Here is a 72,089-nt window from a genome sequence, read left to right on the forward strand (position 1 = left end):
TTTCGAAACCACTGCACCTAGGTCACGTGACTAAGGCGATTCAAAGCATCGATCATTTCAGAAGCGTTTCTACGTTTGACTGACAGGGTCAGAAAACACCCATATACCATAGTGGGCCGTGCGTGTCCACGTTATTACTGTTCTTCAAATGGCTAAAGTTGAATCTAATCTAATCTAAAAAGGTGTTTCAAAACACTTTAGTCACGTGACCTGGCTATATGGGTGTTTTCTCATGCTTTCGTTGCAGTGTTCGAAACACTTGCGCTTTAGGATCTCGACACTGAGTCGAAACGGCAGTTTCACGTCAGCCATCCCTACCAAATAGTCACTCTGGGTGGGTAGTTGCGTTGCGTTGTGGGCAAAGCGAGGCTTCATGAAACCCTGAAACTGTCGAAGCTTTGAAATGTTTTGAAACCCGTCTCTACAGTGACACCTAGTGGTCATTTTTTAATGCATTGCACTGGAACAGCTTCAGCAAAGAATCATTTGAGCAAATTGAGGTATTAAACCCCACTTTGTAGACTTGAACCATCAGGTGATATAGTGGAGTGGTGAGAGTTACTGACTAGCATACAAGGATAAGAATCAGAAAAATACTCTGTCTCATATAGCCTAGTGAGCTGTGCACGTTGTTGCTGTGCTACAAATGACTACAAATAGCTTTTTTGGGTTGAATCCCGACTTGTACAAATACTCTGAAATCATGTATTTTACTAATGTTTCTGTTTTATCGTGTAGTCTAGATGGGATACTTTGCCCACCGCTACTGTTTGGGGCCATTTCATATCACTGGCCCCGCCCATGGGTTATACCATTCTGCAGGTTGTAGGTTAATATGTTGGGGGAAAATACATAAAAAATATTAAACAAAAATATTAATTAATGCAAGTAAATAAATATGCATACAAAACTCAAAATACAACACAACAAACAACCAAAACAAATATGAACAACAGAACAGTGATTTTTATCACTGACCAGGGGGTCGTGACCCTGATGATGTCATCCAAAATGGCTGCTCTAAAGTGAAGGTGGCAAAAGACTGTATACATGTCTTTGCTTGAAATCTGAACAGGTTTGGGGTTGAGGGATGGAAACCGGTAAGTTTATGTAATCTTTCTATGCTTTGTTAATAAATGAGGCTTAAAAGAACATATTTCAGTGTGTATGGGAAGATGATATGGGCTATTGTTTGACATGGTTTTGAAATGGTACATAAACACAATGTTAACCTTAGAGAATAATTCACATTAAACAAACACACACATACACAATACACTGATGACACTACAATGATCCGTATATATAATGCTAGACGGTCCTTGATAATCGGACCATGTTTTTAAGTGTATGTATTTTATGTATGAGTGTAATTTGTGTACAGTATGTCAGTCATTGAGGTAAAGTTGGTTTTATATTTGCACATTCGCTCAGTGTCAACTTCTGACATAGTTTCTATATTGTTTACCGTTACTTTGAATATCCAGTATGCACTCGCATGTAAGTATGACTTGAAAACAACATTAGCACTATTTATTTGACTACCTATTGTACTTTTATTTTGGAGAAAGTTTTGGCTGGAATAAAAAAATAAATAACTTGAATGGCAATATTATTAGCGTCCTAAAGAAACTATTTTTTTAAATTAGCTGCAGAAAAAAAACACTGATGTCAATAAGTTTTAACCTAGTTACACCTTTAAATCACACTGTAAGATGATTAGTACTGTTGTATCTTGCCAAATTTACTAGTAAAATAATATGTTAGTCATAAAGCAAAGACAAAAGAAATAAGTAATTAGAAGTTAGTATTAAAGGTATTATGTTTAAAAATGCTACATAAAAGCTTCAGAATATCTCTATTGGTACCTTAAATAAAAGGTGAAGTGTGCTTTGAAGAAATCAATACTACCAGCTTTAACACGCACTTATCAGCGCAGTGAAATGTCACCTTACTCTTGAAATACTTTAAGTACTTCTCTTTCAGTCTGTATTATAATTCCTGGCAGTGGCCCAAAGGCCAGGGCTCATTAAATATTGATATTCTATTCCACCCATCCAATTTATGCATACATGAATATGAGTATCCTACTTATGTGTGAAGAATAAGTGTCCAAATAGTAAAAAGTGATTCTGTAGTGAAAAAAGTCACTCTTTAATACCTGAAGACAGCTAGCATTAGCATTTCCATTCAGCTCAGTATTTGTTCATAGACACCCTACTGAAAAAACCAGCCTAGGCTGGTTGGCTGGTTTTAGCTGGTCAGCTGGTTTTAGCTGGTCAACCAGGCTGGTTTTAGAGGGGTTTTTGGCCACTTCCTAGCCATTTCTAGCCTGGTCTTAGTTGGTCAGGCTGGGAGATGACCAGCTAAAACCAGTTTGACCAGCCTAGCCAGGCTGGGAGCCCAGAAAAAAAAAAAAAAAAACGATATGTCCAGCTTAAATCAGTCTAGTCAAGCTGGTTTTAGCTAGTCATTTTCCAGCCTGACCAGCTAAGACCAGGGAGGAAATGGCTGGAAACCAACCTGGAAGTGGACAAAACCCCTCTAAAGCCAGCCTGGTCAACCAGCTAAAACCAGCCAACCAGCTTAGGCTGGTTTAAGCTGTTTATTTCAGTAGGGCACTCAGGCTACTTTTACATGACAAAGGTGTTGCCAATAACGGAAAAGTATTTTTAAAAAATTCTATCTAAAAAATAATCGATCTAACCTTTTTAAAAAAAAATCTGCATTTACACAATCGTGGAAACATCCAAAAATGCTACATTACGTATGCTAGGCTAGTATTTGGCATTGTTAACTAGTTAGTAAATTGTACCTGTATGGTTTGTATATAGATTTTGTCGGTGTGTGTAAGATGTGTCTCAGCTGTTGGTTGTATTGTGAAGTAAATCCACACTTAGCTGATGAAGCGTTAGTAACACTTAAGCAGCAACACTACCACGTACTCCTCCATTGTTGTGTTTGTTTGCACTCAGCTTTAATCTAAAATTGCCTTAAATGCGTACCATGCTTTGTCATCGATTTCATAGAATCTAATTTTTGGGTGTTTACATGGACACGACAACAGTGACATTATTATTTTTTTTTAATTGTAACCCATTTTCAGATTTGTGCACGTTCAGCTCCAAATTATACTGTTGTCATGTAAACAAACAGAAAGAAACAGATAAAACCAGCAGCTAGCTCTCTGCAACTTTCACATGGTCACCCACTGAAGCTAAGCAGGGCTGCGCCCAGTCAGTACATAGATGGAAGACTACATGGGAAAGCTAGGTTGCTGCCGGAAGTGATGTTAGTAAGGCCAGCAGGGGGTTCTCAACCTGCAGTCTGTATGGGTCCTAACGCCCCAGTATATTAATGGAGACTCTATACTGGTCAGTGAGCAACATCTTTTGGATGAGACATTAAACCGAGGTCCTGACGCTCTGTGGTCATTAAAAATCCCAGGATGTCCTTTGAAAAAGAGTAGGGGTTTAACCCCGGCATCCTGGCCAATCTTGTTCACTGGTATCTGTCCATCATGGCCCCCTAACCATCCCCATATCAGAAGTGGCTTCATTACACTTTCTCCACTCCACCAATCAGCTGGTGTGTGGTGTTCGGTCTGGCACAATATGGCTGCCGTCATGTCATCCAGGTGGATGCTGCACACTGGTGATGGATGAGTAGATTCCCCCCTAAAAATGTGTAAACGACTTTGAAAAGTTCTGTATAAATGTAAGGAATTATTATTATTTAAACATTTCCTGATTCTGGCTTTAAAACATTCTGGTCTAAACGGCCCCCTCGGTTCTGGACACAATTATACCGATGAGAAAAATGTAACATCAATATAGCCACTCTAGTAAAGGAAGTTGTGTCTATAGCAAAGCATCGATCGCTATAGACTGATGATTCTCTGGGGAAATGGCTTGATCTAGACATGTTTTTGCAGCTTCGTTGTTATAGAGCCTCTGGGGCAACAAACATGCAGGAATATCCGCAAATACTTTCATCACAGACATGAGAAATACATCTACATAAAGCTTAAAAGCTTTACTATTAAACGATCCAGCTACACTTGAAAACAAATGTTCTCTGGTTTTGTAATCCATATGAAATGAATGTGATGTACAGTATATCCTCTCTGACTTCATGAATTCCTGCCCTCTGCCATACAAATGATTGAGCAAACATATAAACAAACAGTCCACTGTCATTTGGGAGAGGATTTCCTGTCAGAAATGCGTTTGAAATTACTTCAGAAACCAGCTTGACTGGACGTGGCATTATTTAGAAGATGATAATGTGTAACACAGGACAGCACGGGGGCTCAGTGTTTAGCGCTATCGCCTCACGGCAAGAAGGTCACTGTTTCGAGTCCCAGCTGGTTAAGTTGGCATTTCTGTGTGGAGTTTGCATGTTTTCCCCGAGTTGGCGTGGGTTTCCTCCGGGTTGCCCCTGTTTCCCCCACAGACCAATGACTGTGCTATAGGTGAATTGAATTAACTAAATTAACCATATTGTGTGTGGGTGTTTCCCATTACTGGGTTGTGGCTGGAAGGGCATCTCCTGCGTAAAACAAATGCTGGAATAGTTGGCGGCCCATTCAGCTGTGGCGACTCCTGACAAATAAGGGCCAAAGGAAAATGAATGAATGAATGCGTAACAATTAAGTAATTAATTCTTATGGTAAATGCAATAGTTTGATTGACAGGATGACATCTGATCTCATCCTTCAGAAACAGCCCTTATATAAGGAGTTTGCTGTCGTGATCTTGTTTCCTATGAGTGTGCATTAGCTTGGGCAACCTGACAAAAATAATTTTTTTCATTACTCTAATGTTTAGAAACTAAATTTAAGAGACAGTTGAATGACAAAAATAAATTTAATTGTAAGCTTGGCAACTTTGGAGAACTCAGTGATGCTCTGCACTTGCATGCCTGTTTCAAAGATGGCCGCCGAGTGAAATGACTTGCCTTAAAGGGACTTTGGATGTAGTTCAACTCTATGCTCTCATTCACTTGAGGTTGAGAGCCTTTCTGCTGCAAGATTATTTTAAGCAGTTCAATGTCAAAAGTGGGTGAACTTCACTAGAGATAGCAGCTATCATAAGAGCTCTCTTTGTCTTTGAAATCCGAGTGTTCTCCAAGGTGGACATGACTGGAAATCAAAGTTGGATTGGCGACTGTTCTGTCTGTGTGCCTGAGGCGAGAGCGGTGTGTGCGAATGCTCGGGTCTTGGAGAATCATAGAAACTTCTGTCTTGTGATACCATCTATGTTTAATGTTGAGCACAGAACTTGTGGAAGAAAAAAAAGCCTTATCATAGTGCCGAGATGTAGTCGGATTGACTGAAAAGAGTAACCTGTGGGTCAGACAGCTGTCTGTCTATGAGGACAAACGAACAAAGTTTGCTCTCTGCCTTCCTCTAGTTAAAACGGCAGAGAATATCAGTATCAAGGTCTGGAGTGCCGTTCACGGGAATGCAAGAACTGAAAAATGTGTTTGTGGGTGTACCTTGCAACTATTACATTCTGGGGACCACAAGTGTAGCAATACCAGAAGTTTTAGACCTTGTGGGGGGTGGGGGGGAGCGTTTTTTTTGGTCCACATCAGGAAAATGGCTCATGGATCACACAGAATGAAGTAATTTGAAAATGTAAAAATGCTGACCAGGCGACACGGTAGCTCAGTGGTTAGCACGGTCACCTCACAGCAAGAAGGTCGCTGGTTCGAATCCCTGCTGGGTCATTTGGCATTTCTGTGTGGAATTTGCATGTTCTCCCCTTGTTGGCTAGGGTTTCCTCCGGGTGCTCCGGTATATCAGAGTTTATGGGTGTTTCCCAGAACTGTGTTGCAGCTGGAAGGGCATCCGCTGTGTAAAACATATGCTGGATAAGTTGGCGGTTCATTCCACTGCGGTGACCCCTGATGAATAAAGGAACTAAGCCGAAGGAAAATGAATGAATGAATGAACATGGATTTGCGATATGTTAATGTATAATTATATCATGACTTTACTTGGAGGGGCACGTCATCATTAACCCATTTTTAACTACTCATGAACTCTAAGCATATCCATCTAGTGCGTTTACACTGAATAACAATAGAAAAGTGTTCAGTCAGCATCAACAATGATCAGTTTAAACACAGGAGTTCATGAATAGTTAAGGATGAGTTAATGGTGATGTGCCCCTCCAAATAAAGTCATGACATATTTATACATTAACATCTCATGAGTTCATGTTGGTTACATTTAGCTTAAACTTCAAAGTTAATTAATACATTAATTAACAACATGTACTAACAAGTAATTAAGGTAGCTGTTATTTACACATGAAATCAAGTTGTAGTTAAAGTTAGTTTTAGCACATACATTAACTTATCATTAATCCATAATAAAGTAATGTTTAGTTTGCATATTAATACATCATAATTCATGTACTGTTATTGTAAAGTGTTACATAAACTAGCACAGCTGACAATATTGGTTTCTTAAAATGTTCTATTAACGTTCCCATTATGTTACTTAACACATTTTTGAAAATGTTCTTAGAACATACAAAACCCTCAGGTTTTTAGACGATGTATTAGCATAATTTTTGGGTCATAATAACATTACTCAACGGTATGGTGCCTAAGTCGTTAGCACTGTCGCCTTACAGCAAGAAGGTCGCTGGTTCGAGTCCCGACTGCACCAGGAGGCATTTCTATGTGGAGTTTGCATGTTCTCCCATGTTCCCATGATTTTCCTCCAGGGGCTTTGGTCTCCCCCACAGTCCAAAAACATGTGGTATACAGTACGTGAACTGGATAAACTTAGCTGTCCGTAGTGTGTGAATGGGAGTGTGTGTATGTGTGTTTCCCAGCACTGAGGGTTGTACTAAGGGCAATAGCTCTAACTAACACTACAAGCCTAATAAACTACTAATTCAACTGTAGTTCTCCACTATGGATGTTCTCCAGCCTCCGGCACCTAGACTGCAGTTCCGCACAGGAAGTTTGGCCAGAAGAGAAATGGTCGTGCCCAACTGAGCCTGGTTTCTCTCGAGGGTTTTTTTTTTCTTAACTTTCGTCAATTGGTGAAGTTTGTTCCTTGCCACTGGGTTGCTTGATTTGGGACTCGTGGAGCTGTGCATCGATAGATCTGCTCCACAGTGTTTGGACTTTAAGCAGTGAAATTTAAACCACTCTGAACTGAACTAAACTGAACTTCGACTCTGAAAACTGGACTGACACAGTTTCAGTCTACTAGAACTTCCATGTTAAGCTGCTTTGACACAATCTACGTGTAATACTATAGAAATAAACATGAATTTAATTAAATTGAATAATTAGCTGTTTGTTAATAGTTAGTATGGTAGAAGTTGTGTTTAGGTTTTGGGTTGGTTTAGGGATGCAGAATAAGATCATACTAATGATGAACAGTTAATATTTTAATAATAGGCAGGTAATGAGCCAATAGTTAATAACATGAATTGGACCTAGACTAAAGTGTACCAATTAATGCACTAAGAGTCTTTTCTTTTTATTCTGTTAGCTTGGAAGGGTGTCAAATTTGGCTCCCTGAGGTCTACTGTTTTAGCACCCCTTTCATAGAAGCTTCTAGCTAGAGCATGATTAGCTGGTTTAGATGTGTTTAATTAGGGTAGAAGCTAAAGCCTGCTGGACAGTGGCCCTTCAGAAACACGTTTCTGTATTTTGACAGCCAAAATAAAATCTTCTGTGCGCGGCATATGAGCCAAAGCTGAACTATTCCTTTAAATGCTAGTGTATTCGCTGAAAGCAGGCTACACAAACACACACACATACACACCGGGTCCGGGGTTTCTCGGAGAACATGGCATAATTATTAATCAAAGACACCTCTGCACTAACCTGACTGCCCCGAGGCTCCATTAGATATTCAGGATCACTTCTCCGCTCACCTGTCTCCTGCAGCACCTGTTCTTCCAGCTGAATCTTCATCAGTATTCCTCTCACTCTCCTCACTCTCCTGCTGTCTCGGGCCCCAGATGAGCCGTTGGTGAAAAAAAAGAAGGAAGGCGAGGTAAAAAAACGTGATTGGATCTACCTTGTTTACTGCCCTCTTCATGGTTCTTTAAAGGGCGGATTTGTATCAAATCTAATCTCCATCTAATATCAGTCCTCTGATATAAAGTCGTATAACTTAAGCACTTAAAAGGCCCGAAGGGGTGGCGTACTATGCTCCATCCCAGCCAAAATGACTTCCTCGCTGGTGCCTGTGATTGGCCATACTTTGGTCCCCTGTGTGAAATATCTACTTTATCCACCTGCTGGATCGTCCCCACAGATGCACTTCGCATTCTTGCGACGGAAAATTTCTACCTCGCATTTCCCCCCCTCTAAATCACAGGTGCGCAATTGATTTGTGCAAGTCACCGGAGGTCACGCATAAACTTTCTACCTTGCTTCTATTTTCATTAAGTGATGCTGCGTTTCCTGTTCACGTCAATGCATTTACCACGTTTGGAAGATAAAGATTGTCATTAAGAGCTCTCCAGGGTTAGCTCTCCAGCTTGCTTGCATTTCCCCTGTGCTTCCTTTTCCAAATGTTCCCCGATTCATTCTTGACAGGTGTAGAAGGGGCGGCGCAAAAGGAGCTTTTTGGAATGCCGCTCAGGTTTTCAATTGGCATTTTAAAGTCTGCGCCTGACTCTCCGAGACGACAGAGTGTCTCTGCAATTCCTCTGGAAAGCGGGAGCGGAATAAGGCTGCGGGACGGGATCTGTAGCGAGAGGGAGGAGAGGATGATGGATGGCGGCTGTTAGATACAGTAATTGTGCTCAGGTAATTGCCCCTCCCTCGCCATAATACCCCTGAAACCTTCTCCATTTCCACGGCAGGGGAAACTATCAGCAATGCATTTCGCAGGCCGAGCGGGGTTCGTATGCAAGCTGCGAGGAGACTGCTGTTTAGTTTGCTAAGCAGGTTTGACTATTCCTGAATTCTGACACTGATAGCTTTGCTATTACACAAATAATGGTCACACTATATTTTAAGGTACAATTATCACTATCAACAAACCATTAAGGTTTTTTTTAGCTCCTAATTAACTGCTAATAGCTATTAAGGTAGTAGTTGGGGTTTGGGTATTGGGTAGGGTTAGAGTTATTTATTACTAATAAACAGCCAACGTCTTACAAATGTGAATGTAATAAGCCACTAGTTGACTGGGATAGGCTCATTCTGAAAACGTAGCCCTATATATATTTCTGGAGATCGTGAATTATGTAGCCAGAAGTACGTATGGCTGCATTTCATCTTTAAAATGAACACTACGGGGGGGTATGATGCCAGTTCTTTTTGTGCTACTAGCTGACCAGTTACCTCCATATAGATGGCTTTCCCGCTGTTACCAGTTTGTCTAGTGGTCGCTGTGTATGTCAGCAGACTTGAGAGGCAGAGAGGAGTTGACCGCAACAACATGTTCGAGTCAGGTGAAGAACGGTTCCAGAAAGCAGGTAAGACAAAAACAGAAGGCAAACATTAAATAAACACGTAAATAACAGGGTGAGAATGTGGTAAAATCTGAAAACTTGGTAAAAATCAGGCGGCTTTTCTTTTTCTGGATTGCTTTGCAAAACACTGTTAGTTGGGTTTAGGGAAGTGGATGGCCACTGGTCAATCTGTGCTTTTTAAAACACTATCAGTTGGGTTTATTAAAGAGGGTGAGTGGGTCAATCTGTCGGTTAGATTAGTCAGTCGACAGTGGCCTCTGGGGGATTTACGCAAGAAGAGCAGGCACGAATGCCACTCGCGATAGAAATTTGAGATCTCAAAAAATCTCATACACAGCGGCCTCTGGTGTATTCGTGAAAATAAAAACTGCTAAAAAATGTACCTCCTCAGATGTATTTGGCACTCTACAGAAATGTATATAGGGGTACGTTTTCAGAATGAGACTGGGTTGCCCTATACATAAGTCTTACCGAAAGGACCTGTAGGGTTGAACAGAGCTAAATAGAATTGCTTCACGCAATCATAACAGCATTTTAATTAATGTTGCTCTAGGCTTATTAATAGTCATTAAGGTAGTATTTGGGTTTAGCTGTTGATTAAGGTTAGTGACGTAGAATCATTTAGACTAGGTACTTATTATTTCATAATATGCAGCTGAAAAGACATCCGCTGTGTAAAAACATATGCCGCAGTAATTGGTGGTTCATTCCATTGTGGCGAGTAATTACTAGTAAAGAGCCATTATCTTAAAAATATGCATGTAATAAGTCATTATTGGTCCAAATTGGTCCCTATACTTAAGTATTACCAAAAAGGTAATAGAGTTTAATAGAATTGGTTCTATATCAAATACAATCATAATAACGTTTTAATTAATGTTGTTGGCTATATGATCTCTGTTGTTTATGGAGATGCTTCTCGCACCCTTATTTAATTAAGTGGAGATTATTTAAGGATCATACGTGTTTATTGTCATTTATCCTAGACTTTGCTGTAGTCAAGTAATTACAGTGATTTATAGCTTTATTGTTTATGCAATAGCAACGAAAGGACACCTTGCTGAATTGGATTAGAGAGCCAGTGTGAGTCATCTGCATGTTACTGTTGCTTACAAAAGAATTTTTGCTGTATCCACAGCAGTTAAATATGTCATCTATGTATACATGACGTACATATGCATACCATGCCAAAATATTGCAACTTGCTGCTATGAAGGCTAATAATAAAAAAGTACTAATCTATTAATGTATCACTTGCACATGTACATTAATATAATTTAAAAAAATGATACATAATGATGTATGTACATTTGGCAATTATGATATGCTATATTATTTTGCATGAAAGATTGATGGGTTAATTGGAGCTTTACATGGGATAGTTCACCGAAATTTAAAATTATTCCCTCGTTCTTTTTTCTGTTGAACACAAAAGAAGTTATTTTGAAAAATGTTGAAAACCTGCAACCATTGATTTCCATAGTAATTGTTTTTCCTAATATGGAAGTCAATGGTTGTTCAACATTCTCCAAAATAGCTTATTTTATGTCCAACAACAGAAAGAAACTGGAATCAGTTGAGGAAGAGTAAATGGTGAGTAAATATTCTAATTTTTAGGTAAATTGTTCCTTTAAATAACTTCAGCAGCGTTCACTGCCTTTATAAACCTGGCTGTCATTTGATAAAACTCCAATTGCGTTCATGTTAAATAAGAAAGAGATACATACTTATAATGATGTGAGAGCGAGTAAGTTAATGTGCATCTGAAATGTCTGGGTCAGCTACTAATTTAAAGTCATCATGAAACAGAACATTGCCCTTTTTTCCACTATCATGATGTACATTCGCTTAAAATGATCCTGGAAAAAAAGTAGGGCGATACAGGTGATGATTTCAGTCTTTGTGAAACGATTGAATTGCTAAAGGACAAGCATTGTTAACAAAATGGAGGAATATTGATGAACAGATGACTTCATAACAGAAAAGAGACACCCACAGGTAGCCCTGCCCTAAGTGTCTGATAACTCAGCCGTAAAGATCTGACATCTCTTCCCCTAAATGTCTGATACCCTGATCCTAAATAACTGATAGTCCCACCCTAAAGGTCTGATAGCCACGCCCTAAATGATTGATAGATCTACCCTAAAGGTCTGATAGCTCTTCCCTAAATAACTGATAGCCCCACCCTAAATGTCTCATAGCCCCGCCCTAAAGGTCTGATAACTTGGCCTTAAAGGTCTGATTGCTCTATCACTAAATATCTGATAGCCCACCTTAAATAACTGATAGTCCCGCCCTAAAGGTCTGTTAGCCCACGCAAATTAATTGATAGCCCCATCCTAAAGGTCTGATAACTCAGCTGTAAAGGTATGACCGCTCTTCCCCTACATGTCTGATAGCCCACCCTAAATAACTGATAGCCCTGCCCTGAATGATTGATAGCCCCATCCTAAAGGTCTGATAGCTCTGCCCTAAATAACTGATAGCGCCACCCTCAATGACTGATAGCCCAGCCCTAATAGTCTGATAACTCCGCCATAAGGTCTGATAGCCCCACCCTAAATGTCTGATAGCCCCACCCTAAATGTCTGATAGCCCCGCCCTAAAGGTCTGATAATTCAGCTGTAAAGGTCTGATAGCTATTCCTGTAAATGTCTGATAGTCCCACCCTAAAGGACTGATAGCTCTACCCTAAATCACTGATAGGCCCAACCTAGAGGTCTAATAACTCGGCCGTAAAGGTCTGACAGCCCTTTTCCGAATGGTCTTATAGCCCCACCCAAAGGTCTGATAGCCCCACCCTAAAGGTCTGATAATGCAGCTATAAAGGTCTGGTAGCTATTCCTCTAAATTTCTGATAGTCCCACCCTAAATAACTGATAGTCCCGTCCTAAAGGTCTGATAAGTCAGCCCTAAACAACTTATAACCCCACCCTAAATGCCTGATACCTCCATCCTAAATGCCTGATAACCACACCCTATTGACTAACTGCTCCGCCCTAAAAGCATTCCATGTGATGAGAGGGTGGGATAGGTTGTTGTGTTTTTTTACAGTTTATAAGGGCAATTATTATAATTTTCTTAACAAAGTAAATCGTTTAGATAAGCACTACTATATACAAATAAAATAAGTCAAGTAAATTTAGATGTCATGGTGACTTTAATCCAAAGCATAACTTCAGACTAGTACTTTCACCGTCAGTCAAGTTTTACAACGCTGCTCAGATTTTACTGACCTAGATAAAAAGGCCTAGAATGATGTCATGCTGTTTGCTGTAAACACTTTTTAAGGCCACTTCATAGTGCTGTCCAATCTCACCCCCTGCAGGACCTAGAGATAAGCGGCCCAATGTCATCCTTCAGCGCTCAGGTTAAAGCGAGCCGTTTCTCAAGTTGATCTCATCAGGACCTCCAAGCATCCCGGCTGCTAGACATCACTCTTTTCTAGCGTCAACGCTGTTTTCCTTTTCACTGAGATAAGTGTGAAGCTTCACAAAAAAAACCTTTTTCATGCTATAAATTATTGCCCATTTGATATGAAGGCTGACTGGAATGTGTATGGCAAGCTGAGTAACATTAAGATATTAAAATTACTCATACTATCAAGTCAATATGGACCAAAGTCTCAGAGAAATATTCCAGTACCTTGTTGAATCTATGCCACGAAGGATTAAGGCAGTTCTAAAAGCAAAAGGGGGTCCTACCCGGTACTAGTAAGGTGTACCTAATAAAGTGACCGGTGAGTGTATATCGATTCTATATCAGAAGCCGTGGTAACCACAAAGGTAATTATATCATATATATTTTTAATAGTTTAATAGACATAAAATGCACTTTTACTAGAAGGAACAATATCTCTACTCTTCTTATAGCCATACACAGTATATACACTGTAATATAGCCTGGTTTGTTAGATCATATTGCTTTCTCACTACAATCAAACCACTCCAGAGTTCGCCAATTAGAGCGCAATTGTAGATTTTACATATGCCCAAACCAAACCAAGCTAAACGAACAAATTCGACAAATCCAAAACAAACGTTAGGTATGAAAGTACCATTAGACTTGTCATATGTGTATATACTTGCTATTTTATAATGATTTGAAGTTCTTTTATTCTCATTTGTAAATTGTTGTAGATAAAAGCGTCTGCTATATGAATAAATGCAAATGGAATGTCACTATGTAGAAAGCATGTCAAGCTGAAACCCTTTTCCCTCATGGAGCTCTATTCTAACAAACCAGCCTGATCTCATGAGAAAAAGTAAGTATTTTACGTTTTGTCAGTTTAGTGGCTAATTTCGTATGAATTCGTACGAGTTCAGTCTACGAAATGGTATGATTTTAATCAGGAGGCGTGGCCCCTAACCCCACCCCTAAACCCAACGGTCATTGGGGGATGAGCAAATCATACTAAATTGTACGAATTAGATCGTACAAATTCACACGAATTAGCCACTAAATCAATAAGTTACGAACCTGCTGTGAGATTGTGTTGAACAAACGGTTATCTAGTCACGGGGGTTAAAAAAGAGAGACATGCAAAATGTTGCTAAAAAAGCTTAAAAGTTAGTTTTTTTGTTAAAATTGGCTTCATAACATCTTTCTTCATCTGTCATGCTTTATTATTTCTTATCTAAGCTTTAATTTGAGCGTTTAGATCTGCGTTGGCTGTGTTAATATCCCATCTCTTGACATCAGTGTGGCAACCATTAGCCTGAGCAAGAGGAGTAAATTACAACAGCAAGTGTCGCCGCTCGGATCCACCACTGCTTATTGATTCAATCACTCCATTATTAACGCTTTCAGGAAAAGCTGCCCGGGGTGCATTTCTTACAACTCGGCTCTATTTCGTTAGCGGTGGCATGCTGTACCTCTCGGAGTGATTCAATTACCACAGATCTCCTGACCAACAAACAAACATCCACAGAGATTTGTCACTTGACGACATACAGACTCAGAAACACACTCAACCTCCTGAGGTTGATTGAAATAGTGTCCAATCCATCGTCTGCATTCGTGGATTTCAGAGAGTCTCCTATTGTATTTTGAACTTGTCCAACTATCCTCTCCTCAGATATAGACTTCATCTAATTTTTCAAGTCTATTTCAGCTGTGTTGTACTATATACATGTGAGGTTTCCTGGTCCAGGGGGTCTGATAGGATGGACCCAAATGCAGACTGAGGATCTGCATAAAGGGGGGTTATTGACAGATAAAGAGGAAACGGGTTACTGTATGTGCATACAGTGCAACAGGTGATGGTGGATAGTGTAGGAGCGCCCTGAGTAGTGTGGAAGGCAATAACAAATGGCAACGATGCTAGGAGACGGAGCCGAGGTGCCAGGACAGGCTGAAAGTAGTAAAGACCTTGGATGAGGTCCAGCAGAGCGCCATCAATGGTGGGTATAAGACAACCCAGGCTCATTACGGAGACATACCCAGGTATACATTTCTGAGGACAGCCAATAAAAAAAAACTGGAGTATGTCTGCTTGTTTTTGCAAATCCACCAGAGGCCGCTGTGCATGGCTTTTTGATGATCTTAAACTTCTCTTGTGTAATCCACCAGAGGGCGCAATATACACTTCAGCCAACCAGACCTGCTTGCTGTCGACTACATGACTGACTGGCTGGCTGACTGACTGACCCAACTACCTCTATCACTAAAACAACCAATAGTGTTTTTTTGAAGGAATCTAGAAAAGGAATAGCCGCCACGGTCCTCATGAGTTCACCATGTTTTCAGCCTCTTGTCTATTTATTTATGTTCTGCTTTTGTTTTACCTGCTTTTCTGATCCATTCATTTCCAGACTCTAGCTTCGTTGTCCGAGGTCACTTAGCTCTGTGTCCCAAGTCCATCGGCATAAGCGGCAAGTTACTGAGCAAACTGGTAACACCAGAAAAGCCGTCTGTATGAGGTAACCGGTAAGCTGGTAGCACTAAATGAACAGAAGCCATCGGTGGTGTCATACCTCCTTGTTGTCGCAGTCAACTCAGCTACACATCCTAGTCTATTGCCATACGCGGCGAGCTACTGAGCAAACTGGTAACACCAGAAAAGCCATCTGTATGAGGTAAACTGGTAGCACTAAAATGAACAAAAAAAGCCATTGGTGGGGTCATACCTACCCCTCGTTGTCATGGTCAACTCAGCTCCGCCTCCCAAGTCATTGACATACGCGTTGAGCAACTGAGCAAACTAGTAAACACCAGAAAAGCCGTCTATACGAGGCAAGCGGTAAACTGGTTGCACTAAAATGAACAGAAGCCATCGGTGGAAGTGTTTTCAACACAGTAATCAGTTTCATGAACACTTGAAAACATGACAACATCTTGCCTTGCCTACTTCACAGGACATGGTTGTCATGGGGCAGTTGTGGCCTTATGGTTAGGGAGTTGAAACAATGCAGTAAAAAAAAATCGCAGGTTCAGTTCCTGGTCCCAGCAGGAATTGAAGATGGCAGGAATAAATGAACCACACTCTCTTTGTCACTGATACCCAGTTAAGGTGCCCCTTGAGCAAGGCACTTTGCCTGCTTCACAATGTCAGATTGCCATCTGTCCATCATGCCATGCCTTCTGCAATTGTAAACATAGATTCTATGAGGGTATGCACATCGGTGCCCCATTCACCGGCTTTCCATTGCACCCTGTGCCCAGCTGAGTTGCCCTTTCTTAATTGCTCCCCAGGAGCTGAAGGGCAATAGCTGCCCACTGCTCCAGGTGTATACTCACTGTCTGTGTTTGTATGTGTGTGCTCTCACTCCACACTCAAAAAGTGTGTGCGCACTTGGATGGGTTAAAAGCAGAGAAACAATTTGACATTGGCTCACTGCTCTCAAAGTCCAGAAATGCTATCTCGGCTGCTCTTAAACGCTTTGTCCTAACGTCTTGTCCTTAAAACATAAAACAACACTCATTCGTGTCTCGGGATAATTTTGAAAACTTTTTGGATCAAATTTTGATAAACTTTTTTTTGGACTTTAAATTGTGCACTACTGTATAGGGATGTAATGGTATCAAAATCGCACAGTACGGTAATACCTCGGTATGAATGGCATAGTGGGGTATTCATTGAATCATTTAAAGGAACAACAAAACTAATGAACAGTTTACCCTGAACACTGAACATATAAATTGCATACAAACTATATATCTGTAAACATTGAAATAGGAACCTAATTATTCAATTTAAACAACAAAAATTATTAAACCATGTAAAAAAAAACGAAATTTTCAGTTTAGTATTCTGAAAACCTCGACTAATTGCAGGTGGACATGTGCTGAATGAGTGTTTGACTTGCCTCATTTACTCACACATTCACTTATTCAAACAGAGACAGTTTTTTTAAAGGAAAAATATAGCAGATTCAACATTATTCTGGTAAAAGCTGCGATCTCTGGGGCAATGTCCCCTGAAACAGAAAAAACCCTCTCACTTGGGACTGAGGTGACTGGGACAGAGAGGTATGACTTGGCCAAGGTTGCCAGCAGTGGGTAACGTTGTGCATTGTCTTTCCACCACTCGAGAGGACAAGCCATGAGTGAGATAGGGTCTCTGTGCTGTACAAGTCAATGTCTGCATCAATCTGAGCAGTGTGCTGTGTTTCTGCTGTCCCCTTGACTAAAAGAATCCCCATCATGTTAGTTGTAGAAATGCGTAGTTCTGCTTCTTGCTCGATAGAGAAAACCCACCATTAGAGTCATCTTTGCCTTGTTAGTGTCCAAAATGTGCACAGCATGCAAAACTCTTTCAAACATCATCCAGTTGCAGTTGTGTTTCAGCCGGATGAGCCTAATAAACTCTTTGAGTGCTATGAAACTGCTGCAGTTTATAGCTTATAAATCACAGTATTTATACTGCACTTGACCAAGGCAAATTTAATGAAGCTTTAAATGACTGGAATCCTCTGCACGACTGTTGTAACTGTGGGAGTTTTAGTGTAGCGCAGACGGTTCACAGATTGAGTTTTGAGAGGATACTGATTGATTTAATACTGCATATCAATCAACTTACGATCATTTTACATGTTAGATACAGATACAGTAGCATGGTGGTTAGATTTTACTGTGCTGTAATAGTTACTCGCAGGTGGAAACCTTAATAGTGTTAACAAAAGCTACTTTAAAAGCAAATGTTAATTTTATTCAACCAGTAATTTTTATTTGACCAGAAATTACACCGGTTTTTCCCAAAAAATATTATGACAATGTACAAAAGGCATCATTGTGGAAAAACAAAACAATTTCTTGGCTTTTATTTAACTTTTGAACAAAAAGTGGCATGTGCAAAATGATTCGTTCCCTTTACAAACCGTCACAGACTATGGGAAAATACCATACACCATTCCATATAGTTCAAGCGGTTCTAAAGCATTGTAATTACCAAGATTCACTGGGAACAGCTGTTTTAATGAACTCAACAGGTGAAAAACAGAAGCTCTCTATGATTAGTTTGTGGACAGCCTTGGCTAAGACAAAGAAGCTCAGTGAGGACCTGCGGCTGCGCATTGTGTCTGCTCACAAATCAGGAAAAGGCTATAAGACCATATCTAACTGTTTTAAAGTTGAGTAGCAACAGTGCAAAGTCTTCTTAAATCTCAACTGATGTAGTCAGAAGCCAAAAGTGACAACTGTGTTATATATTGAAGAGAAAGCATCAGTAAAAGCCTGTTGGGTCCAATGTCATCCAACCAACCAACCATCCATTCAATTAACCAACCATCCATCCATCTATCTGTCCGACTGACCGTCCAACCAACCCAACTATCCATCCAACCAACCGACCATCCATCCATTCCATCCATCCGACTGACCGTCCAACCCAACCCAACCCAACCCACCCATCCATCCATCCGTCCATCCGTCCATCCGTCCATCCGTCCGAGCTATGACGTTACAGTCTAAAAGAGGGCCATGGGCTAAAACAAGCATTTAAACAACACTAGATGGATTTTGGCTCGGTCTGGTATCTCCACAACAGTCTAAATGGAGGTTTAAATGCTTGCTAACAGCAGACGAGCGCTACACTGAAAGCCATAAGTGTGTGGTGTGCTTGGCTTTTGATTAACAGTGTATTAAACTGGCCATTAACAGCACAAAAGCTCAGGCAAAGAGCCTCTGCTGCCTCGCAATCAGTTTGATGTCAGTCAGCAATTACTGCAGTGAGACAGGCCATTGAGGAGAGCTCTGTGTGTGTGTTACTGAACATTTTAACACTCTCAGATGCAGGAGCTGCTTGTTGCACAAAAATAGAAGCATGAAGTTAATGAACCTTTGTGGCTGAGAGCATATTTATTTGCCTGACTTAGGTGTTGTTAGCAAATTATAACATGAAAAGTGTATGTATAGTTGATGTCTAAATTATTAGGTCCCGTATATTCTTTTAACAACCACAGAGAGTCACACCACTATACGCCCCCTTCTGGTCTCACAAAAACCACTTGCGGCATCAACCTAGCTTTCCCATGTGGCCTCCCATCCAGGTATTGGTTCAGTGGGCGATCATGTGAGAGCTGCAGAGAGCTAGCTGCCAGTAAAATACAATATGAACATTTTACTGATGTTGTTTACATTCTGTAATTTTTTTTTACTCAAGGTAGACACGTTAAAAAGTCTAACCACTAGGATTAAAGTGAAATACCAACACCAGCAAATATTTGTTATATATATATATATATATATATATATATATATATATATATATATATATATATATATATATTATTTCTTAGTTGTTAAATATGTTGGGTGGTTACTGAATAAAGTTAAGAAATCCCCAATGTCTTTTGAAACTTCTCTCAAAACAAAAAAATAAATTAAATAAAAAATAAATAAAAATGTTTTAGCTGTTGGATGATGGTCACTTATAGAGTGAAAAAATAACATTGAGTGCATTGAGAGATGTTGGTCTACTTTTGCAGACTTGCAGATAATGGATGAATGAAACTTCATGATGGTATCCAAAACGTCTAATCTTAATCAGAACAGCTTACCATTAAGACAATAGAAAGTCCTCTAACAAAAGAAAAAAACACCAAAAACAACATAAGAATTTCAAACATACTGAAAGAAGAGGCTGAGCTTCAAACTTAAAGTTTCCCCAACTAGGACTTCATAATTACCAACAGTTTGAAGTAGCTCCAAAAAACCATGTGTTCCCTCTACCACAACAGAATCTAGGAGTTGATCCAGGAGCCAGAAGCTGGAGATGTTGAGCGTTTAACCATCACAACATGATCAGAGCTGACAGTCCAGCGGCTGCACACCTGCTCCTCCAGACACACAGATGTGAGCCAGCAGACGACCACTGACCACTGGAGAAAAGCTGGCACTGTGGCTATTATGGTGAGTGGAATTATGGGACACAGTATTACTATATACAAGCTGGGTTATAACAGGTTATATGTTTGGATGCTTAAGTACCTCCTGAATTATTGCCCCCCTGTTTATTTTTTCCCCTAATTTCTGTTTAAACAGAAGAATTTTTTAACACATTTCTAAACATAATAGTTTTAATAACTTTCTAATAACTGATTTATTTTATCTTTGCCATGATGACAGTAAATATTATTTGACTAGATATTTTTTCAAGATACCAGTATTCAGCTTAAAGTGACATTTAAAGGCTTAATTAGGTTAACTAGGCAAGTTAGGGTAATTAGGCAAGTCAATGTATAACGATGGTTTGTTCTTTAGACTATCAAAATATATAGATTTCTTAAGGGGGCTTATAATATTGACCTTAAAATAGAAAAAAAAAGATAAAAAAATCACAGGAGGGCTAATCATTTTGACCTTACTTGTTTATGTTTGGACTGGTTATACGTTTAGAGAGGAAAAAAAACTGCATTTATGATGCGAGTTCACACAGGTGAGTGGGCTTGACAAACCACTTGTAGAAACACTCTTCTCTCCTTAAAAAAATGTCAACTAATCCTTATTAGATTATAAGTAGACTGTTAGATTGGGGTTAGTGTAAGTTGACATGTACTTGCAAAGTTTCTTATAGTCAGTTAAATGTTTGTTGAATGAGCAATATCGACAGAAAATAAGCAGACAGTCGACTAATACTCAAATGGACCATCAAAATAAAGTGTTACCACAAAAAAAATAAAAAACAATCCTCCCTTCTTACTCGAGTACTTCATTCTCTGAACACTAGCAGTTTCTTTGTGTACTGTAATTAGCACTTCTTCTGTGTATTGCCTCTTCTTTTTGACTCGCTGAATGCCTCCGTAATTGTAAGTCGCTTTGGACAAAAGCGTCTGGTAAATCAGTGATCCCCAACCCCCGGGCTGCAAACCGGTACTGGTCCGTGGATCAATTGGTACTGGGCCACACAAGAAATCATGAATGATTTCCGTTTTATTTATTAAGAGTCTGAACGATCTTTTATTTTGAAAAAATCATTTATTTTATTTCTCTGTTACATTTCGGTCATTGAGTGGTAAAATTTAACCCACATGCAGCGAAATGAGTAAGAAAAGGCCCAGTAAAGGAACTGCAAACTGCCAATAAATGGATCCACAACCCATTTGCCCACAAATCAGGTGAATCCAGCATGTGTTTGCAAGAGGAAATCAACTGCTGGAGATCGCTAATGACAGCAGCCATTTACATATCACATGTTTTCCATGGCTTGTGCGCGCATATTGGGAGCAACACTTCCTGGCACAACCCATTCAAAAACATCTTCAGTGCTGCGAGCGCACTTGAACTGACCAATCAGCTTCATATTTTGTATAAAATATGCACATTTTGGTAGACTAATTATCTCAGACAAACACTGCAGTGCTTTTTAATTATCCCAATAAATAAAACTTGTATCAGAGTTGCTGCAGTGTTTTGTAAGCTTGTCATCCTCTAAGAAAGCAGTTGATGGTCGCCTAGCAATCTTCGTACACCACCCACCGGGCCACAGTAAAATTGTCAAGCGTTGACCGGACCGCAGTGATAAAAAGGTTGGGGACCACTGTGCTAAATGACTAAATGTGAACGTAATGTAAATATGGATGCCAGTGTGTGTCTGTGAATTGTACAGCCACTGTAAATGATCATCTCTATCAAATTTGACAGAGCATTCGCTCATATTGTTTGTGAATTTTATCCTCCTGATTGGTCAACTTCAGATAGATCGACTGGTCGGTTAAACACTCCTCAAAAACTCAAGCCGACAGCTCCCAAACTTTTTGACAAGTTTAAATATGATTGGGAACGCATGTAAGTTAGCAGCCTGTAAGTTTCTGTCACACAGTATGAGCCATAATCATACGAGCATTGAATATTTCCATACCACTTCTCCCTATGGAAAGAAAACACAATGAGCTCGTATGACAGCAAAAAATTGGGTCACACTTTATTTGATGGTGCGTTTTATGAATTTAAGTTACATTGCATCTACATGGCAACTAATTGTCTAATCGATAGCAGCGTAGCTCGTAAAGCGTGTGAGAATATCTTTTGACGCAATCGATCATGAACCCAGTTCAAATCCAGCGTCTGATGAACACATCCTGCTTTTTTTCCCCACTACATATCAGATTTTGGCTGCTCTTCATCACGAGGAAGACAAGTAGGAATCATTAATAAGTGTGTGTATTATGGAGGACTCAGATTCATAGAACTGGATTGGAGAGGTGTTATATACAAATCATATGCAATATAAGTTTGTTGAAGTTGTACATTAAAAATACCCTTAAATATAATATTTTAGTACTGCTTCTGTGAACTTTACTTAATTATATTAAAATCCATTAATTTTCACCAGTTATTTTTTCAAAGTGTGCTTTAAATGCTTTAAAAATAAGTTAAATCTTTGTAGACTAGAAATATATGTAGTGTATATCATTTATTTTAAAGTTGCGGGCAATACGTTTTAAATTAATTTTATTTTTAAAATATTATATTAATCTTATTTTTTAATTCAACTAAAGGGGTGTGGCTAGGTAGGGGGCCTACAAGACATTGTGCCCAAGGGCCTCTGAATTCTTAATCCAGGCCTGCACTCCACACAAGTTTTCAGCTTGTAATATTACAAAACTACCGATACACCTGCTAGGATGAACATAATCGCCGACAGGAAACGTTAATTATTTTTAACCATGTCAAAGGATTATCTCACTACCCTATGTCAACCTGAGAGGAGGAGATTTGACTTTCCAGTGACTCGATGTTCAGGGCATACCGAGTGTCAGACTACCCCAATTCAGCCATTCTTCCAGCTGATGCATCACAATATCCACATTTGTGACTTTAAAGGCTGGGTTTTATGGTTAAGGTAGCTTATAAAACTTAGTTCTGGGTTTATTTAGCCTGTTTGTTGTACACCATGTCGCACAGCAGCTTTTAGATACTGTTCTGTTTTTAGTTAGAAGTCAGAAATGTCAGATAGTCACCCTAACGCAATAGAAAGTCAATGGAGTGAGTTGACTTGCCCCCCCCCCCCCCCTTCAGTGGGGGTGTGGCCTAAACATGCTCTGTCTGCATATGCAAATCTTTATTATTAGTATTCAATGACTATGCGTAAACAAACAATAAAAGAAGGCATGATTTCAGTCACGGACAACTCTAAATGTTAATCTCCATGGACTGACAGGACTGGAAAATGACACCTTGGTTTTATTTATACCACTCAGCACAGAAGTGTGTGTGTGAACCCTCGAGCTTAAACACACACCGGGAGTGTGCTGAAACACAATCTCAGCCAGCTTTTCTCCGTGACATGCTCCGAGTGCCTTGCTTTCAGGTGCAGCACTTTGTTAAAACAGGTGTTTAATTGGAAAGCACACACACGCACACACAAATGATGTCAAGCAGCCGTAGAGAATCGCCGTAAGCAGGTCGTCGGCACACAGGAACGAGAAGCCTTGATCCGGGCTTTGTGCGCTGATTTGCAGAGATTAAGGTTTTTTTTCTTCTCATTGTTCGGCATAATGGGACGGAAATTTGCGTGTATCCAAACGCTCTGACTTCTATAGTGTGTGTCGGTGAAGTGCGAGTCATGCGGTTTTACAGGATTAGCCGGTAAAAAGGGTCAGGCAGGAGATATTGGTGAATCAAATAGGACAAAAGAGGTCTGATATTTGGTTACACTGTCCAATTAAGACAGACACAAACATAATGTTTTTAATTTACTACTTAAGGTAACACTTTATTTTGATGGTCCACTTGAGTATTAGTAGACTGTCTGCTTAATATTTGTTGATACTGCTCCTTTAACAGACATTTAACTGACTATAAGAAACTTTACAAATACATGTCAACTTACACTAACCCTAACCTAACAGTCTACTTATAATCTAATGAGGATTAGTTGGCATGTAGATGCAATGTACCTTAATTTCAACAAACGGACCATGAAAATAAAGTATGACCCTACTTAACTGTCTTGTAGTCTTAAATTAGGTATACTCCTTTCAGCATTTGGATCAAAAATGACCCACCTTCACTAAACCTTTAAAATAAAAAAGCATCTCAATTTAAAGGCCACCCATGATGCAAAATCAACTTTTGTAAGCTGTTTGTACAGAACGGTGTGTAGGTATAGTGTGTCCACTGTCTTATTTTAGTGAAATAAACAAAGCAAGTGTCTATTTGTAAATTTTCTGATGAAAAAATAGGATTTAATTTCCAGTGATTTTGAGGCGCACCGCAACATGATGTAGGAGTGTGGTTTTCCCAGTCCAAAAAACTTGATTGACATGCATGTATTAACATGTCTCCATAGTAATGCATATAAACATGTTCACGGGACAGGATTTGCTAAGAAACTGGGATTAACAGATCTGTTTCAACTCTCTGTGATAATCTGCAACTCAAGAATGAGTTTTTAAAATAGTTTGTGCTTGTAATAAAGACAGTAAAATCACTGTGTAATTCATAACCGCTGGAATCAGCCGCATACTGTCAGTACAACAATATATGAGGAGCAACAATATGTATGAGAGCAGAAACAGTACAAATTTAAAATTGTGTGTATGTTTTTGTACTGCAATTTTGTAAGGCCATTTGTGTATGGCTCATCATTCCAGAAAGGAACACTAATTGCCGAGTTCAGACTGAATGATTTTCGCAGACAGGTTTTGAAAAATCACAAATGCCTGAAATCACAGGCAAATCAGTGCTCGTACGTGAGTAACAATTACACAGAGAATATCTGAGAGAATCGCTGATGAGTCGCAGACATCTGTGAGATATTTGGCATGCTAAATATCTGGAACTGTCGGTGATCCAAGATCTTGCCGTGTGAAATGTGTTCTGATAGAAAATAACATCGACGATTACCTACAGCCAATGAGAGAGCAGCATCCAGGTCAGCAGGAAGTTGGGGTGATTTAAAAGAGCTTCTTTTTAGCCTATTTGGACCCAAGAAATGGAGGAAAAACTAGTAGAGATTTGGCAGGAGCACCTGTGTCTGTTTGACGTGTCATCTGAGCAATACCACAACCGAGTCCAAAAGGAAAAAAGTTGGAGAGAATTGCTCCCTATAAAAAGCCAGGTGAGCAAAATAAGTACATTTTCTAGCCCACTAAAGGCTTCTTTCTCATTATGTAGATAATAACAAAAGATATACTACATGACTTCACATTGTTTCCATGTCACGTCTTCCATGTGGTTTGGTTGTGAGACGTAGTTTGTGGACCAAGAGAAAGTTGTGGGCAATTCTTCCTATTGTAAAGTCATGCAGTGTGAAACCCCCTGTCCCCGATTCATCTTGCAGTGTAAACAAAGCAGTGACAGATTGCTGCCCCAGATACTCATGCAGTGTGAAAACAACTGTTTTGAAAATTGTGCAGTTTGAATTGGACATTAGCAGTGCTACTCTAAATGTGTACAGCCGTCACCATAAAAGTCTTTCTGCTGTTAAAATGGTGTCCGGGTCAATTTGATCTAACCCCAACCTCAACCCAATTGACTTACATTTTAAGGCATCAGTTACACAATAATACACTGTAAAAAGTGCTGGCTTCCACACAACTCCTTCGTGTTGCCACAACACAAATTGATTAAGTTAACTTAATTGTTTTTTTTACAAATTTAGGTAGATTGAACATAATTAAGTTGTCCCAAAAAATAGTTGGGTTGTTTCAGCTCATTTTAAATAAGTAGTTTGAACAAAAGTCCTGTCGCTTATCCAATTTTTTAAACAACAAATAATAACTTGACTTCTAGTTGATCATTTGTAATCAGAAGTGGCTTATATGAAAGACAAAGGCCTCTAGATTACGCTTATTTTACCACAATAAAATATGATCATGTCTTGATCTTTAATGATTTCATTAGGACAGTAAAGTCTGACTTTGCTCAGACAAAAGTCTTGTTACTTAACAGAAATAATGACCAGTATGGAATATAAAGTCATGCTGCAGTGGAAACAGAATGAATATTGTGACTCCCATGAGCTGGAGGACTGCATCTATACATCTCTGCAATGACTCAAATCACTGATCAATAAAGTCATCTGGAATGGCAAAGAAAGCGTTCTTGCAGGACTCCCAGAGTTCATCAAGATTGTTTGGATTCATCTTTCACGCCTCCTCCTTAATTTTACCCCAGACATGCTCAATAATGTTCATGTCTGGTGACTGGGCTGGCCAGTCCTGGAGCACCTTGACCTTTGCTTTCAGGAACTGATGTGGAGGCTGAAGGATGAGGAGGAGCGCTTATCCTGCTGAAGAATTTGCCCTGTCCTGTGGTTTGTAATGTAATGGGCAGCACAAATGTCTTGATAGTTGCCATCCGCTCTGCAGATCTCTCGCACGCCCCGATATTGAATGTAACCCCAAACCATGATTTTTCCTTCACCAAACTTGACTGATTTCTGTGAGAACCTTGGGTCCATGCTGGTTCCAGTAGGTCTTCTGCAGTATTTGTGATGATTGGGATGCAGATCAACAGATGATTCATCAGAAAAATCCACCTTCTACCACTTTTCCAAGTGATCAACTAGAAGTCAAGGTATTATTTGTTGCTCTTACAACTGGCATACACAACAAGACTTTTGTCAGGTCATGCAAATTAGAGTCTTAATTCCTGTGGGTGAAAATTGTAAACAAAGCTTTACCAACTGATGAAAAATAGCATTAGATAATTTTCAGAAAAACAGCAATAGAAAGCATCACAGATGTTCTAATGCTTCTGTAATCGGAAATTATATTGGTCTTGATGGAAACTGATGATCCTACCATTCTTTTGGTGGCATGATAAAACCAATAAATCCTAATGAAATATGTCCCCAAACACAAACTATTCAAATGTACTGTACTGCTGTTAATGGTTAAAAATAGATGGGCTGTAATGGTATTTCCAGTGATATTTTTCCATTTCAGCAGGGATTTTAGACTGAAGATGTTAAAATCGACACCTGTCTGCAACACCCGTGTGTTTCACCACAAACAGTCACTCACAATGGCCTGTAAACACCTGGCTTCACTAAACACCCATGCATTTACTGTAGAAGCTGTGCATTTCTATCAGAGTGCGTTGATATGTTTGCCGCCAGGCCCATAATTTTGCAGAACGAACAGAAGTTGAAATTATTTTTTTCATTACAGCGTACAAGTACTTGATAGTGTTTAAATTGAACCGAACCAGGCACATTCCTTTAATACAGCCCAATATGTGTGTGGGAAAAAAATTGAATTACGTGCTTTTGGCAGAGTTCTTACATGATTTTTTTTTCTGTTCTGAAGCCCCTCAGCACCCACTCTTATTAACCCAGGGTTTCAGGAAAGCATCAGAAGCCTCCGCAACTCCAGATAACGCCAATCCCTCCAGGAGCTAGAAGTCAAGCTTCATATTAACGGCTTAGCCTCAACACTACTGTTCATTTTCATTTATTATTATTATTATTTGTACATCCAGCCTGACTGTGAATTTTAATGGGCAGGGGTGAAGGCAGGAGCCGTGCCAACATTTTCCAGCCCAGTTCTGCCTGAGCGCTCGTCCTGATTAAAATGCAGCTCGGCTCTTGCTCCGGCAGGCTGAAACAGACATTCTGATAAAAAAACTGAGGGACCAAATATTCATGAAGGTGGGGCTTTGCTTTTGGCTTAGGAAGGGGAAAAAAAGCTTTTTCATCAGCAGCGAGAACAAGCGTTTTAGCGAGGAGAAGCTAAAAAAATAAAATAAAATCCTGTTATTTACATTTATTCATTTGGCTGATGCTAAAAGCTACTTTACAGTGCAACTTATACATTTTTAATCAGGTGCGTTCTTTGAAAATCGAACCCGTGACCTTGGTGTTATTAATGCTGTACTCCAGCGGCTGATCTAAAAGAAATTGTATTTAATTCAGCACAAACTGTGCCACGTTGATATGCAACAAAGGAGGATGTATATGCTTGCATTAAAAGAAGTAAAGAGTATGCATGGTTAGTATGTTTTTTGGGAAATTAAAGTCACAGAACAACAGAAAAAAACACATACTAAATATTGCTGAATAAGGTATTTGAAAACAGGGTGTCCGCGGGGTCTTAAGTTTTAAAAATTTTAAATTAAGGCCCTTAAAAGGTATTAAAAAGTCTTAATAGTGTTTTTACAAGGTCTTAGAAGTTTGTTCAAGCATTGTCCAAAGTGTTTGACTCTTAAAAAAAGCATGAATATATTTATTTTCCCCGATTGAATCTGGCTGGGTGCATCCGACCAAGCTTCTCTGTCCGGCTGATGTCATGTAATTTGCGACAAACGCGGGAAGGTGATGTGGCGCTCTCCACATATAGTGAAACCATAGAGGAGGGCTATTCAATTGGCAGCCCGCGAGGCAATTTGTTCCGGCCCTCCAAATAGTCTGACCAAGACATCAAAAATAAATTTAATTAAATCGAAAAACGGCCGCTATGAAGTTACAGAACGAGCTGCAGTTGAAGGCTGCGCAGAGCGCGAGTTACCTGACATTAAGCGAGTGAGTGGTGCGAGCTGCCGAAAACATTTGGATACTTAATCGCAAAGGCTTCTCAACGGTGCACTTCTGAAGTTATGCCACCTGTGCGCTAGTTTAAACTTCCAAGCTTATAGCTAGTCCAAGGCTTATACACTGGATTAACTATAGCAGCGGGTCATTCATATATCACGTCTTTTCCGTGCCCAAGTTCGTTATTTCCAATATTAGAATATATGCCAATATGCATGCGCAAGCGATGTGCTCACGTCTTCCAGACGCACCGAGTAGAAAACATCTCACGCGGGTAGCGGTGAGAGTTGTGCGTGGCTTGTTGCCTTTCTATCAGCTGGAACCAGTCTGGACATTCTCCTCGCCGCTCACTCGATATTTTCTCTTTTTCAGACCATTCTCCATAAACCCCAGTTGTGTGTAAAAATCCCAGTAGATCAGCAGTTTCTGAAATACTCAGAACAGCCCGTCTGGCACCAACAAACATGCCACGTTCAAAGTCACTTAAATCTCCTTTCTTTCCCATTCTAATGCAGGTTTGAACTGCAGCAGATCGTCTTGACCCTTTCTGCATGCCTAAATGCATTGAGCTGCTGCCGTGTGATTGGCTGATTAGAAATTTGCATTAACAAGCAGCTGGACAGCTGTACCTAATAAAGTGGCCGGTGAGTGTATACACGATTTTGTTTCGATAAAATATTTTAGAACACTGGAAATACTTAAATTAGGCATATATCAATAAAACAATAATAGAATTATTACGCAAAATAATTGATCACACAGAATGATCGTTCATTGAACACAAGCAAAATCATCCAAAGTGTTCGAGGCTTAGCCGAGTCCCTTAGTGTTGCATTGAATAGAATGAAATCATTTAAAACACATTACAGACTATACACATGAAGTAAAAAAGCCAGATTATTCTACTTACCACATTATTAGATTATTTAAGGAAAAACACACTTAATTTTGACTTATTATTTTTGAAAACAAAACAATACATATTACATGTCTATAAAAAGCTGCTTGACTTATTTTTTTTAAAGATATTTAGACTAAAAATGAGAAAAACTCTAAGTGTAGGGGCAAATGTTTCATCCAAACGTCTTCTCTAATAGGATCTCCATCCCTGGATGATCAACAGCAAACGCTCCATTGCTTCTGAAAGTTCATCTGCGAACGCTCTGCCAGTCTGAGTTCTGAAATTGTGACGGAGTAATAAACAAGATTGACTGTGGGACTCCATATTGATCTGGGCTCCAATGTGCTCCGATGATTTGTAATATTGCCACGACCGGTGCTGCGGAAACGCTCGGCTCAGCGGCAAGGCAAATTATGATATGCTGCGAATCAATTTATTCTCAAATTAAGCTTCCTGTTGTATGGTGGTCCAAATGGGACGAGAGTGTGTCAGGGAGGATAAAAAAGATCTATTTAAGTCTTTGTACCAGGCCATGAATGGAACCGCAGTTTTTAGTCACACTTTAGTTTAATGTACATTTCATGCTGTTAACAAACCATTAACTATGCTTTTAGCTCAATAAACTATTAATAATCTACTTATTAATAGTAAGGAAGTAGTTTGCATTAAGTTTGGGTATTGGGTCGGTCATGATACGATCATACTTTATAGTGCTGCTTAATAATAGTTAGTAAGGTAGTAGTTGGGTTTAGGTTTGGGTATTGGGTAGGTCATACTTTACAGTGCTTCTTATTAATAGTAAGGTAGTAGTTGGGTTTAGGTTTGGGTATTGGGTAGGTCATATTTTAAGATCATTATAAGATCATACTTTATAGTTCTGCCTATTAATAGTAAGGTAGTAGTTGGGTTTAGGTTTGGGTATTGGGTAGGTCATACTTTAAGATCATAATAATATACTTTATAGTGCTGCTTATTAATAGTTAGTAAGGTAATAGTTGGGTTTAGATTTGGGTATTGGGCAAGTCATAATTTGATATCATTATAAGATCATACTTTATGGTGCTGTGTATTAGTAGTTAATAAGGAGGTAGTTGAGTTTAGGTTTGGGTATTGGGTAGTTCACATTTTAAGATCATAAAAAGATAATATTTTATAGTGCTTCTAATTGATAGTTGGTAAGGTAGTTGTAGGGTTGTGGTTTGGGTATTTTTGTTGGTCATACTTTAAGATCATTATAAGATCATACTTTATAGTGCTGCTTATAAATGGTTAGTAAGGTAGTAATTGGGTTTAGGTTTGGGTATTGGGTAGGTCATGGTTAAAGATCTTAATAAGACCATACTTTATAGTGCTGCTCATTTATATTAAGGTAGTAGTTGGGTTTAGGTTTGGGAGTTGGGTAGGTCATACTTTAATATCATTATAAGATCATGCTTTAAAGTGCTGCTTATTAATATTTAGTAAGGTAGTAGTTGGGTTTGGGTATTGGGTAGGTCATGCTTTAAGATCTTAATAAGATCATTCTTTATAGTGCTGCTCATTTATATTAAGGTAGTAGTTGGGTTTAGTTTGGGTATTGGGTAGGTCAATCTTTAAGATCATAATAAAATCATACTTTATAGTGCTAATAAACATTTAAAATAGGCAGTAGTAGGCAAGTAGTAAAAGGCATAAATTAGTACTTTAATTAAAGTGTTAACGTGTGTGTGTGTGTGTGTGCGTGTGTGTGTGTGTGTGTGTGTTTGTCATGCATCAATGAAATAAAATTTGTGCAGTGAAACGCAACTTTCGTTTCGATGTCGGAGCAGATTCTGGTTTTGTTTTAACAGGGAATGAGAAAGTTCTACTTGTAATTCAGAGATAACAATGCGTGCCTCATTTAGCATAATCGCTGTTGAGCAGCCATGTCGACTGCGGCGCAGGAGGTTGGCACCATGCTTGCGAGACATTGCTTTCAGAAAAAAAAGATGAGAGAAAAAAGAGGGAGTGAGCGTCGGAAGTCTGTGTCCCGCTAATGTTAAACGCTGCTCGGAGAGGGACTGACATTAACCCTTGTGTGCTGTTGGGGATGTTTTCATGCACTCTGGGGTTTTCATTCACACTTTTGAGTCTTAATTTAGCCACAACTTTCTCCGTTTAAGTGAATGCAATGAGTTTTGGTGAAAAAATCTTATTTTGGCATATATTTTGGGAAAATGCTTAGGAATTTTCCAAAAACTCAAATATCAAATTGACTACCCTTTCTTTATTTTGGGGGGTGTTTTTGCCCCATTGACTTCCATTATAATGACATTTTTTATTTGCAAAGCCACGACACCATATAATCATGCATTTTTGATGTGAAGTAGTTTTCACACATTCGTCAAGCACGTTTACATTTAAAAAACAATAGAAAAGTAGGATGTTGGAAAGGAAAAACATATTCTGTATAAACAGTCCCTTAGGGGGTCTTTCCAAGGTCAGAGCCCTTTCCTCGAATGCCATGCATATTATATTCTTTAATATATCTGTAAGTGTGAACTTATGAATTAATGAATAAACAATCATAATTAGCATTGAAAATGAACAATTGGCACTGAGGCAATTTTGGTGAGAAACGTGCAAGTCTGAGGCGCAGACAAAGACGGCAGTATTTGGTCTTCGACTGTAATCATCAAATGACATCAAATGCAAAAATGCGCTTTGTGCTATTTACACTAATCCCGGACGAGCCCCCAAATTTTTAATTAATTTCACCATGTCTTTTCCTCAATTCTTTTTTTTTCATTCTTTGTACTCTTCACAATTATACAATTATTCCACAAAATAACTTTTTAGTTCACGTCAACAAACCATACTTATATATTTCATTATACTTTCGACCACCTCATTATTATTATTATTATTAATATTATGATTATTATTATTATTATTATTATTATTATTATATAAGTCATCTCGAATGAGCCCTGGGCTAGACACTGCGCTCGGACCCCTATCACTATCTCCTGACAAGGGAAATAACACGAGTTTCGTGTCCCAAATATCTGTAAGTGTAAACTCGTAAATTAACGAATGAACAATCGTAATCTTTAACGAAAATGAACAATTGGCGCTAAGCCAATTTTCAGGCAATTCTGGATTTTGCCATGAGAATTATGCAAGTGTGCAGACAAAGAAGGCAGTATTTGGTCTTAGACTGTAATCAAATGCAAAAAAGGTTTGATTATTTTTGCACTCTGTGCTATTTACACTTATCCCGGACGAGCCCCCAAATTTTTTATTGACTTCACCATATCTTTTCCTAAAAATATTTTTTTCTTTCTTTGTACTCTTTACATTTATACAATTATTCGATAAAGTAACTTTTTAGTTCACCTCAACAAACCATACTTGTTTAATAATAATAATAATAATAATAATAATAATAAGGTGGTTGAAAGTTTAATAAAATATATGAGTAATCTCGGACAAGCCCTGGGCTAGACACTGCGCTCGGACCCCTATCACTATCTCCTGACAAGGGAAATAACAGGAGTTTGGTGTCCCAAGTATCTGTAAATGTAAACTCGTAAATTAATGAATAAACAATCATAATCGGCATCGAAAATGAACAGTTGGCACTGAGCCAATTTTCACGCAATTCTGGATTTCGCCATGAGAAACATGCTAGTGTGAGACGCAGACAAAGATGGCAGTATTTTGGTCTTAGACTGTAAGCAAAAAAAATGTAATTGACTGATTATTTCTGCACTCTGTGCTGTTTACGTATCCCGGACGAGCCCCCTAAATAATTCATTGACCTCACCATATCTTCTCAGCAAAATTCTTTCTTTCTTTTCTTGTACTTTTTACAAGTATACAATTATTCCATAAAACAGCTTTTTAGTTAACCTCAACAAACCATACTTATATTTCATCATCCTTTCAACCACCTGATTATTATTATTATTATTATTATTACTACTATTATTATTATTACTATTATTATCATTATTGTTATTATAAGTCATCCCAGATGAGCCCTGGGATAGACACTGCCCTCTGACCTCTATCACTTTCTCCTGAAAAGGAGAATGACATGATGCAGGGTTTCTTTCTGGCCACATTCAAATATCTGTGTGAAAGTGTGAATTTGTGAATTAATGAATAAACAATCATAATCAACATCAAAAATTAGTAATTGGCACTGAGCCATTCGGGATTTCACATTGAGACACGTGTAAGTCTGAGATGTAGACAAGGAGGGCAGGATTTGGACTTAGACTCCAATAATTCAAATGCAAAAAAAATAGCTTTTAGTTAACATCAACAAACGCTACTCGTATGTTTCGCCATCTCCTCAACTATCTTATTATTATTATTATTATTATTATTATTATTATTATTATTATTATTATTATTATGATTATTATTATGATTATTATTTAAGTCATCCCCTATCACTATGTCCTGGCAAGGGGATTAACACGTGAAATTCTGGATTTCACCATGAGAAACATGCAAGTCTGAGGCGCAGACAAAGAGGGCAGTATTTTGGTCTTAGACTGTAATCAAATGCAAGACTAAGAGGATACGACATGCCAGACTGGAGGACAGTGCTTAAGATCCATGGAAGAAAGAAACAAAAGGAAATTCTTACTCGAGGAGATCCCCGAGTGTGGGATTGCTGGAAAAGACCGTCAAGACCTTGAACGGAAAAACAAAAAATCAAAAGCAGAAAATCCGCTCGCTGTGACGATACATCCAGAGACAATGCAGGGTTTCGGAAGTTAGGAGAAGATATGAGATGAAAGCACAAATGATCAGTGTTTCTTTCGCTGAACTTCCAGTCTTGCATTGAAGGAAAAGGCTTCATTGTCAATTCAAACTCATTTGACTTAAACCTCCATGAATTTACAGTGTTGTGAAGGAGCGGATTTAAATAAATGATTCTAGAGTGAGACTCTTTCTTATTGGTGCTATTCTGTGTGGTTATTTAACGGAAATCAACATAATGAGGAATTTCGTGTGAGGACAAAGATCGCTCTGTTCTGTGTCACAACATTCAAGTTTGTCACAGAAATTTTCCACGTTAACCAATAAAAAGCTGCTTGTTTTTATTTATTTATTTATTAATTTTTTTTTTTTTAGGAAGCTATTAACCGCAGACTCATACAGGACTTGAAATATTGCAAAGTCTGATGAGCTGTTTTATAGTGATAAAGTTGCATCAGTCTTTTTTTTCCCCCATTTACATTCATTCAAAAAGTGACTTTTGCTGCTTGTTCAAACTACTTATTTAAAATGAGAAAAATCAACACAATTAAGTTGGTTTTGAGAAAACCTACTTGTTTTATGTTCAATCCACTTAAATTTGTTACAATGAGTAACTTAACTTAATCGATTTGTGTTGGGACAACATGAATGAAGTACGTGGAACCCTGCATTTTTACAGCACTGAAAAAAAAATATTTAAAGATGATTCCTTGGATTTACTCAATTTTTTACGTTAAGTGGTTGTAAACAATTTATTTGGGCTGAATTTAAACAAACACATTAAGTTGAACATTATTAAATTAAATTTGTTTGTCTAAATTCAACACAAATAAATTGTTTGCAACAGTTTTGCATGCAACACTTTTTTCAGTGAGTGTACTATTTAAACATGGAGCTTAAGCTGCTTTCCGGGGACATTGGAGCTGTTCTGATTAAATATCTAAAATATACAAAATGCATTGCAGATTTTTGAGACATGGTTTACTTTAAATTCGATAGTTTTGAACAAAGGTGGCATGGTGGCTCAGTGGTTAGCACTGTTGCCTCAAAGGAAGAATGTCGCTGGTTCGAGTCCTGGCTGGGTCAGTGTGTGGAGTTTGCATGTTCTTTTTGTGTTTGCATGGGTTTCCTGTGGGGGCTCCAGTTTCCCCCTCAGTCCAAAGACATGCGCTATAGGTGAACGGAATTAACTAAATTGGTCGTAGTGTATGAGTGTGTGTGAATGTGAGAGTGTATGGGTGTTTCCCAGTACTGAGATGTGGCTGGAAGGGTATCCGCTGCGTAAAACATAGGCTGGAATAGTTCACAGTTCATTCTGCCCAGGTAAATAAGGGACTAAGCTGAAGGAAAATGAATTAATAAGTTAGTTTTCTCCCTGTGTTGGCATTGGTTTCCTCTCGGTGTTTCGTTTTCCCCCACAATCAAAACACATGCGCTATAGGTGAGTTGAAGAAACTAAATTGGCTGTAGTGTATGTGTGTGAATGTGAAAGTGTTTGGGTGTTTCCCAGTGCCGGGCTGTGGCTGGAAGGGCATCCGCTTTGTAAAACATATGCTAGATAAGTTTTCGGTTCATTTTGCTGTGGTGACCCCTGATAAATAAAGAGACTAAGCCAAAGGAAAATTAATGAATGAATGAAAACAGTCCAGGATGACTGTATATAATAATAATAATAATAATAATAATAATAATAATAATAATAATAATAATGATAATGATAATGATAATGATAATAATAATAATAATAATAACAATAATAATAAAAATAATAAAATACATTTTTGAATAATAATAATAACAGTGATGATAATATAAATATATTATTATTTTTATTTTTATTATTATTTATTTTTTATATATTAATATTTTTGTTATTATTATTTTTTTTATTATTATTATTATTATTACTATTATTATGTCATCCAAATTTCATTAAAAATATTTAGGGGCTCGTCCTGGATGACTGTATATAAAAATAATAATAATAATAATAATAATAATAATAATAATAATACATTTTCTGAATAATAATATTAATAATACTAATAACAATGAAATTAGATAATAGAAATATATTATTATTATTATTATTATTATATATTTTTTATTATTATTATATACGGTCATCCCGGACAAGCCCCTATGATTTATTTATTTTTTCTGTGTATTATATTTAATCCTCTTAGTTTTTCACTTATATACTACCTGTCATTATGCACTTGTTTTGCCATTAAGTCAATTCATCTGTATCATGTATCAAAATGTATCATGGGAATAATTATTAATTCAATTTAGGGAAGGTTACAAGCATGTATTTATATTTGCTAAACACCGTAACCTTGCCAAAACGCCTCTCCAGGAAAGTTTTCAAAGGTTTCAAGAAACATAATGTGGCACAATAGTGTAGCTGCCATGAAATGACTTCATAATTCACCTCCCCCCATCCACAATGATGAATTGTAATAAATCTATAAAAGCAGTATTTTTTTTTCTTCTTAGCGTCAAAGCCCTCTACATCCAAGTAATGTTCACCGTTCTTCAATTTCTGATTAAACCCCTGTTGCCTGTGTTTCTTTGCCCTGCAATTTTGAAGCTTAACCTGCTTATCTGAAACCCCGAGACTCCATCAGTCTCCTGCTACCCCGCGAACAAGCGTGAAAATAACCCACAGACGCTACTTTAAATATAAATGGATTTACTAATTGCTATCTTTTAGGGTGGAACTTGCCGATGAATCCTTTGAAATGAAAAGTCTACGGCATTCTCGGCTCCTTAAACACATACAGTTGAAGTCAGAATTATTAGCCCTCCTGAATTATTAGCCGCTCTGTAGATTTTACCCCTAATTTCTGTTTAATGGAGAGCAGACTTTTTAAACACATTTCTAAACATAATAGTTTTAATAACTCATTTCTAATAGCTGCTTTCTTTTATCTTCGCCATGATGACAGTAAATAATATTTGACTAGATATTCATCAAGATGATAGTATTCAGTTTTCAAGTGACATTTAAAGGCTTAACTAGGTTAACTAGGCAAGTTGTGATAAGTAGTCAAATTATTGTATAAAATAACCATGTTTCCAATCCAAAGATACAAATACAATTTAAGGGAAAAACTGGAATATTGCATAAAACATTTGTAAATAAAGCACCGTTTCCATCCAACGAGTCCAAGAGAACAATATCATCACTACCAACCCAGGCTCATTCTGATTACCGCTATATACCGATATAGCACCAAATACATCCCAGGAGGAACGTTTTTTTGCTCCCGCCTGGTCCATAGAGCATGTGAAGGGAGTATGAGATCAGGTGGTTCTCAAGAGCTCCCCATGGTAAAGGAGGAGAAGGGGTGGATGGGGGGTTTCTTCAGAAAACGAAGATAAGATAGTAGTTCTAGCTAGGCTACTTATAGTGAGTTGGGATTAATCTGATTGGCTAACTAATGAATGTAGATAGGTGGCCAGCTGCAGTCAATCATATCACATGCTCCTCTCGGAATTAGTTTGTGAAACTTCACTTAACGGAGAGATTTTTTCAGCACATTACTAATCATAGTTTTAATAACTCATTTCTAATAACTAATTTATTTTCTCTTTGCCATGATGACAGTAAATAATATTAGGCTAGATATTCTTCAATACACTATACAGCTTAAAGTGACATTTAAAGGCTTAACTAGGTTAATTAGGTTAACTAGGCAGGTTAGGGTAATTAAGAAAGTTACTGTATAACGATGGTTTGTTCTGTAGACTATCGGAAAAAAAAAAAAGTTCTATTTTGGGGTTTCCGCCTGGATTTTGCCTACCCAAATTCAAAAGGCTCAAAAATCCACATGAATGTAAATGCAAAAGTTTGGTATCATTTTAAAGAAAACCCTTTGAATTTTCATAAAACACTGTTGAAAGTGATTAAAATAATTGTGTATGTTGTCTTATAATATACTTTTATAATAAACCCCTCCAGAAAAAGAGGCCCTTTTTATGGGTAAACTCAAATTTGAAAGTGTAGCTTTCAGGTTCTGTGTGGTCTAGGCTGCAGTAATTAATTTGGGTGGTTCCTGCACATGTGTAACGTGGAGGCTGAGGCTTTGTTTGAATCCATGTGTGGAAGTTTATTAAAAGGGTGAGACAGAGACATCAACGTATTAACAGACAAATAGTCGGTAACAGGAAAGCAGTCCAAACAAAGCGACAAGCAAAGGGGCAAATCCAGAAGACGTAGTAATAATGCAGGCAGAGGATCAGTGCAACAACAATTAGTCAAAAACAGATCAGAAGGGCAAAGACAGAGAACGTACGTGGTCAAGGCAGGCATGGTCATACACAGGAATGCAGTCAAGAAAGTCACTAGGAACAACGCTTGGTACGACAGGTAAACTGGCAATAACTTTGCAAAGAAGCATGGCCTGAGCACTCATTGAAATACAGCACAAACAGGAAGTAGCCGCAGAGGGAGCGGAATCAGTAGTCGGGCGAGGACTCCCTCTGCTGCCGTAGCGTTACAACATGTCAGAAATCATAGACAAAAAAAAAGAAAAATGTCTCTATCAAAATCTGTTCAAAAGTTATTCTGTTCAAACTGATGAGAGAACGGAACCACTTATGGGGGTATTGGGCCAGTACGGACCTTTAAAATTTTAAGAATGCGAAAGTAAATGATGTCACGGACCTGGTACCGGGTATACGGAGTTTTTAAAGGGGCTAATAAGAATGTGGACCTTAAAATGGTTTTTAAAAAATTTAAAAATGCTTTTATTGTAGCTGAAATAAAACAAATAAGACTTTCTCCAGAAGGAAAAATATTGTCAGATATACTGTGAAAATTTCCTTGCTCTGTTAAACATCATTTGGAAAATATTTGAAAAAGAAAGAAAAAAAATCACAGGAAGGCTAATCATGTTGACTTCAACTGTATGCAGTTTTGACATATACTTGGCGATGATGATTTTTTGGTGGGTTTTATATTGCTAAAGTTAGTGTTTCACCAATTTGTCCTTTGTGTTTGGAAATCTTCAAGCCTTCGCCTGATGTCTGTCAACAGTGCAGCTCTTCTGGCTTGTTTGACCGTACTCTTATCACTAACAGTGAAGTCACGGTGTTGTGCTTTTCTCAGCTTATCTTTGTTTCTCTGCCTTTGCTCATGAAACTGACCAGCCAGCAGGAGAGACACACATCAATGCACATACATCTCCATTAAAGACATCCTGTGTCCCGCGTTTGATGCAGTGATTTCCAGCTCTTTGAATTCTAGCACTATCAACATAATACCACCCATAGAGATACACAGGTGTTAACCCAATAAGCCAATCCATATGATGATCAGGAAATGCATAAAGGCAATAGTTTAAACGTGTCCAACACTTGGCCTGCTATAGTTTTTGAATGAAATGAGTCAGAATTATTAGCCCCATCCCCCCCCACCAGCCCCGTGTATTTTTTCCCAATTTCTTTTTAAAGGAGTGAATATTTTCTTAAACACATTTCTAAACATAATACTTTTAATAACTCATTTCTAATAACTGATTTCTTTTAGCAATGACGACAGTAGATGTTTTACCAGATATTTTTCAAGATACTAGTATTTATACTAGTGTTCATACTAGTATTTTCAAGAAACTAGTATTCTATACATTTAAAGGCTCAACTAGTTTAATTGCATAGGCCCATTCTGAAAGCGTAGCCCTATATACATTTCTGGAGATTGCGAATTATGTAGCCAGAGGAACTTACGACTGCATACATGCTACCACTCCCGTTTTTCCCGTGAGTCTCCCGTATTTCTGATCTATCACCCGCCACCCTCCCGTTTTGTTATTTCTCCCAGAAAACTCCCGTCATTTTTCGTAAACTCCAATCCACCACCACCTACCCTCAAACCCCCAAGACCACCACCACCACCTACCCTCAGACGTCCAACACCACCACCTACCCCAAACCCCCAACACATCCACCCCCCCCCCCTGGTCTCCCGGATTTTCATAGACAAATGTTGGCAGGTATGTATGGCTGCATTTCGTCTTTAAAACGAACACTTTGGGACCGAACGACACCGTTCCTTTTTACGCTTACCAGCTGACCGCTTACCACCGTATGGACGACTATCGCACACTTTGTCCAGTTGCTCGCCATGGACGTTAGCAGACTTGAGACGCAGAGAGGAGTTGACCATGACGATAGGTTTCGAGTCCAGCAAAGAACGTTTCCTGAAAGAGGGTAAGACAAAAACAGAAGCCAAAAAATAAACAAGTAAATAACAGAGCGAGAACATGGTAAAATCTGAAAATGTGATAATCAGACGAGAGCTTTTCTTTTTCTGGATTGCTTTTGAAAACTCTCGGTTGGTTTTAGGGAAGTGGGTGGGCAGGTCAATCGGTGCTTTTGAAAACACTGTTGGTTGGGTTTAGGAGGAGGAGGGTAGGTTAGTCGATCGATCAGTCAATCAACAGCGGCCTCTGATGGATATACGTGAGAACACAGGCGCAACTGGCACTCACGAGAAAAATTTGAGATATGAAAATGCGTACACAGCAGCCTCTGGCAGATTCATGAAAACAAAAACAGCAAAAAAAAAAACTTCTTGGGACGTATTTGCCGCTCTCAAGAAAAGTATATAGCGGTACGTTTTCAGAATGTACCTGGGTTGAATACAACCTTATTGTAAAGTGTGACCATTGAAGCTATAAAGCCATATTAATAACCATATTGAACTAAAACTAAACTGAACTAAAATGTGTGTTTATGTACATAAATATAGATATTAAGAAATGAAAATGGACCAAAATTAACCCAACAGTTGGTTTTGTCCAAATTTCGTGTCATTAGACATTTGTATGTGTGTGTGTGTGTAATGCTTTGTAATGGTCTTGATTAACACCGCTATTTAATTAACAAGTAATTACATTATTACATGTTAACTTCATTTTGTAATATGCTAACTAACTCTGAGAGTACGGTTAGCTGAAAAAGAGAATCTGTGCTTGTGGTTTTGCTTCATATTCATAATAATAGTGAAGCTGTGTAATTAATGTGTAATTATATTGTTATTACATTGTAACGATCATATTAATCTTTAAAACGTGGGATATAATTGACAGTGGCGACTAATAGGAAAAGTAAAATAATAAAAATTGAACAGTACTTGCTTCAAATGATGTAATAGTAAAAAAAAATTAATTATTTGATCAATAATATATTTGTATTTGTGGTCCGACTTTCCACAAGTTATGCTGTGTGTTATAAATAAGCAGTTACATTATAATAATCACTTCCGTGCAAAATACAATATAGTTTCTGTATAGTAAACCAGTGGCAACTCTTCTAAAGGACACGTTGCCCTTGTTTAAATGCATTAAAGCTCCATATGTATCAGATAACTTCATTGAGGGGTCAAGATTATCTCTTCAATCAATCCAGGCCGAGTGCAGCCTTTGTTCCACCGCTGATTGTACAATCTATAGCCAATGTAAATACAAACGGATAACCTTTGTGGATATCAGCATCGTATAATGTTTCCAGTCTAATATCCCATAAGCCTTGCTGTGGAATGGCTGATGAGATTCTGTCATGATAGAAGTATGAACCTAAAACAAGCTACTCATTACGAATCATTATCGTGAGGTGTGTATTCCTAGTGTGTTTAATGATTCTAGATATTTGAATGTTTTATCTACTTTGAATACAACCCTAAATCAGACAAAGTTTGGACCGTATGGAAAATGCAAAATTCCAAATTTACTTTGACTTGTATTTCATTGCAGACAATATGAACACAACATATTTTTGTATAAGAAATGTACATCCTTTCTTATAATTCAGACCTGCAACACATTCCAAATAAAGTTGGCACAGGAGCGGTTTAGGGCAAGTAATCAGATAAGTATTGCCTGCCTGCAGTCCTGACCTGTCTCCAATAGAGAATGTGTGGCACATTTTAAAGTGCAAAATGTGACAATGAACACAGTCCTGTTGCCCACCTTAAGACTTGTTTGCAGGAAGAATGGGACAAAATTACACCTGAAACACTTCATCACTTGGTGTCTTCAGTCCCTAAACTACTTTTAAGAGTAGTGAAAAGTCTTTTTTTGCATGTAAAGCACTTTAAGAATTAAGTTTTAAGGCACTGTATACTAATAAATAATGATAATTATTATAATTATTATTAGTAGTAGTAGTAGTATTAGTAAGATATTATTTTTAGTATAATGCTTTTTACTCAATTGTACACTGGTCCAAATAAATCATAACCACATTTCACCCCCTTGCATCTCATATTTAGGGTTCTGTACTCATGATTTTACAACTCTCCTAGAGTTAAACAGGTGATTTTTACCATTTTTAAATCCATTCAGCCGATTTCCAGGTCTGGCAGTAACACTTTCAGCTTAGCTTAACATTGATCATTGGATCAGATTAGACTGTTAGCATATCAATCAAAAATATTGATAATTTTCCTATTTTAAGCTTGACCCTTGACAATTGAAATTATCTATTTTCTAGGCCCATACGCCCAGGAACTATACTTTCATTCTAGGGTTAGTAATCAAAAAACTTGGCTGAAGCCGGCACAATGATAAATAGTCCCCGAAAATAGTCCCTAGCTAGGTAACTAGTGAGCCCCTGCACAATATCTATGCACCTGCTGCAGCCATGGTTCCTTGATTATTGCACCCATATTAAAAGAATAGTTCCTAGACGAATCAAATAAAGTTGTACCTTATTGAGTACACATTTGTACTTTTTAAGTTACAATGATGTACACAAAGGTACTTTTTAAATATCAATGTTTAACTTTACAAAACGGACCTTTTAGCTACAAAATGTTGCCTTTTCAAAAGATACCGCCCCACACTGTAAAGAAATCTTACTGCTTTGAATTGTTTTGTTGAATCAAACAAAATGTTCTAGTCATCTCAACTTACATTAGTCAAACTGACTAAAAATATTAAGTTAAACGTTGTTGTTCATATTACATTAAAAAAACAAATTAATTAGACAAAAATATTAAAACTTGGACAAAAGATTTATAGACAAAAGGTTTATCTTTTTCTTTATTTTAGGGGTTTTCACCTTTATTTTGACAGGACAGTAGAGAGAATTGACAGGAAAGTGTGGGGAGCAGAGAGAGGGGAAAGATCGGCATAGGACCTCGAGGTGGGAATCTGTGCTGTATGTAAGTTTTTGACTCTTCTAAAGCATAAAATACCATAATACATTTGCAGATATTTAAGAAACATGCTAAGAGAACATACTTGTTTATCTGAAAAACAGTCAGATATTCTGCTTTGAAAATGTGCGCTAAATTCTGGAATGTCTGTCTTTGTTTTGGTCCCTTTAACCTGCCCAATGCCAGTTTAGCCAATTATATTCAGCACCCTGGGTTGCCTTAATAGAAAACAGCATATTTCATTCATTCAATCATGAAGGCTCTCAAAGTGCAAGTCCGTGACCGAAATCCGACCTCCGGTGGACAGTAGGAGACTCTGAAATAAGATGCAGATTCAGAGTTCCACATGAGGTGGTTAACAATTAGAAAGTATTATAAATATTACGAGTGTAAACATTAGTTGAGCAGGTTATATTGTAACCCCATGTCCAGACAACATGCAACATGACGAGATTTGCAGTTATGAGCAATTGGGCTGTTTGCACCAGACGAAACACCACAGAAATGTAAATACAGCCATTCAGAAGCACAGAAGAGTGCACTCACTGCACTCCAACAAAATGGTCAGGTTTATAATCTAATTAATACATATTAAACCTCTTTAACATTATTAAATGTAGATGCAGAATCACAGAAATGTGTTGGCTTGCACTAAGTCTCAGTTCTGAAGTTCAATTTCAAACAGTTTATTTTATTTTCAAGATCTGAGGTGAACTAACTGCTGCTGCTTTCAGTAGTATGGCAATAAATGTAATCTAAAATGGCATTCAAACTCACATTATAGCATTTAACACTGAATAAAGCACATGAGGTGTACCTGAGGTGATCAGTGTCAGTATATTCTGTTGTTCAGTTGCAAGAAATAGCAAATGCAAGAAACTTTCTTAAATATAAATTTCAGGTGTTGGTTAGAACAAAACTCTTTTTAATATGGAAAGTATTCCTTCTATCACGTGTCATTGCTTTTATTTGGGACACAATTTAAATCAGCCTTCAAGCTCGATAGTCAGGCATGCTCCTGTTGATGTTGTCAATCTGGCAGCCTGCACTTGTGCGTTTTTTGAACCAGGTGTGCAATACCTAGTTCAATCACTGGGTGTCAACCTTACATACTGCACCATTAAAGGTGGTGTTTGGTCACATGGCTCCTTTTAAAAAGCATTAAAATAAACTTTTGTTTGACTGAACTCCTATAAATTGGTATGAATTAGCCACTAAATTGACAAAACATTAAATAGTTGTGCTTCCTTGTGAGATCAGGCTGGTTTATCCAAGCAAGAAGCTGATCCAGGATCAGTTTAGTGTGCACCCTTTTGAGGAAATAGATTTTTCAGAGTAAGAATTTATTCCAGAAGTTCATGTCAAGATCACACTGAATATGCTCTGCTCTCGTATAAACATTTATAGCAGTGGCCCAGACGGTGATTCACATTTTTATAGGACACTGACTGATGTATCAAGTGATCTCAAATCTAAAACCCGTCTCGCTGACTCTTCCTGTTCCCAGTGTGTCTGGCCCTGTCCTGGAGCCCATCTGCCAGCAGTCATTCACAGCCATTCATGGCTCTGCTCTCTTCCCCTGCCATCGCAATGGATTGTTGCTGGATTAACAGTCAGTATGTTAACATAGACACCAATACTCCGATTTTAATACGATTAAGACAATACGCTGACAAAGAGGCTACCATGTATAAACATGATCTTAATCTGACTAAAGTCATAATCGAACTACACAGAAATGGAATTACGACATGTGGAGTATTCCTATTTTAGTCATTACTGAAGTGCCAAGCCTCATTCTGAAACATAGCCCTATATTAATTTCTGGACATCGTGAAATATGTAGCCAGAGCTACTTATGGCTGCATTTCGTCAAAACAAATGTTATGGGGCGCTATGACGCCATTCCTAATTGTGCTTACTAGTTGACCGCTTACCTTCATTTGGATGGCTTTTCCGTTGTTACCACTTTGCCCAGTAGCTCGCCGTGTACGTCAGGGGACTTGCGACACAGGGTTTGAATCTGGCGAAGAACGGTTCCAGAAAGCAGATAAGACCAAAAAAAGGGCAAAAAATAAAACAAACAAGTAAATAACAGGGTGAGAATGTGATAAAATATGAAAATGTGGTAAAAATCAGGCTGCCACAAGGGTCAGTCGATCGGTCAGTCAGTCGACAGTGGCCTCTGGTGGATTTACATGAGACAGGCAGGCACGAATGGCACTTGTGAGAGAAATTTGAGATCTCAAAAAGCATACACAGCGGCCTCTGGTGGTCTCGTGAAAACAAAAACTACAAAAAAAAAAACGTCTGGGACATATTTCGCGATCTCCAGAATTTTATACAGGGGTACGTAGTTGGTTTGCGAAGTGCAGTACAGACATGTAAACACCTTAATCAAACTATTACCGGTTTGTAGTACATTTCCTTACATTTTGCGACAGGACGCACACTCCACATCTTAATTCCATTTCTGTTTATTTTGATCATGAGTTTAGATGTAAAAATCGCCGTTTACATGGTAGACTCTTAATAAGAGTATTGTCTTAATTATAAAAGTGGAGTATTGGTGTCTATGTTAAAGTACTGAGCGACACGGCATTATTCTTACATTATCCGCAGCGCTCCTTCAAGAATTCAGTGACTTTGCGAACCACACATGCTTCTCCTGTAGGTGAGCACAAATAATTCAGGGGTTCAGGGGTTTTATTTTTTCACTACATGACACAATGAGACCACGGGTGCCAGGCTGGAGATCCTGTCTGGGTGTTGCTGTCTGTTTTATATGTCATCATTCTGTCTTTTGCTGAATAAATGAGTAGGTTTTTTTTACAGCACAGAGCAAGTGTGCTGTAAAATTGGTGCACCTCAAAATTAAATCATTTACACGGCAATCCCATATGACATTTCGCTGGGAAAAAGGATTATTGAAAGGAATATGCACTTGCTGTGTAGTTCAAATCTTAAAAGTTTAGTTTAAAAGCAGTGTTTATATATATATATATATATATATATATATATATATATATATATATATATATATATATATATATATATATATATATATATATATATATATATATATATATATATATATATATATATATATATACCCCCTTAACTTTTTCTTTTTTAAATATTTCTCAAATGATGATTTAACAGATTCAGGAAATTTTCACAGTATGTCTGATAATGTTTTTTTCTTCTGGAGAAAGTCTTATTTGTTTTATTTTGGCTAGAATAAAAGCAGTTTTTAACTTTCAATAACCATTTTAAGGTCAAAATTATTAGCCCCTTTAAGCTATATTTTTTTCGATAGTCTACAGAACAAACCATCGTTATACAATAACCTAATTAACCTAGTTAAGCCAATAAATGTCACTTTAAGCTGTATAGAAGTGTCTTGAAAAATATCTAGTCAAATATTATTTACTGTCATCATGGCAAAGATAAAATAAATCAGTTATTAGAAATGAGTTATTAAAACTATTATGTTTAGAAATGTGTTAATCTTCTCTCTGTTAAACAAAACTGAGGAAAAAAATAAACACTAATAGTTCAGGGGGTGGGGCTAATAATTTTGACTTCAACTGTAGATCATTAATAGAGAGCGATCTCACTTTTTTATTGTTTCATGGTTTCTGTCTTCTACTTGAATACCACTTGTGACGAAATTATCTCACTGTTTAGTGTTTAAAACGATATTTAAGTGCACAACAAGTCCACAGTTAAGTTTTTAATTTTTTAATACTAACTTAATACTAATTTTGATAGTAATAATTTTTTTATACCAATTTAAATAATTAGTTTCATGTAAGTAGTTTTATTTAAACTCTCTAAACTAGTTAGCATACTCTTATTTAACTATATATATATATATATATATATATATATATATATATATATATATATATATATATATATATATATATATATATATATATATATATATACACGCACACACACACGCACACACACACACACACACACACACACACACACACACAGTTGAAGTCAGAATTATTAGCCCCCCTTAGATTTTTTTTTTTTTTACATTTATTTATTTATTTTTTATATTTCCCAAATGATGTTTAACAGATTTAGGAAATTTTCACAGTATGTCTGATAATATTTTTTCTTCTGGAGAAAGTCTTATTTGTTTTATTTCGGCTAGAATAAAAGCAGTTTTTAATTTTTAAAACCCATTTTAAGGTCAATATTATTAGCCCCTTCAAGCTTTATTTTTTTACATAGTCTACAAAACAAACCATCATTATACAATAACTTGCCTAATTACCCTAACCTGCCTAGTTAACCTAATTAACCTAGTTAAGCCTTTAAATGTCACTTTAAGCTGTATAGAAGTGTCTTGACAGATATCTAGTCTAATATGATTTACTGTCATCATGACAAAGATAAAATAAATCAGTTATTAAAAATGAGTTATTAAAACTATTAACTAAACTATGTTTAGAAATGTGTTGAAAAAAAAAAATCTTCTCTCCGTTAAACAGAAATTGGGGAAAAAAAATAAACAGGGGGGCGAATAATTCTGACTTCAACTGTATATAGTAAAAGGCCACTTTAAGGGCCAGTTCCATTTTTTTTCTCCACAGTAAAGCATTTAAATGTTAAATTTTGGCATATTATTTCTTAAAACAAGACCACTTTTTTCAAAATGCTTTAAGGATTTTTAGATATCTGAACTAGAAACTAAGAAGAAAAGCATTTTTTGCAAAGATGTATGGATGCAGTCCTCCAAGCTCATGATGGAGTCAGACACAATATTCATTCTGTTTCCACTGCAGCATGACCACATATTATATACTGGACATTATTTCTGTTCAGTGACCAGACTTTTGTCTAAGCAAAGTCATACCTTACTGTCCTAATGAAATCAGTAAAAATCAAGTCATGATCATATTTTATTTTGGTAAAATCAGCATAATCTAGAGGCCTTTGCCTTTCATATGAGCCACTTCTGATACCAAATGATTAACTAGAAGTCCAGTTATTATTTGTTGTTCCTAAAACTTGGATAAGCGACAAGACCTTCATCAGGAAGTGTATTTTGTCACTGTTTTGGAGCACACTAGATAATAGATATCCTTACAAATAACAGACTGAAACTAACATCTAAAAAACTTGCACAAGACCTTTAAGATTTCTACTTTAGCAACAACAGGGTAGCTAAACTTATAGACTTGCTCTATTATTATTTATGTGCTTTTTATATAACATCAAAAATACCAGTGAGAAAACCAAGTGAGTCAGACTTTGCAACATGCAGCTCGAATGAACCCCTCAAGGAAACCTTCACCTGCTTTTGCTCTTTATCTCTTCCGTTTTGCGTCCTACAGCTCTTGGCCTCCACAGAAATTGAAGAAACATCGCAGTGACATCAGACACATCTTTCCACTCCTGAAGTTGAAGTCAGACAAATCCATCTGACTAATAGTCGTCGCCCGTGGGACGGTTTATATGCGATATGGAAAACACCTTGTCAAAGCATCTGTGTATTAGTTAATGTCGCTGACCTCTTTCTCTGGAGACGCAGGGCCATCGCTGTTCATAAAGTGCTGCAAGATTGAATTTCCAAATCAATAGAAGATACGCAGACAGCAGAAATAGCCCGGCGGCTGCTCCAGTGAAGTATGTTGAGTATTATCACAGCTCAATGTCAACATTTTCTTACTAGACATGAAAACCAAAGGTATTTTCGTCAACATTATCAAGTTAAACGAAGTGTACAGGGACTGGATAATTTGATCAGCCACTTATAACAAACCTATGAAGGTCTTGTGAAATTAAAACATGTTTTTTAGACGTTAGTCTTAAGGATATCTATAAGCGAGTGTGCTCCAAAACAAACAAACATTTGCATTTAGAAGATGTAAACATCCAAAGTTTGCAGTTTGCCACTTCCGTCCTAAACTGATTCACGATTTTCTATGACCTCATACTTCAGTTTCCCATCAAATCTTCTGACCAATCAAATGCTCTCTAGTGGCTGACAAGCCCCGCCTCCTCCTTCTCATTGGCTTTTCATTTGATGCGCATGGGCTCAATCAATCACTGGCAGAGCTGAAAGAAAAACAACAAGCAATTGGCCTCTCTTTTTAAAAGGGGAGGAGCTGCTATATGCCCCGCCCTCTTTGAACCCATTTATTTGTAGTTAGCTGATGATCTGAGACCTTTAGCCAGGACAGGTTACTGTGCATATGTTTTGTTAAATAAAAAGTATAGTATACAGCTATATTTTGCTTGTTTTGACACATTTAAACATTTGTGGCAAAGTAATAATGAATTGTTTATGTTTGGTGTAGTCAGAGATACATTTAGTAAATCCATAATTTTGAGCTCTGAAAATTATGTGAAATAAAAACTAATTGTAATACTATGAAACCATGACCAATTTACTCATAATTATTGAGCTCATATACGACACACAATAAATTAAATGAATGAGGAGGCATGTGGAGATAAGGCAAAATCTAAATCAAGTCATTTTAGCATGTCAAAGTCATATTTATGTGTACAAAATATATTTTCCCAACAAACTGTGGCTAGTAAAAATGGCGAGTGGCTAGTAATGTTGGAAAACTACTAGTCACAGTGGCTAATGATCAAAAAAGTTAATGTCAAGCCATATATATATATATATATATATATATATATATATATATATATATATATATATATATATATATATATATATATATATATATATATTTGACTTTTGTTTCTTATCTCAAAACTTTATCTTTCAAGTTATGCCTTCATTTCTTGTAATTCTCACTCTTATATTTATATATATATATATATATATATATATATATATATATATATATATATATATATATATATATATATATATATATATATATAATATTCCTTAATTATAAGGAGTTAGATCATTTTATATTATTCCTTAAAACGTTATTCAGTCACACATGTTTCAAAAGTAATGGACTAAACAAAATAAATAAATAAAATATCCATCAGCCAGCATTAAATTCAGCGCTGTGAGTGTTGTTAAACCAGCACAGTGTGTGAATCAGCATCCGTCTCTGATTTCCCAGATAAAGAGCTTGGACACTGTGACACTCTAGACACAGTCGGGAGATTCACAGATTCGGCTGAAACTGGAGACAAACTGAGACTGAAGGTTAACTGGTGAGATTATAAGAACAGGTGTGAGTTCAGTCTGGGGCTGAGACACACCTGTAGAGCTCTCAGTCTCCAATATATGTGCTCATGCTTATGAAACTACTAGATATCTATTAACAACAAGTACTGACTGTTATCTGTATTCATATTGTCTATAATGAACAGATGTATCTAATAAAGAGAGAGTGTGTTTTACACCAACATTCTCTGTCTCTGTGCGAGTATATATCGGCCAGAAAAACTCAATTCTGCTTAGTTAGAAGATCTATTTTGTTAGACATACATTTTGTTATATGGCAATTCATAAATGTTTTACATTTTGGTAAATTGTGGGAGAATTTGTACAATTACTAAAATTAAGCTAACAGGAAATACTGTGTTGTAATTACATTGTAAATATGCCCTTTAATAATAAATTGAGATTTATTTCAGTCATTTTACTCTTTTTTTAGCCTGTATCAAGTTCTCATGTTTGGCACAATCTTTTTTAAAAAGGAGAAATATTACTAACGACTAATGTTATGCAATTACCATCATTAGTACCACCACTCCTTATATGCAGAGTACGCAGGGCACCAACTCAGGAGGGGGAACCATCTCAGTTGCTCAAAAAATATACATTAATATTTATTGAGTAACATTAATATGAACTGAGAGTAAATCAGTAGTTAGCACTGTCACCTTGCAGCAAGAAGGTCACTGGTTCGAGTCCTAGTTGGGTCAGTTGCATGTTGTTCCCGTGTTCATGTGAAGATCTGCAATGCTTTTGACATGAAGTGCCATTATTAATTTACCTTGTAACTGTAAGTGTGTGATGCTTATTCTGCAAAGATCCTCAGTTTCAAACATTCTTGCGGTCAGCTAATTTTTTTAATGTTAATATTCCTGCTGAAGAGCATTCATGCAAAAATCCCGCTGCTACAGTACACACGCACACACACACACACACACACACACACACGCACACAGAGAGTATACCGTGCGTGACATGCTTTTACTTGTGCGACAGTTCACTAGTCCAGTGGGTTTAGGGGTTTATATATTTTATCCATGTTGCATGGTTCAAGTTGGAGAGTTTGGCTTCTCTACAGCTCATAACTCAATAAACCAGGCTGTGTGACGATGAAAAAGGATTACTGTAAGAGTCGATTGGCATGGACATGTGAGGGAATTCAACATTTCTCTAAGACTCAGCAACCTTAAACTGTTTTCAACTTTTTTTTTTTAAATAAATGTATTAGAATAGGCTTGTTTTTTGAAGACCCCATTAACATGATTTCATTTGAGTACTTAAAATTACTTCAGCTATTTCAGACTGAAATATTGCGGAAATATTCATATCTTACTGAATAAGTAATGTTTAAGGATTATAATGAAACAGATGTACGGTGTGTCATTTTATAAGAAAAAATAAGATTGCATCTGATATTTTGCTCTTGGAAATATATCTTACATTTGAAATACTTGTATATACACACAAAAAAAGAATGGGACCCATTTAAATTTGAAAAAAAAAAAGTTAACTTAATAATTTTGTGTTGAGACAACATAAATGCATAGTATTGGTGTAGCTGCTTGGAATTGGATAAAGAGTGGAAAATGTTGTTGTAAAAGTAATGTTAGGTGTTTTAAATTAAGAGAAAGTCTTGTTAGAGTTTAATCTTCACTTAGTTTGAAATTTAGAAGAGTTTAGAGAGGTTACCACCTTGCAAAAGAGTAGCAATCATGCTTTGGTTGTTGGTAGATTTATTAAAAACAGTGTTTGTTGCTTCATAGTGAGCCATAATAGTGCCAAAGCTAGTTCTGAGATCAGTCTTAATCAACAGTAAGCATTAGCAAAACGGTCGTTAATTTTGAATTGGTATAAATAACCGAATATTATGGTTGTCCAAACTAAAAGATTTAAAATGAAAAGTAAATTGTGTTCAGACAAGTTTAATTCACAGGGTAATTCAAATAAAATGATATAATATCACTGGTTCAAGGTGAATTTTGCTCTTGGGTTTCATTTGCTTATAATAAATTTAAGTAACTGAATCCAAATGAGTACAAATATGTGTCACAATTAAGCTAAATTACAACAAGTGTAGTCTGTTACACATAGCATGCATTACATAATTGTTTGGCAATGTTTAACAATAGCTTGCAGTCGTGTCTGATCACCCCACTTCTAGCCATTACTCTCATTCTGTCTTCTGTGGTTTTCCATTTTCCAGGCATTGCCGTCTCGAAGATCCCCTGTGCAGTGAACCAGAGCGAGCAGTGATTGAAGTAGTTGATCCAGATTGCTGCCAACAAGGTCAAAGTCAAATTCCAGGTAGATGATATATCAGTATTGTGCTCCTGAAAATCCTACTACCATCCAGGATCCCTGCAGAGAATCATTTCTGCCATCAACGCAGCCATTTCAACTGCATCTTTGAAGAGTAGCGTTTGTTGAAGTGCCCCTATTACATGTAGTGTGCACTGTAGCTGTATGTGAATATATAAAGAAGTCTGCAAAGTTTCAAAGATCAAAAATAAATGGAGTTTCTGTCTCCCAAAAGAAAGGAGGGATTCTCAACTGCCCAAAACGGTTACTAATTCCAGTTCTGTAAACCTTTGTTGTTTTGTAACTAATGTTTATAATGCCAGCCGATATGGTCTTCATTGGCTGTTTCCAAACAGTCACTATCTGGAACACTACTATAAATAACAAGAGATTGGGCCATCTGACCAATTAGAGCAAATAAGGGCCATCTGACCAATCAAAGCATAGCAGAGAATTGCCATTTGACCAGTAACAACAGACTGGGCCATCTAACCAATCATAGCAGGAAAGAGCTATCTGACCAATCAGAGCGAGCAGAGTAAAGAAGTGTCATCTGCTCAAGAACAACAGACTGGACCATCTGATCAATTAGAGCCGATTAGAGCCATCTGACCAATCAAAGCAGAGCAGAGAATTGCCGTTTGACCAGTAACAACAGACTGGACCATCTAATCTATCATAACAGAGAAGAGCTATCTGACCAATCATAGCTGAGCACAGTAGAGAAGTGCTATCTGCTCAAGAACGACAGACTGGACCATCTTACCAATTAGAGCAGATTAGAAACTTCTAACCAATCAAAGCCGAGTAGAGGAGTGCCATCTGCTCAAGAGCAACAAATTGGACCATCTGACTAATCATAGTGGAGCAGGGATATCTGACCAATCAGAGTAGAGAAGTCCCATTTGACTAGTAACAAAAGACTGGACCTTCTGACTAATCATATGAGTGTAAAGTCATCTGACCAGTTCCAACAGACTAGGCCATCTTACCAATCAGAACAGAGTAGAGGAGTGCTATGTGGCCAAGAACTACAGATTGGACCATCTGACCAAACAGGGCAAAGTAGAGGAGTGCCTTATGACCAACCATATGAGAATGGACCATCTGACCAATCAATGAACCACCGAGTCTGCAAATTTCAAAGATCAAAAATAAATTTGAGAGTGAAAACAGTGGAGCCATTTCACTAATCAGAGCAGAGTGGAGCCATTTGACCAATCAAAGCAGAGTGGAGCCATTTGAATTATCAGACCAGAGTGGCACCAGTCAGAGGAGTTCTATCTGACCATGCTAGGTTTTCCCTAGAACAGATTGGACCATCTGAGTAATTAAACGAGATTATTCTGGCCAATCAGAACAGAGTAGAACAGCCATCCGATCATTCACAATGAAGTGAAGCCATCTGAACTATCACAACAGACTGGTTCATTCAACTTGAAAACGTACCCTCATATATATTTCTGGAGAGTGCAAATTATGTAGCCAGAGCTATGTATGGTTGTATTTCGACTTTAAAACAAACGGTACGGTGCAGTGTGAAGTCATCAATGGCATCTGTTTCTCCAGAAATGTATACAGGGGAACCTATCAACAATGAACCTGGGTTGGACTAATCAGAGCTAAGCAGTTTCAACTGAGATATTACAACAGACAGGGCTTATCACTCTGGCTAATCAAAACAAATGAAATTCGTCTGACCAAATAGAGCACAGTAGAACCATCTGACCAATCACAACAGACTGAGCTATTTACCTAATCAGAGCTGTTCCGAGATATCTGTCCACTCAGAGTGCCATCTGATCAATGCCAACAGGAAACGCCATTTGACCATCATCAGAAGCATGGTAATGCTATTTGACCATCCAGTGGAGTAGAGCCCTTGAACTCTTGAACAGGAAGGCTTTAGAGAGAACGTATCCTTGAACAAACCATTATAGACATTTAACCTGAAAAGGGCTGATGCTGCAGTAGATATTATGAGAAAATTAAAGTGGAATTTGACCTTGCAGAGATGTAAAGCAATCGAAGGAGACCTCCAAAACAAAATTAAGAGCCTTTAAAAGAGCATAATAGGGGCACTTTAAATGGCAAGTTACGGTGTGAGCTGTTGTAGGTCACAGTGTGGTTTGAAAATCACAGGTAATGTACTGGCTGTGCATTTTGTGAAACCTCTTACTGTCTGCATCTAATGGGGCCATGAAAACGTACTGATTTACAGCACGCAGATTCATCAGATTCATTTGACATTGTTGGGATGTTGGCTGGCGTGATAAAACTAGAGAAGGCCAATGCGGAGGGAAAAAAAAGCTCACACAAGTTTCAAAATGCATTTCATTTTACCTCATGGACTTTCTGTAGACTTTTGTTGTAATTTATTGCAAAATGTATTATTAATGAAATATATTGTCTTGACAGAAACACTTTATGGGGAATATCCATCTCTGCAAGGCTGCATATTTTGTAAACACGATCCATGAGCCGTTGGTTTGATTGATGAAGTGCTGAAATGCACTAAGCGAGTGCTGAGACGAATGCAGGGCCTCTGTATGGTGCTTATATGTTATGGAGATAGTGAATAATTTGACTGTCTGGTTCTGGGCAACGCTACTAAAAGAAGTCTTCTTGTGTTCGGTTCATCATATAGATCATGTATACATGACTTTGGGTCTTAAATGTCCAGTAGTACCAGGAGATGTTCCAATCAATCAGTTTGTAAGACTCCTCTTGTGACTGATGTTTGAAATACCATCTTTCTCACCACCACTGAAATCATTACGTAAAGAACAGCTGATGTTGTCTGTACAATAACTACAAGAAAATCTATTAAATTGTCTGTATTTCTCACTCAGAAATAAAAGTAAATACTAGGACAGCACCCATCAGGCACAAGACGTCAACATGACATCAGATGTCAACGTGCATTTTGTTTGGAAATAAAAATCGGGTTGAGGTCAGAATCCAGTGTCAGTACTACATAAATATCCAACGTCAAACAGATGTTGCATTTTGGTTACTTTCCAACGCAACCTAAAAACAACACAAAATCAACGTTGAATGATGTTACAGCTTGACGTTTGGTGGACGTTACCAATATGACATCTACCAGATGTTGGATTTTGGTTGCCATACCTGACAAATAAATGTAAGTATTTGACGTCAATATGATGTTGGCTCGACATTAGATTTTGATCACTTTCCAACACAACCTAAAATCAACAAAATATCAATTTCTTTTCACGTTGTTATTGCATGTCAAAATAACATTTTCCTTAGACGCTGATGAACTAATCTAACCTAATATTAACGTCTTATAATGCTGTGTGTCTGATGGGTATATACACAAACTGCAATCAAACCAGCACTAGCTTATCATTTTGAGGATGAATAATGTTGATTACTTTCTTCATTCTAGACTGCTTACTTTTACCACAACTTTTACCACTTAGCTTTTAATTGAAAGTGAGGCATGTGACAGTCAAATATAGTAATCAAAAAACAGAATCGCATTTCACTGATCAAAGGGAACAGACATCTAGAGCAGTGGGCAGCCATTTTATGCCCAGCAGGGGCAGTTCTAAACAGGTAGCACAGGGTTTTCAAAGGCTCACCAGTCATGGAAGGGAAGACTGTTCATTCACACCTTCCAACGTACAATTCCTGAAGGTACTAGGAATTAACCTAGAACCTTTGGGTATTTGCTAAACTGAACAATCAGTGCTGATGTCATTTTTAAATGCTCAGTCTGCCAAAAAGCTGTCAAAAGGATCATTCCAGTGCCGTAAATGCAAAACACACCACAAAAACTTAATCCAACATTGGGGGATGGCTGACTATCAGATTTATGTGCCCCACCATTAAGAAAAGGTTGTCTAGATTGCAAAGTATGCAATGGTTTGAATGGATGACCTCAAAGTCACATGTCATGCAACAACAATGGGTGACCACTTTTGGTGCCCTCGAGAAGTTGGCATCCCAACCTCGACACCTTCAGTGTTTTGGGAAGCAGTGATCTCAGACCTTGCATTGGGAAAAAAAGAAAGCAAACGTCTTTTGCCCCACACCTCCAGCACCATTATACAGGAGGATAGATGCAGAGGCTGTCTTTCCCCAAATACCTCGGCTCCTGGGGGATTTAGCAATGGTTTGCCAAGACAGGATGCACCTGTTGCTTGTAGCCTTATTCATCGCTTGAGTATTGTTCTGGGATCTTATATCTCTTCTGGACAACACTCCATGGCATCTTCTCATTTAGGGAGATCTTCTTTCTCAGGTGCAGGGCTTGATTTGTCACCCCGATCCGAGATGCCGAAACTACTATGGATTTGGCCCCTGTGGGAGATGAATCCATAAACTCTAGTCTGTCAACCAAGAACATCCATACCTTCGCGATTGAGCTCCTCTATAATGCAGTTGCCTTGAAATGGTATTTTATTTTGCGTCATAGTGTGATAAACTTCATTTTGACGCATTCTACCGCATGGTTGGTTCAGAGCTGCATCAAGAACATCTTTCAGTAGGCTTGGGACCATTTCAGCTAGCCTTATGCCATCTAATGGAGATTGCGCAGGGAGACTATGCCTAGTTTGTAATTTTCTAAACACACCTTGCCTGGGTGTTTCAAGAATACCTAGTAAGACCTTGATTAGTTTGTTCGGGTGTGCTTGATTAGGGTTGGAGCTAAAATCTGCAGGACACGCCCTCCAGGAACAAGGTTGGTGACCTTTGCTCTATGCAATGTAATTTGATTAGAGTGGAATAAAAGTTCCTTATGGGGATCTTATTTTATTTCTGCAAGTTTCATTAGATGCTCAGTTGACCTCTGGTAGTTGACTTCAAAGAAGTTTATGACCTTCTATCTATCTCTGTTTTATCTCTGTTAAATATCTCTGTTTTTGTATTAGCATTGCTTCTAAGAGTGGAAAAGTTACACTGTTTTGAGGATCTTTCAAGTCTAAAGTCAACCTATTTAGACTTAACTCCTGGTCAGAGTATTTCTTCATCCTAGACAGGATCATATTTACCAAGATGCCCACAACTGGTCAACTTTTAAGCCGTCTTTCCTCCACCATCTTCATTACCGGAGCAAGAAATTCTGCATTTACTGTGTCCAGTCCAGGTGCTTAGGATTTGTGTGAGCCAGTCAGGCATAAATCTAACCATTTATTGGAAGCTCTGGTGAGCAAAGAAGGATTCTGCAGTCAGAAATTTATCCGGCATGCAAGACTAGTGGGTTATCATCACCTGCAGGACTTTCCCAATTCCCAGGTGTGAATCTTTTAAGGTGCTATCTAAGGGTACGCATTTGTAAGATGTTTGTTCTGCAGAAGGGTGATCCTCCTTACCCACATTCATAAGGTTTTATAGTTCTAATATGAATTCAACAACAGGCTTGCTGTTCCTTTTGGGTTCATTCATTATTCAAGCTCACACTTTTTTTTACATTTGCCGTGTTCTTGAGGAGACACCATTTCACTATGGTAACATTGGTATTGATGCTCCCACATAGACGATGCAGTGTTAAGTTCCCTCAAAAGGGAACATTTCTGGGTTACATATGGAGTCTTAATTCTCAGAGAAGGGAATAAGATGCTGTGTCTGGACGCCATACTTCAATATCCCTGCGTGTCTTCCATTAGGCTGTTAAAATCTGATGACGTCTTGATATGCTACACTTCATCGCTTGACCTCCCTTGCCCTATATAAACAATTGTTCTCCTCCATTTTTTTCCTTCCAAAGGCAGCAAAAGACACAAAACCTCTCTAAATGAAAGACTTTTTCATGCGAATTCATTGATCTCAAGAGGCAGCGAGACGAATGAGAACATGATGTACGAGTGAGCCAGTGCTTATGGTCCTTCACACAGATGATGGGATTGCCCTCTGTCCGAAGTCTAAAAGCTGGTAGATTCTCTATCACACACACACACACACATTTGTATATGTGTTTTGTGAGGACTCCATAGGTATAATGCAATTATACTGTAACTCTTTATTATATGTCCTTACCCTAACCCTACCTCTTACCCAACTCGCACAGGAAACCTGTGCAAACATTCATTCATTCATTCATTTTCTTTTCGGCTTAGTCCCTTTATTAACCTGGGGTCGCTACAGTGGACTGAACCGCCAACTTATCCAGCATATGATTTACACAGCGGATGCCCTTCCAGTTGCGATCCATTACTGGGAAACACTCATACACACTCAATCACACACATACACTACACTCTCAAAAATAAAGGTACGCGATCTGTCACTGGGGTGGTACCTTTTTAAAAGGTAAAAATTTGTACCTAAAAGGTCCATATTAATACCCCAAGGGTACATATTATTACCTAAAAAGTGTTCCTCTTAAATTTTTTAGGGACTAATATATAATTTTGAGGTACCAATATCTACACTTTAAGTACAAACGTGTACCTTTTGAAAAGCTATCACCCAGTGACAGCTCGCATACCTTTATTTCTGAGAGTGTATGGCCATTTTAGCTTACCCAGTTCACTTATAGGGCATGTCTTTGGACTTGTGCGGAAAACCAGAGCAAACCCATGCGAACACAGGGAGAACATGCAAACTCCACACAGAAATGTCAACTGACCCAGCCGAGGCTCGAACCAGCAACCTTCTTGCTGTGAGGTTACAGCACTAACCACTGCGCCACCGTGTTGCCCTTCTGTGGCAAACATTGAATGTCTAAAGATCCTGCTAAAGGCTAGTTTATACTTCTATGTTGAGCGATCACCGTGACCCACGGCAACTGTCTTGAGCATAGCTGTGCATTTATACTTCTGCGTGCTGTTTGTGTTGCTCTGCAATAACACTTCTGAAACGCTCACTGGCAGTAGGTTATGTTATGTTCCTCTGTATCAAGTATTTTCATGGGTGTTTTTTCTTTCTGAACACTACTCATTCAGAGGCAGGAACCAGCGGACGTGCAACAACTTAAATCGTAAGGTAAACACAAAACAAAAGTTTCCATCTGGAAATCCTTTACAGGACTCGACACTTGTAAACACTCGCTCTATCTGGCTCGCGGCTCTCAGCACTGCCCACACTCATCACCGCTTCACCGCTACCATGCCGAACAATCACAGAGCTTGCGCAATGTGTCGTTGCGACATAGTTACATTGTTTGAGAGGTGCGCGTCGGCGAGGGCTACGCGACCATATGTGTGCTTGACGCAGAAGTACATATCAGCCTTAAGTATCATAATATTATACCTATTTAATATCAGATGCACACACACACATGAACAACTGTCTTTATGGGGATTTCCCATAGACAAAATGTTTTTTTATAATGTAGAGACTATATATTCTACCCCCTACCCCAGCTCTACACCAATACCCAGCACTCAAACAATCCACATTTTTTACATTTTCAAAATAATTAATTCAGTCAGATTTATAAGCTATTATCCTCATGAGGAACAAAACTACCCATAAGGTAAAAATTACTGGTATTGCTATACTTGTGGGGACATTTGGTCTTCGTAACATTAGGAATACTAGGCACACACACACACAAGACAGATGAGCTGCTCAGTGCAGGATAAAAGGTCAAGCTAGTGTCTTAACAGCTTCCCTGTTCTCTCCAAGAGTGATGGACTGACTCCTATTAAAGAAAAAAAAACATGATTAAACATCCAGGTTTTGTCTTATCTTCTGATGGGAATACTTTGTAATTCATTAATAAGGAAATGCTAAAGGGCAATCTCCCATAACGCACACCTCTAGCGGTTACTTGCATCACAGCGGACTAAATACTACCAAATGTGCTCTCTGTTGTCCCTGAAGGGCCTGCAGTCTTTTCTTGTCTTTCTTTGATTAGCTAAGTGCTATCACATGCTAGAAATGTTTACTCTAAGTATTAAGATTTGACCACCAAGACAACCATAGCAACCAACTATCAACACCTTAGCAACTACTCAAAACACCCTGGCAACCACCTAGCAACACCTTAACAACTGCCTACCAACCACAAACTACACCCTAGCAACTGTTTAGCAACACCTTAGTAACAAGATACTAACAGATGTTCTCTCTGTTCTCCCTGAATGGCCTGCAGTCTCCTTGTGTCTGTCTTTGATTAGCTAAGTGCTTAAACACACTTTAAATGCTTACTAAGTATCAAATTTCAATCAAACATGTAAATGAGGCTTGCCCAGTAACAACCCAGTGTACCCTTGCAACCACCCAGACTACCATATCAATTACTTTAGCAACCACTTAGCAATGCTTTATTAACTGCCTAGCAACCACTCAGAACACCATAGCAACTGCCTAGCAACTCCATAGCAACCACCTAGCAACCACTCAGAACACCCTAGCAAGCCCCGAGCACACATTAGCAATGGGATGGCAATGCCTTATCAACTGACAGGCAACCATTCAGAACACCCTAGCAACTGCCAACCAACTCTATTGCAACTGCATAGCAACCACACAGAAAACCCTAGCAACCACATAACACCTTAGCAACCACAAAGCAATGCCTTATCAACTGCCTAGCAATCACTCAGAACAGCCTAGCAACTGCCAACCAACTCAATTGCAACTGCATAGCAACCACACAGAACAACCACCTAGTAATGCCATATTAACTGCATAGCAACCACCTAACAACACCTTAGCAACCACAAAGCAATGCCTTATCAACTGCCTATCACTAAGAACACCCTAGCAACCACCTAACAATATTTCTTTTAACCGAAAAGCAACACCTTATCAACTGCCTAGCAACTACTAAGAACACACCAGCAACTACCAAACAATGCCATAGCAACCACCTAGCAACCACTCCGGATGGCAATGCCTTATCAACTGCCAAGCAACCACTTAGAACACCCTAACAACTGCCAACCAACTCCATCGCAACTACATAGCAACCACAAAGAACACCCTAGCAACCACAAAACACATTTGCAATCAAATAGCAACTCATCAACTGCCTAGCAACCCCACAGAACACCCTTGCAACTGCCAAACAATTCCATTGCAACTGCATAGCAACCACAAAGAACACCTTAGAAACCACCTAGCAATGCCTTATCAACTGCTTAGCAACCACTCATAACTTCCTAGCAACCGCCTAACAACTCCATAGCAACTGAAGAGCATCACCTTATAAACTGCCTAGCAACTACTCTGAAGACCCAAGAAACTGCCTTGCAACCATTCAGAATATCCTAGCAACCACATAACAACACGCTAGCAACCACTCCGGATGGCAATGCCTTATCAACTGCCAAGCAACCACTTAGAACACCCTAACAACTGCCAACCAACTCCATCGCAACTACATAGCAACCACAAAGAACACCCTAGCAACCACAAAACACATTTGCAATCAAATAGCAACTCATCAACTGCCTAGCAACCCCACAGAACACCCTAGCAACTGCCAAACAACTCCATTGCAACTGCATAGCAACCACAAAGAACACCTTAGAAACCACCTAGCAATGCCTTATCAACTGCTTAGCAACCACTCATAACTTCCTAGCAACCGCCTAACAACTCCATAGCAACTGAAGAGCAACACCTTATAAACTGCCTAGCAACTACTCTGAAGACTCTAGAAACTGCCTTGCAACCATTCAGAATATCCTAGCAACCACATAACAACACACTAGCAACTGAATAGCAACAACTAATCAACTGCCTAGCAACTACTCAGAACACCCTAGCAACCGCCTGCAAACTCCATTGGAACTGCATGGCAACCACACAGAACACCTAACAATGCATTATCAACTGCCTAGCAACCACTCAGAGCACCCAAGCAACCACCTAGCAACCACACAGAACACCCTAGCAACCACATAACACATTTGCAACTGAAAAGCAGCGCCTTATCAACAACCTAGCAACCACCTAGCAACTCCCTAGCAACCGCACAGAACACCCCATAGCAAACACCTAACAACGCTTTAGCAACCACATAACAATGCCTTATCAACTGCCTAGCAACCACCCAGAAAACAGAAGCAACCGCCTAGCAACACCTTAGCCACTAAATGCTACCAAATGTGCAGTCTGTTCTCCCGGAAGGGCCTGCAGTCTCCTCTGGTCTGTCTTTGATTAATAACGCACTGGTTTAAGCACATCATTTCCCATGTGCAGAGATTATGGGTTGAGGCTCTGTTAAACAGACGCTCGACTCGCTCATTTATGGTCTGGGATCCCATTACACGAGCATTACTGAACACCAGAATAGAAGTGGCGATAATGGACAGTTTTATTCCTCTAAATCAAGAGGTCCTGCGTGGCGGAGCTCCATTCCTCCCTTCTGCGCCGACACACGGAAAGAGTCCCATCGGTCAGCGGTGCTCGCTTTATAAATCACCAATTACATAGCACAACACACTTCTGGGTTATAACGTGTAAAATGTGGACTGTGTAGGTGACCTCAGAGCAGAGGTCAAGCCATAAACGTCTTGTCATGTCAAAATAGTAACACTATCACATCCTCAGCATGAAATCTTTACACAGTATATGTGTATTTTGAAGAATTTTTGTTTGTTTATTCTGATTGATTGATTTATTGTTAGTATTATTCAAAGGGTTTATGAATATATTAAAAAAATATGTAATAATAATAATAATAATAATAATAATATAAATAATAATAATTGTTATAATAACTATTATTATAAAAGAACACCAATAATAATATTTCAGAAAATTAATAATAATAAAAATAATGTTATTATTATCAATAGTAATACTAACAATAATAATAACAACAGCTAATTTATTATTATTATTATTTATAATAATAATACATTTTAATAATTAAAATAATAACAATTATCAATATATTAATATTAATAATACAAATTTATAGTAATAAAAATAATGATATTATTATCAATAATAATACAAGTAATAATAATAATAATAATAATAATAATAATTTCAGCAAATTAATTATTACTATTGTTATTATTATTGATAATATTATTATTTTTTGTAATAATAAAACAACAGCACCAATAAAATATCAGCAAATTAATATATATAGTAACAATAATAATAATAATACAAATAATGATGTTATTATCAATAATAATAAAAGTAATAATATTAATAATAATAATTTCAGCAAATTTATTATTACTATTATTATTATTATTATTGATAATAATATTATTTTTTTTGTAATAATAAAACAACACCACCAATAATATATCAGCAAATTAATATTCATAGTAACAATAATAATAACAATAATAATAATAGTGTTATTATTGTTGATAATAATAAAATAATAATAATATCAGCAAAGGTATTAATATTAATAATAATAATAATAATAATAATAATAATAATAATAATAATAATAACAGTAATAGCAATTATAATTTTATTATTAGCAATAATAATAATAATACCAGCAAATTTAGAATAATAAAAATAATAACAATAATAATAATAATTATTATTATTATCATTAATGTTGTTCATATAGTTTGATTGTTGTTGTATTATTTTTATTATTATTATTGATTTATGTAAAAAAAAATCCATTATTTACAATATATGCATAAACCATTTCTATCTACATCTACTGTAGGCAAGATAACTGAGCAAGGAAATTTTCACAGTATGTCTGATAATATTTTTCTTCTGGAGAAAGTCTTATTTGTTTTATTTCTACTAGAATTAAAGCAGTTTTACATTTTTAAAATCCATTTTAAGGTCAATATTATCAGCCCCTTTAAGCAATGTTTTATTTCGATAGTCTACAGAACAAACCATCATTATACAATAACTTGCCTAATACCCTAACCTGCCTAGTTAACCTAATTAACCTAGTTAAGCCTTTAAATGTCACAGAATCATGTTTAGAATAAATGAAAAATGTTATGTTTTTATTGTTATTTTATATACTTTCCGCATGAATAAGAACATATTATATTGTATTATATTATATTGTATTATATTATATTATATTATATTATATTATATTATATTGTATTATATTATATTATATTATATTATATTATATTATATTGTATTGTATTGTATTATATTATATTATATTATATTATATTATATTATATTATATTATATTATATTATATTATATTATATTATATTATATTATATTGTATTGTATTGTATTGTATTGTATTGTTGTCATGGATTGGTCAGGCTCTCACGACCCCCACTCACGAAGATCACCATCACCTGACTTCTAATGAGCACACAGCTGCATCACATTCACGAGCACCAGATAAAAGCACAGCACTCCAGTCGCTCATTGTCCGGGCTCGTCTCGACGAAAGCGGACAACTGAGCGACCACTCAGCGTAGTCATCCTCAGCTAAACAAACGATTTACTTACCTGTTCTCTTTGTATTCCTCCTAGTCTTCCTGGTCCTCCCGAATCGTCCTGTCTTCCAGTCCTTCCAAGTCTGTGTCATCCTCTGTCAGCTGTATCTGGTGTGTGCTGTCCATCCTCGTGTATTCCTGTTACCCAGCCACGGAGGAAAAGACCCCAACATCATTCCTGATCCTCCTGGCTATCCTTCATGTGCTCCTTGTTGTCATTCAATAAACACCCTAACGTTTCCTTACCTCTGTCTCCTGTCCGCTTCATAACAGAAGCCCGGACCCATAACGACGACAACATGAGCACCCTCGATCACTTTCAAGAGCTGGTGGACCAGTTGAAGCGGATTCTACAGCCACCAGCTCCACTTTCCAACGCACCACCAGCACCGAGCACTTCCGCCTCCACAGTTTCTTCTTCGGCCCTTCCTTCCAGTCCCATGGCCCGACCAGCGCCCTACTCAGGCGGAGCGGGGGAGTGCAATGGTTTTCTGTTACAATGTTCCCTCATATTCGAAATGCAACCTTCTCTATATCCCACAGATAAGTCAAAGATCGCCTACATCGTATCACTACTCTCTGGACCTGCACTTAAATGGGCTGAGACGATCTGGAACCAAGCCGGGCCGGTCATGAATTCCATCACTACCTTCACGGAGTATTTCAAAGAGGTGTTTGGACGTTCTGATGGGGAAGTAGCCGCTGGAGAGCAGCTGTATCATCTAAAGCAAGGTACTCTATCTACACAGGAATATGCTCTCCGGTTTCGCACTCTAGCAGCTGCAAGTGGATGGAATGAGAGATCGTTGTTGACCACGTACCGGCTCGGCTTGGAACCCACTCTCCGAATCCAGCTGGCCACATTAGATGATACAATGGGTCTGGAGAGATTCATCCAACATTCTCTCCGATGTTCCGATCGTCTCCGTTCCTATCAACAGGACACCATCACCCCCTCGTCTGCACTCCTCCAATCGCCTGAGTCAACAGCCTCTCCAGAACCAGAACCCATGATAATAGAGTCTGGAAGACTGACATCAGCGGAACGACAGAGGAGGCTGACCCGGGGTCTGTGTCTATACTGCGGTGTCAGTGGACACACCCGTATGGAGTGTCCCCTTCGTCCCATTCGGACTTCAGTGAGTGTATTCAGTACGAATATTGAACAATGTAAACCACTTACTACCACCGTACAAATAACTACTGCCTCTATTTCTCTCCTTGTCACAGCCCTCATCGACTCCGGGTCAGCAGGGAACTTCATCTCCCAATCCCTCTGTCGTCAACTCCACCTCCGTACTGAGGCGTCCTCGCATATATACCAGATACAACCGATAACCCAGTGCACTCGATCTTCGACCCGTATCCATCGACAATGCGAAGACATCCTTCTTCAAGTGGGGCTGTTACATCAAGAGAGGATTCAATTTCTGGTTCTGGAGGGTGCAAATATGGACATCATTCTAGGGCGCCCGTGGCTGGTGAAGCACGATCCCATCATCTCTTGGGGCACAGGAGAGATAAAGAAATGGGGATCTGGATGTACACCTACCTGTTTTCCAAATCTCCCTCTTCAAGGTCGGAACCCCATTTCTTTGTTTGCAACATCGGTCGAGAGCCCTCCTGAGAAGCAATCTATCCACATTCCTAAGGAGTACAGCTCCTTTCATGATGTCTTCTGCCCCAAGAGAGCTTCCCAGCTACCGCCGCATCGGCCATGGGACTGCGCGATCGACCTAGTTCCAGATGCCCAGTTGCCAAGAGGTAGGATCTACCCGCTCTCGCTTCCAGAGAATCAGGCAATGGAAGATTACATAAGGGAGGCTCTGAGTCAGGGGTACATACGTCACTCAAAATCACCAGCCGCCTCAAGCTTCTTCTTTGTGGCCAAGAAGGACGGAGGGCTGCGTCCATGCATCGACTACAGGGTCCTAAATAACGGTACAGTAAAATACCGATATCCCCTTCCTCTGGTACCAGCCGCTTTGGAACAGCTCCGAGAAGCTAAAGTCTTCACTAAATTGGACCTCCGCAGCGCGTATAATCTGATAAGAATACGTGAGGGGGACCAATGGAAGACAGCATTCGTGACCCCTACTGGCCACTATGAATATGAGGTCATGCCTTACGGTCTGGTCAACGCCCCCTCCGTATTCCAAAACTTCATTCATGAAGTCCTCCGGGAGTTTCTTCACCACTTTGTAATAGTGTACATAGATGACATCCTCATTTACTCCCGGAGTGAGGCCGAACATCGCCAACACGTTGCGGAGGTCCTACACACATTGAGAGAACATCACCTCTACCTCAAAGCGGAGAAATGCTCATTCCACCAGAAGTCGATTCATTTCTTGGGATACATCATTGATCAAACCGGTATACGTATGGATGGGAAGAAAATTGAGGCTGTTCTATCCTGGTCAGAACCCACTTCCATTAAGGAGCTCCAGAGGTTTCTTGGGTTTGCTAACTTTTATAGACGGTTTATCAAGGACTACAGCAGGATTACATCACCTCTCACTAATCTCCTCAAGGGTAAACCCAAAGGACTGGAGTGGACCAAAGAAGCAGCCGCAGCCTTCCGCCTTCTTAAGAAGGAGTTCACAAGGGCCCCACTCCTGACTCATCCTGACCCAAATCTTCCTTTCGTGGTGGAAGTGGACGCATCCACCACCGGCGTCGGGGCAGTATTATCTCAACATCATGATACACCGCCCCGACTGCATCCCTGTGCCTATTTCTCTCGGAAGTTGAGCCCGGCGGAGCAGAATTACAGCATAGGAGACAGGGAGCTGCTAGCAATCAAGCTAGCCTTGGAGGAGTGGCGTCACTGGTTGGAGGGAGCCAAACATCCGTTCCAGGTGATCACAGATCACAAAAACCTCCAATATATCAAAGAGGCCAAGAGACTATGTCCACGTCAAGCCAGATGGTCACTTTTCTTCTCACGTTTTGATTTCTCCATTTCCTATCGTCCAGGACCCAAGAATCTAAGAGCAGACGCTCTCTCTCGTTTACACGAGCATCACGATCATGAAGAACTCCCAACGAAGATTCTTCCCGAACACATCTCCATTTGTCCGATCACCTGGAACGCTCCTCCAGTCGTTGCCACCCCGGAAGCCCCTGCTCCGCCGGGATGCCCTCCTCATCGGCAGTTCATACCACCTGAACACCGGGTAGATCTGATCCACTCCTTACATACCTCGCTAGGCACTGGACATCCAGGGATCAACAATACTCTCTCGCTAGTATCCCAACGATTCTGGTGGCCAAACATGGCAAGGGATGTGAGGCAATATGTTCAGGGCTGTAAGGACTGTGCCCAATCCAAGAGCCCACGTCATCTACCCGCTGGAAAGCTCCATCCCTTGCCGATTCCGAACCGTCCCTGGTCACACCTAGGAGTGGACTTTATCACTGATCTCCCTTCGTCAGAAGGTAATACCTGTATTCTAGTCATAGTAGATAGATTCTCAAAGTTTGTCAAACTAATCCCTCTGAAAGGTCTTCCCACAGCCTTTGAAACAGCCGACAATATCTTTAATCAAGTCTTCAGGTCATTTGGTATTCCAGAAGATATTGTGTCGGACAGAGGTCCACAGTTCATCTCACGTCTATGGAAAGCCTTCTTCAAGCTCCTAGGTGTGGCCGTCAGCCTCTCTTCTGGATATCATCCCCAAACCAACGGGCAGACAGAGAGGAAGATTCAGGAGGTGGGACGGTTCCTGAGGACCTTCTGCAGTGGTCACCAGAGCTCCTGGAGCCAGTATTTGGGCTGGGCAGAATATGCCCAAAATTCACTGCGGCAACCCTCCACCGGACTCACGCCATTCCAGTGCGTCCTGGGCTTCCAACCACCGCTCTTTCCCTGGGATGGCGAACCATCTGATGTCCCCGCAGTGGATCACTGGTTCCGGGAGAGCGAGAGAGTCTGGGACGAGGCTCATCAACATCTGCAGAGGGCAGTCCGTCGAAGCAAGGTAACCGCCGATAGAAGAAGGTCTGAAGAACCCAGATACACACCCGGACAAAAGGTGTGGCTATCCACCCGGGACATACGCATGCGACTGCCCTCTCGCAAGTTAAGTCCCCGATTTGTTGGTCCCTTCACCATCGTGGAACAGGTTAACCCCGTCACCTACAAACTACAATTACCCTCTCACTACCGTATTCACCCTACATTCCACGTATCACTCCTGAAACCCTATCACGATCCTGTTCTTCCCTCCACAGAGCCTGACCACGAAGAGGAACCCCCTCCTCCACTGCTCCTAGAAGAAGGAGCCGTCTACGCAGTGAAGGAGATCTTGCGTTCCCGACGTCGTGGTGGCCAGTTGGAGTACCTGGTGGACTGGGAAGGGTACGGCCCCGAAGAAAGGACATGGGTTCCCAGAGCTGATATTCTCGATCCTAGTCTCATGGTGGAGTTTCATGAGAGCCACCCTGAGTTCCCAGCGCCTAGAGGCAGAGGGAGACCACCACGGCGTCGGAGGTGTCGGCCCTCAGGAGCGGGCCCTGGGGAGGGGGGTACTGTCATGGATTGGTCAGGCTCTCACGACCCCCACTCACGAAGATCACCATCACCTGACTTCTAATGAGCACACAGCTGCATCACATTCACGAGCACCAGATAAAAGCACAGCACTCCAGTCGCTCATTGTCCGGGCTCGTCTCGACGAAAGCGGACAACTGAGCGACCACTCAGCGTAGTCATCCTCAGCTAAACAAACGATTTACTTACCTGTTCTCTTTGTATTCCTCCTAGTCTTCCTGGTCCTCCCGAATCGTCCTGTCTTCCAGTCCTTCCAAGTCTGTGTCATCCTCTGTCAGCTGTATCTGGTGTGTGCTGTCCATCCTCGTGTATTCCTGTTACCCAGCCACGGAGGAAAAGACCCCAACATCATTCCTGATCCTCCTGGCTATCCTTCATGTGCTCCTTGTTGTCATTCAATAAACACCCTAACGTTTCCTTACCTCTGTCTCCTGTCCGCTTCATAACAATTGTATTGTATTGTATTGTATTGTATTGTATTGTATTGTATTGTATTGTATTGTATTATATTATATTATATTATATTGTATCACGCCCTTAAATTCTAAGTTCTATTCAGATTATTATTTAGAATATTGTAATTAATACAAAAAAGTATACTTTGTATTCATTTTATTTTTGTTATTGTAACTGAAATTTATAGGAAGTTGTTTTTTCTCATTGAATTGTAGAAGGTCGCTAGTTCGAGTACCGGCTGGGTCAGTTGGTATTTCTGTGTGGAGTTTGCATGTTCTCCCCGTGTTGACGTGGGTTTCCTCTGGGTGCTCCGGTTTCCCCCACAGTCCAAACACATGCTCTAGGAGAATTGAACAAACTTAATTGGCCGTAGTGTTTGCGTGTGAATGCGAGAGTGTGTGGGTGTTTCCCAGTACTGGGTTGCAGCTGGAAGGGCATCCGCTCTGTAAAACATAAGCTGGATAAGTTGGCGGTTCATTCCGCTGTGGCGTCCCCTGATAAATAAAGGGACTAAGCTGAAGTAAAATGAATGAATGAATATTCTACAAATAGTAAGTTGCTTGAAATTATCAGCACACTGTTTTCAGGTCAGTTATCTCGCACTCCTTTAAGAAGCTATTTGATTAAGCAGCAGTCACACAGGTAGAGCTCTGACATCAACAAATGAAAATAAATGTGCATGAAAATAGATTACACAGTGCTTGGATGATGCCATTTTAAGCGACCCCCCCCCCCCCCCACCCCACCCCCACGGCCCATAAGTTGCTATCTTGAAACTTAAGGGAAAGTGCTACTTTCTTTTAAGCTCCTCCATTTTTATCAGTAAAGAAAGGGCTGCTTTTCAGAGGTATAAATTAGTGCGCCTTCCTTCTCCCATCGATAATCTTTACCATAAAATGAAGTCAGGCCTGAAAGCTCAAAAAATGTGCTCTAAAGTTTCATCCAATTACTCGCTTCAGAGCCCCATAGTTTCATTTCCCATTAATGATGAATTCTGAAGCGTCTGAGATCTAATCTGAAACTGCGGCAGGATCGGAGGTTTTGCATGCGGTGTTGTCCATAAAGTGAAAAAAGTGAAATTTAAAGGCTTAAAGGGGATAAATAGGCTAACTAGGCAAGAGTATGGGTAGAGTTAGAGTAATTAGTCAGTCATTGGACAGCAGTGGTTTGTTCTGTAGACAATCAAACGCATCCATAATGGGGCTAATAATATTGACTTAAAAATAGTAAACAAACGGGGGAAAAAAAGCTTTTATTCCAGCCAAATTAAAAGTAACGGGAATTTCCTCAGAAGAAAAAATATTATAGGAAATACTGTGAAATTACCCTTGGTCTGTTAAATTGCAGTTGCGTAATATTTGAAAAGGAATAGTAGAACTAATAGTTTTGACTTCAACTGTGTGTGTGTGTGTGTGTGTGTGTGTGTATGTGTATATATATATATATATATATATATATATATATATATATATATATATATATATATATATATATATATATATATATAAATTTAAATGTGCTGGTTAACGCGAGACTCTTATTGTGCGATAAACAAAATATCGGCGTTAATCTATTCTCAAAATTGGGTTGGGAGCTGGGTCTATTCCACGCAAGCTATGATGACTTTCACCTTGATATTTTAGTGCGGATGTATACCTGACCGATGAACCATCTGACAAAAAAGTGTCCTACTGAATCAAATCAGCAGGATGCCTGACTTTAACTGCAATTCGGCAGTTTCACTTTAACTCATGAACATTTCATTCATGCCCCCGTGACAAACTGGGATATTAGACACAGATAAGGAGCAAGGACTGGTGACAGTGTTATGGAATTTAATAACCAAATGGAAAGAAAAAAACTTCCGGGTTTCGCGATGTTCTGTGTGTTTGTGTGTGTGCGGTCCTTTACTGACAGCTGCGCAGCAGCAGTTTTAACATGAAGTGACACGACATCTGACGTACAGATGCCACTGGCACATGCCACTGAGTGTAGTGACACTTCCGGTGGCATGTCCGGTTTTCACTGTCATGTGTCACTCGGTAGTGGTACCATGTGTAGGGACCTGTTAT

Source organism: Danio aesculapii, chromosome 22 (genome assembly GCF_903798145.1).
Source record: "Danio aesculapii chromosome 22, fDanAes4.1, whole genome shotgun sequence".
Classification (NCBI taxonomy): domain Eukaryota; kingdom Metazoa; phylum Chordata; class Actinopteri; order Cypriniformes; family Danionidae; genus Danio; species Danio aesculapii.